Genomic DNA, 60,948 nt, shown 5'->3' on the forward strand with positions numbered 1-60,948 from the left:
ATATATATAAACCCTTGCTACATGTACTGCATTAGGCCAACCGAGACTTGTCATTTGCACTTATTGCGTTGCTCTTTTGTTAGTTTTGATTACTTCTATCGTACTCATTTGTAAGTCGCTTTGGAATCGTCTATTAAATGACTTAATGTAATGTAATGTAACCCATGACACATCAGGTCAAGAGTGACACATTCGTTTTATAACTGATATCGATTAAAATATCAGAACATCAAATACATCAAAGGATAAAATTACATATAAATGTATATGTTTCAACGCGGTTTTTTTTTCTTTTTTTACTTTTCTGTAACCACAATCATATTTACAGTAGCAATGTGCTACATACACTCGCGAACAGAAGTACAGGTTTCAGCCGAGCAGGTAACCATAGCAACAGAAGGCTACCGTGCTTTTCTAGCTGCAGTGGATGAGACGTCGACAAAACATAAGTCGCGTCATTATTTATTACTTTATTAGAAGTTTATTTATCATACAAACATGTTTTGTTTTACATGTGACCTGATATAACTTGATTAAGGCTGATTGACCACCTTACACGGTGTATGTTATGTTTTAAAAATAAAAAATAATAAAATAATTTACGAGTTGACGCTATCATTTTACATACAAGAACACTGTTCAATTTTTTTTAGCATTTCAACTGCAGCAAAGGCGATTAAAAAATTGTCCAACTTTTGCATTTTATTGCATCATAGCCCACTGATATTAAATTTTGTTCTTTAATGTAAACCAATGATATTTAGGTGTAAGGTTTTGGTATATGATCCCTAAGCGTGTTCACACCCTCTTTATTTATTTATTTATTTATTTTCTTAACATACTGTAGTCAAAGAAATCAATTAATCATAGATTCCATGGTTTTCCTCTTTTTTTCCGCATAAAGAAACTTGGCAATTTTACATTCATAAATATAAATAGCCTACATTAAAATTAAACCCCACTTTTAATGTCAGCATATTACATTATATTTGATTATATACGGTTATGTCAATATATTCCGGAAGGAGGCGCTGTTGCTGAGTAATGACTATGGCACGAGCAGCTGGAGGCTGATGAAGTTGTCGTGTCGTTTTTGCTGATTCACCCTCATCTGAAAAAATACATCGACACTCTGGTACAGTAAGCCATGTCACCAAGATGTAATCTGATGACTGTACCAGCCCTCGGTTAATGTGAGTCACAGCATTCAAAGTGTTGATATGCATACACAAATCTTATTTAGCATCAGAGTAAAATCAACGAACAAACACGAACCCTGCAGCAACACTTGATGAATGAGACCAGAGATAAAACTATGTTTGAATTTGTGTCACCTTTCTAATAACGTTTAAGCTTTTTCTTGAGTTATTTAATGTAGTCCTGCAGTGTAACCAAAATGTTTTATACTGTAAGTGTAAATGTATGTAGTTTCTTAATATAAGACTATTAGTTCATGCATAGTAATTCTAAAAGAACGAGATAAATGTTGTTTAAAATAGCTTTAAACAAAGCTTAACATCTCACACTTCAGGTTAGTGCTGTCACTACTGATATGTCATGTCAGCTTCCCTCTAATAATTCCAGTTAAACATGGTTTAATGGTGTTGTATTGTAGTCTGTGTTTCCGTGCGAACACTCGTGTTTGTGTGTGTGCTTTGCTCAATAGAGCGAGCCAGAGAGGCCTGGTTTCCATAGTGCACAACTGACTGATGCAATGACTCTCTCTGTCACAAAGCCCTTGTGGGATTGGCTCCTAGGACAGGTGTCTGTTTTATCTTCTGCTGGTCTCCCCTGATATGTCACTCTATTCTTTCCAAGTACTGTGCTGAGTGCCACTAATGTCATGATGTTGAATGTTAAAAAATATGAATTTGTGGGGGATGCATTTTATCCCTGAAGTAATGTGGGACCGAAGCTTATTGCCGTTCACATAAGGCAGAAAGTTCCCTCGACTGCACAAACACCTGTTCAATGTCATATGGATTTTGTAGTAAACCTGGGGTAGGTGTTTTCTTTACCTTAGTGTACACTATAATTGAGATGTGCTCCTATGGGCCATCTGTCCCGTTGTACTGATACAGATGGGCCTTGTTAAATTGGGCCACTAATAATCATGCTCTAAATGAGTCTGTAGATTAGGAGCCATTCGGGGAAACAAGCAGAAGCGCAGTGCAATCTGTGGTCGGCTTTGCCTTTAATTTCTGTTGTTGTCTGCATCACAGACCCTGTACATATTGGCAGTGTGAGAACAACAAATATATAACTCTCTGTTGAACATATAACTCAATACCAGCGAAGCTCAATTAGGTTGTAGATCTGTTCAGCAGGTAAAAATAATGCCAAAAAATACACAAAGGTAATTCATGCATGCTGTCAGAATACCCCTCTTCCATGGTGAAATTTCTGAATGAAAAATCATTTTGATTATATTTACTCTGTGAAAAGATAACTTATAAGTTAACTATACATAAGATAATCATTCATATTTATTCAAGGTCTAAGGGCATATGTTATTACTTTTTTACTTTATGGCTGATGAATCATTAAACATTTCTTGAAAATAGCATACACGTTTTCCAAAAACATGAAACTAATATTGATACAAAAAATACATTTTCTAAAAACTTGTCATGTTTTAAACTATTTTTTTATTATTATCATGGACTGTATACTTACTGTATGTTATTTAAATTATTTCATAATTATTATAATAATACAATATATTTCATTATTTTTATTTAATTTTATATGGATATTATTTGCAGTATTTCCTATTCATAGTAATATTATTTTCAATTTATTATCTCTGCTATGATGAATCATTATGGTACTGTATTGCAGACTGCTCTACTATCTGATAGTGAGGGTTGTAGTAATGGCAGGGAAGCCAAACGGTCATAAGCAGGTGCTTCAAATAATCTGACCCTGGTTATTAGTGCAAGTACACTCCTCTACATGGAGCTAGTGCTCTGTTCTGTTGGAGCGAACTTTGCATGTTGGTTTGGTTACACACAGGGTGTCAGAAAAGCATCAGCCAGGCACAGGGTGCTTAGACCATACACCATGCGCTTAGACAACCCATGCAAATGTGTTTGAATAGGAAAATAAAAGTGCAAGCTCTACTACTCGTAGTTTGCCTAAGTCTTTCACTTTCTGACCTCATTTCCTGTCAAACCTTGAGTACTGGTGTGCATTTTTGGGAGGTCCTGAAAGTCACATATTTAGAAAGGAAAAAATAAATGACCAGACATTTAATCTTAGCATGTGTTGGACTTTGACTGCGCTTATGGTTTTATGCAGATTACTGGTGAAATAAGGTCATTTCTCTTTATACTAAATGACCACACAGTAGTGATTTGCTTGTGATGCAAATGGTAACTGAAACTTTGTGGGGGCTTATCCATCAGGAAGACACACACATATGCGTCCGAGGGCATATTTGAATTTTAACAAGCGAATGGGAAATGCAGCTGGGGGATGGGTGGCCGCCTCTGGGCGTGAGTCTTGCATGTCACCTGTTGACATATGACCCCAGTGTTTACTTTGTCATTGATTTCTCTATGTTTCTCCAGCAGTTCAGATTCATAAGGATACTCAGCCCGATAAATGCAGATTTGATACAGACTTTGGGCAAGCTCAGGGCTTCTCTGAGCCTTGTGTCTTAAGCTAATGACAGAGTTATGGAGCGGAGTCTACCACACCGCAGCAGTGTATGTCTCTAGACTTTGAAGTGTGTATTTGTGTGTGGTGTGTGTGTGTTCTTGTGCCTCAGGATACTGCGTCTGTCTCGCCCTACAGATGAATAGGACCTAAGCCCTGTGCAGTGAGCAGCTGCTTCCTTTGAACACATGGAAACAAAAAGGCTCTAAATCTGCTCTGCCTCTTTCATCTGAGTATTTGATACCCGTCTTCCTCACCTTAACCGCCATTGAGTATTAGCCCCCCCCCCCCCCCGACACAGAGGTGTTCAGAGTCATTGCATGTATTCCATTATTTAATACTTTTAATTTCTTGTATGTATATGTGAAATATTTTTTTTTCTCTCTAAAATGGAAATTATGCCATTATTTTTTTTAAGACACTGCCTCCTACATCCTTTTTATATCCTTTAATACCTCCCCTTAGACGAATGACCTCAGACTCAGGGAGGGAAGTAGTTCAAACTAAAAATAGTAGAAAAAAAAAAAAAAAAGAAGAAGAAAAGGCTTGTGTGATAACCTAAGTGGTGCATCCTGGGTGAGCCTGACAGATTCCTGCTCTGAAAGGGCAATTAGAAATTTCCAGGGCAGGATTCCTCGGCCTTGTGCAGCAGGGGCCCAGCACTGTACCAGGCAAAGGTTTACACCAAACTATTCTTGCATAACCTCCAGTGATAACACTAGTACATTCTTCAGACCAGCCATCCTAGACGTCCAGCATGATTTCCCCCCGCTTGAATCTGCGGGCACATGCAGCACACTCAGTACAGATAGCTGACTGGAAAACGGTTGCTAAGAAGGAAGTTCACAGCATTCACCATATTGGCTTCTGAATTTTGATGTATGTATTTTAGTAGTACGTCAAGTAGCATGAGGCTAATGATCCGAGCTTGAAAGGCCGTGTGTTGGAGGACTGCTTCCGAGGTAGGTCACCTGGGGTTAAGATTCAGGAGGTTCTCAAGGTGCTTCAGTTTTTTTGTGCTTCCTCATTTTGCTGTCAATATTGCTGTCCATGGTCATCTTCTTTATTGTGCTTCTTTTTGTTTCATTATTTTGTTTAACGAGGACTATTGGCGTATTAGCAACCTTTTTATAAACTATGTAAATGTGTGTGAATCTTAAATGATTAAATACATGAAATTTATTTAAATTTAAAAAATTTTATATATATATATATATATATATATATATATATATATATATATATATATATATATATATATATATATATAATGTATATGTTTACAAAATGTTAAAAACATTTGATCCTGAAGTAGTATGGAAGTAGAATGGTGAAAAATTGTCATATAAATTTTTTTAAAATTGGATTTGCATTGTAATATTTATTAGTTTGAATAAAATAGAATTAATATATGTAAAAATGAATTCTACTGCTTTACGGAAATTCATGTAGTTCTTCATAGCCGTAAAATTTTTACAATACTGTTTCAATATCCTTAGACCTTGAGAACTTGCACCTGCTTGTGCTTTGCATCTGAACAGGTCATGTTGTTTTCGATCACGTGTTGATGAAACTGGTCCAGAATGGCCTTTCAGTCTTTTGTCTACAACGTATTTCTCTGCATTTAGGATGCTTTCCCTGATTGCACATAAAAAAAAATATTTATTTCATTGCACAGACATCTAACCATCTCTCTCTCTTAAACTGCTGATGCCCTTCTATGTTTCTTTTCTGTAATGCCACAGTCCGTGCAATACCAGCATACCAGAGCCATGCCATAAATGTTACATTCAGCAAATGAAACTTGATCAAATGTGATAACAGCACTTCTTTGATCTGCTCACTTCTTCTTTTCTCTAGAAGGGATGTTGCTGGTTCATCACATAGTTGGGTGTGATATACATATATATATATATATATATATATATATATATATATATATATATATATACACACTTATAATTGTATGCCTTGCTTTTGTGATAAACGGTAACGTCCTCATCCACAATCCACATACAGCTGCTTGTTCATATGGAGAGCTTAAAAGATAAAAGCTAAGTCAACAGCACATACTGTAGGCACACCTTAAATAGTTGATCATGGCAGAGTTGTTCAACAGGAATTTGCTGTGTTGTTAGAAAAGATTACATTTGATTAGTTTACCAACTGTGTATTACCATGTCATTAAGAACACAGTCTCAACCCTTGTGGTTTGGTTCCATTACATTCAGCCATAAAATTGTATGCAAAGGATTCAATTTAAACGCTAATTAACAAATAACTTCATTGTGAATTGTTTCGATCATACTGCATTAATTGGAGATTTGATTGTTCATTTATAAATCACACACAAAAAAAAAAACTCCAGATATTTGTAAATCAAGATATTTAGTTCTAAAATGTCTAAGCTTTAAATTTCCAGAAGGAGCTTGAATTTCTCTCTCTTTTGCTGTTTATTGACAGACTGGCCTGCTGGGCTGTATTTGTGCAGCAATAAAACAACCCAGCCCTCTGATAGGGCTGTGTTATTAACATCGACAAATGTGCTGCAGTGTAGCTCTCTTGTAGAGACAGTATTTGGAGAATGGTGTCAGATAGTGCTTTGAGCATTGGACTTTGATTCCTCACCATTCACAAAAAAATTATCTGCATGATGTGAAGCAGGCTAACATTGATAAAGTCTGCCGTTTGGAAAATATACTTAAGAACAGCATCAGAAGCACTCAGAATCTTTGCTTGTTGTTTTCAGTGTATGAAAGTGTGTGTGTGTGTGTGTGTGTGTGTGTGTGTGTGTGTGTGTGTGTGTGTGTGTGTGTGTGTGTGTGTGTGTGTGTGTGTGTGTGTGTGTGTGTGTGTGTGTGTGTGTTTCTATATATTTTTAAAAAAGGGCAGTTGTAGCCTAATGGCTAGAGAGTCTGACTTGTAACCTGAAAGTTGTGGGTTGAAGTCTTAGGTCCAGTGAGGGGAGTAAATAACCAGTGCTCTCTTTCACCCTCTATACCACAATTTAAATTATGACATTTAAGATGACGTGCGGGGTAGGTGAGTTAATTGTGTTAAAAAAAATTACATTTATTCATTTAGGAGACGCTTTTATCCAAAGCGACTTACAAATGAGGACAGTGGAAGCAATCAAAAACAACAAAAAGAGCAATGATATATAAGTGCTATAACAAGTCTCAGTAAGCTTAACACAGTACACGTAGCAAGGGATTTTAAATAATATAATAAATAAAAAGAAAACAGGTAGAATAGAAAAAGAATAGAGCAAGTTAGTGTTAGAGGTCTTAGAGGTTAGCTAGTGTTAGAGGTCTTATATATATATATATATATATATATATATATATATATATATATATATATATACACACACACACAATTTTACGTGTTCTTTTTTTCCATAACTACTTTATTAAATATATATAGAGAGAGGAGGGAAAAATTTATAAATTACAACTTACTGCTGGACAAAGGTGCATTGCACTTATTCCATTTCATTTTCAGTTAATTAGCAAAACAAGCACCGCATCAACGTTCATCTTTCATTTGCTAAAGCTTTTTCTCTGTGGACTGCTCAAGTTCAGAGACATCCATGCTAATTGGTAGCTCACCCATTTCCTCAAAATTTTCAAAGTTTCTTTCTTCAAATTTATAAATCACTTTTAATTGGGCTTGTCGGTTCCCTGCTCTTTGAGCTGTCTTAATCACAGACGAGAAAGGGCTGGTTGAGCTGTATAAATTTCCAACACATGAAAAAAAAATTCATTTTAAAATCCTGAGGCATGCTTCAGCTATGCCATTTTTAATCCATATGTAAATCAAGTTTGCCTTGGAGTGACTTTGTATGTCGCAGTCATCACATGCACAGGAATCAAAGACACTTCCCTGCCATGTTGGTTTGTTTGAATCATCACTGAATCATTGATGAATTCATGCTGAGATTCATTGTTACAGTCACGTATACAACAGATTTAGAGGCTGATCTAAATGACATCAGAAAATTGTGGGAAAATTTGATTCACCATCTGTCTATAATGAGAATCCATGTTTCAGGAGTTGTTTCTCACTGCTGCTTTGAATATTGATATCACCCAGAGGAAAGCAGCATCACCTCTTGGGATTATCTTCCACGCTCTGAGATCCGTCCTGATTAAAGAGATCACTTTTTGTGATGTCATATGGATTCTGTTCACAAGGTGCCAGTCAGGCATTTCACATACAAGATACTCATCACTTTCATTTAGAAACCGTCTCAGACACCTGCCTTACTGTGGATTAATGATGTCCTCTTATGTTTCCACAATTTCTTGTACTTGATATCCTTCTAAATCAACTTTTCATTGTAATTGCCAGTTTATTCCACAACTTTGATATGTCTGTGAGCCTCTTTTGACCTGGGTACGATTGCTAAAACATAACTCCGTCCTGTAAATCCAGCACCCTCCATGGAAACCAGTCCACAGGGGCCTGTGGATGAGTCTGTCTTCCTATGATCAGAGCTCCCTGTGGGCAGATAGTCTCACAAACAGATCTTGCATCATTATCAGCCCTTCTGTTGCTCTTCCATCTGTGCCCACATAGATTTCACAAGCTCTTTTCAAGTTGAAATAAAGTGTAAAGGAGAATGGAAGTTTGTGACATTGACATTAACTTAGCATGAACCCTGAAATTTGATTGATCCCTTATCATTATAAATGAAATACATGCAGAATCAATGAGCAAAATGGGCTCTGATGTTGTCCACTGAGTTCTTTAATAATAATAAGCAAACACGGTCTTAAAATGATTGTGCCAGCAGGTGTGTAATAGTAGTTGTTGTTGTAAAGGTTGCTTGTAGCGTCGTCTTCTGAAAAGCACACATAGCCTGACAATGAAGTGTGTGCATATAACCTGAGCGAACAGACGAGGCTTTTAGCCGAAACAATGGAAGAAGAGACCTGTGAGACAACAGCCAGCTTCGTTTTTCCAAACAAACGCCTTCGCTCTTGTTTTTCCCTCATTATGTTAGTTGACATAAAACAGGCCCAGCACAGGTGTGTTTGATGGTCTGTTGAGGGTCATACCGGGAAAGAGAGGCTTTTTGTTGGATTTGTGCACAGAGTCAATATAATATGGAATAGGGTTGCTTTGAATCTAAATGGATTTATTTATTTATTTTATCTGGTCATGGCTGAAGTCTCTGATATTAAAGTGTATTTGATTTGGCATTAACCAGTGCATTGCAGTTCACGGGAAGAGATAGATATGACTGAAAGAGATATTATTATAGTACAAACTGTTTGTTTTGGTCTTGTGTGTTTGAATCCAAAGACAAATTCTGCATTATTCAGGCATATTTTAGTAAGTAAATTATCGTTTAAGAATTTAGTTCGTACAATTTTTTAAAATGTTTTTGAAAGAAGTGTCTTATATTCACCAAGGCTGCTCTAAAATACAGTAAATACAGTAATATTGGAAAATATTATTAAAATTTAAAGTAACCGTTTTCTATTTTATGTATTCCTGTGATAGCAGCTAGTTGTCATAGCATCATTACGCCAGTCTTCAGTGTCACATGATCCTTCAGAAATCATTCTAATATGCTGATTTGATGCTAAATAAAACATTTCTTATTATTATCAGTGCTGAAATCAGTAATATTTTTTGTGGAAACCCTATCGTGACACATTTTTTTCTTTCTTTGATGAATAAAAGGTTCAAAAGCACAGCATTTATGAAACCGATATCATTTGTAACATTATATATATAGTTGTTGTCATTTTCAATCACTTTAATGGATGGTGCGGAGTAAAATTATAATTTCTTAAAAACATACTGACCCCAAACTTTTGAACATTTATGTGTTTGACAGATTTGTGTCTTTTATTCTTTTTGCTACCAATCACACACATCAAGACCAAAATTGCATTAACACTGTGATGTCACATGCTTGAAATGACATTTAAACAGTTGTGCTGGAAGTCTGCTAATCTATCTGTTTCAGTAATCTTTCAGCTCAAATTTTGACGAACATCCATTTGGATGGAGTGCAGCGCATCTGTTTGGGTTTCATCTGTCCAGTGTGACAGCATTTCTTTCCTAACGCTGATCACAGACTTACAACGAAATGAAGCAGAATAATTGCATCAGCTCCTTTAGAACTTTGCTTTTGACTCAAACACTTTGACTTCAGACTTCAGACTGTATCAGTGCATCAAAACCTTGTACATGCTCCAACATAAAAGCTGTTTGTGTGAAAGAGTTGTACTGGTTGAATTAACTAATGCTGATATTGATTAAATTTCATGCAATTTTTTTTTTTTCTGAAATATTTGTAGTCCATTTGTCATTTCGGGAATGAGTGGTCAACTAGCCAGTCTAGTGCTTGTTGTGGTGAAATGGTGCATCATTAATTGGTAGGTCTGACTCTTTTCCCTTCACCTATGGCAACTTCTCCTTGGGGACACACAGACAGACTTCGTGACACACGCACTACACCACCAATCCCCGGAGGCCAATTACCCAATGAAGGTAATGCGTGGCAAGTCAGAACAAGACTGTGGTTGCTTATTCGTTTATGTCTCCCCTCAAACCTCCATCCCCTGTGAATTTCCACAGGTGAAGAAGCTTTTCAAGATGCAGGAAGGGAAGTTACACTCAATTGTAGGCAATGATTTGTGACATTATGGTAGGTTTTATTTTCATAGCAGGAAAATATAACTATTTAAAATATTATTTTTAATTATATACCATGTTTCAAATGTAAGAATAAAAAAAGATTTAATGAACAAGGGTCTTTGCATTGACCCATCGGGACTAAGCTCTCATTTCCTGCTAAGACAACACACACAACTCTATAATTACACAGGAGTCAGCTAGACCAAAAAACTAAAGCAAAGCAAATAGAGTGAGAGATATAAAGAGATGAAAACCTTTAACAGGTGTTGATTGATATGGACTGGTAAAATACACAATCACTGTACAGCACTGTGCTTTTTCATATCAGTATTATTCATGCCACCTTTTTTTATTTTGGCTTTTAATTATTTATAAAAAAAAAACAATGTGCAATGAGAAGGATAGGCAGGATATGCAAATGATGCAAGCCAGACTCGAACTCACATCACAGCATGAGTACCATAGGTTAATGTACCTCAAAGCATAACGGTAACCTCAGGTTCCTTTGCACATAGGAATTTATATAATGTTGAGAAAAGTTAAAAGGTCATGTAAAGACTTGCTGAAATTTCAGTGAGATGCTTTAAAGGGTCCAGTCTGTAAACATTAAAATACTCACTGTTTCAGAAATATAGCCACACAAGGCTGCAAGACATTAAAACAATGCATGCTAACATGATTTAAATGTGAAAAATGTATTTATTAACCTTTTCTGTGTGAAGTTGTATTACATTTTACATCTTGCCATCATGATAGTTTGCACTTAAACCCCTAAAATGACTGTAAACTTGTCAAAAAGAACTTTACAGTTCAGTTTTAGTAGAAAAAAAATAATGTGTGTTCATATATTGTTATAAAATTTATGCTTTTACATAAAATCATCCAAAGAAAATAACCTACAGTTTTGTTATGCGTTTTATTTATAATTATTGATTTATTTTTCCTAGAAAATGAGGGACAATTACATTTATATATATATATATATATATATATATATATATATACATTTAATTGTCCCTCATTTTTTAGGGAAAAATAAATAAATAATAATAATAAATAAAACTTATATATATTGCTTTATATCAGTTTTAGTAATCTTGATGAAACATCTTCAAATATATTTATTTCAGTTACCAAGGAAAGAATATATTTACTTAAAATACATTACATTTTTTTGTATTTTAGCTTCATTTCAGTTAGCCAAAATTATTATTTTTATTATAATAATTATTAGAACAATAACAGCATTGATTTGTACTGAACCTGGAATGTTCATAAATGTAGGCTACCATTAGTGTGATATTTTTGTGAAAAATATGGATTGACATCTAGTCTATAGAGTTCTGCCTCATGTCTGTGTGCTGGCACTCTATGACTTATTACTGTGAGTCATTCATGAAAGAAGTTAAACCAAGTGACTTGTGGAGTCATTTGTTTTCTCCAGTGAAGAGTGACTCATCCCCTGTGTTCGTTCTGGGTCCTAAATGCAAACCAGTATGGAAAACAGCACGTCACTATACATTTACATTGTTTATGTTCATCTGCTGCGTATCAGGCAAAGAACATGTGTAAGTAAATAAGTGCGTGCGCTTCTGCCACACTTAGATTTTACTATTTGTCATTGCCACATCTAAGGGAAATGATTGACAAGCAGTAGAACAAACTGAAATGGAGCACAGATGAACATATCATTGGGTTTACTCTCTTCTTGTCGAGGGGCCATCCCTGCAGTCTATGGCATGGATCTTCTGCAAAGGGAGCTGATGTCTCTCCCCTCCGCTAGCCTTGCGTGACAGCCATTTCATGATATCTATCTCTACCCAAATGAGTTTTGGTTGTGCCTGGCCAGTTCACTCTCAAACCTCATTTGGAATGCAAATGAAAGAATGCTAAACAAAGCAAACCTTTTAGACAGTCCAATTTCCTTCCAGTCACACCGGGGGGGCCTCTGGCACTTCTCTGCTCTGCTGATCAAAAAAATACTGTATCAGAGGGAACATCGTATGCAAGTCAATGAGTAACTTACTTTCACCTTTTTTTCTTTAAATGAATTACGGGTAACAGTACCTTGCATTTGTAGTTGCATGTAGCATGGCATGTTTATTTTAGTAGTTCATTTTCTATTAAATTTACAGTAAAATCTAAAGTCTGGTATACCACTATTGTAAATGCTTCTTTTTTATATATTTTTTAAAACTGAATACTGTTTTTAATTGTCAATCTTATTGTAATTTGAGTAAAATGTTACATTTCATGTCAGAATTGTTAGGGTTTAGGGATTTGCTCTAAAAATTTTGTGCAGAACCTGATGACCATGTTCTCCTGTATGATTTGAGAATGATCTAAAGAGCATCTTTCGCCTGTGCAATATTGCAGATTCTTAGATACAATTAACCATATTGTGTTTCTCACATGTAAAAGTATTATGTTTTAAGTTCAGATTGGTGCAAAGAGACTAATGTGCCCTTGATGGCAAAGGTAAGGCAGGTCAACATGGTCCACACCTTGAAGTATCGGGTTATCATGAGAAAACCTCAGTCTTTTGTTCTGACATGATGCTCACAGACAATTAGTGATGGCTGACGAGTCACCTGCCCATTAAACTCCCTTATCAACATCATTAAGTTGTGCTCCTTTGTGCCCTAGACAGTTCTTATGGCAGTAATGCTCTCATTATCCATTATATGATTATCTGAAAGACAAGTCTACTTATAGTCATGTAAATGATCGTATAGGCCATTATATTATATTACATTGTATTTTTAGCTTTGCAATCTATTTGCTTGTGTGTTTGTATATGTATATGTATATTAGCTACATAAAATATTTTTAGCCCCAAAATATCCCCACAAGAAAATAGTTCCCAAAAATTATATTTCTCCTAGAGAAAATGCTAAATGCTATTAATTCTCACAACAATGGGACAGATTTTGCCCATTTGGATATCTTTTCCTGACTTTCTTTGATGTTTGTCAGACATAGGATTAGTATCAACTCAGTCTGCATTGTTTAACCTAATCCAGCTATTACACTGGGCCCCAGCGTGTATAGTCGGGCCCACAAGCCTGCAGCAGACAGTGGATTAGAGCAGATGCCTGACGATACATAGCCACAACCCTGAGTGTACCTGTGTCCCCTCGGCTCATAATGTCTAACTCACTGTTAGTCTGTTTTATATGATTGAGGTTACAGTTCAGATGGGTGTGGGAATACGAAAAGGGCAAAGGGCAGTTGCTTCTTTGTTTAACTTCTGTGGTTGTACAGGCCCTGTTTTCTTACATGTAATTTCTATTCTTTAGTTTTAAAATAGACATGAATGGACTATATCTGTTGAAATAGGAAAAGAAGGTGCGATCACGCAAAGTTGGCGATGACATCATAAGCCCAAAGCAGTTTGGGCGGGGGCAGGTGGTTGGAGAAGGCTCTCCTGGGCGGGGCTGACCTATCATGGAGTTTGGGACACACCTGCAAGCGCTAGAAGCTAAGGAGATTGGCTGAGGCATGAAAATTACACCTGTGAGGGTGGAGGGGGGGCTGTTACATGTAAAGCAAGCTCTTTACAAATTCTGTCTCTCTTCTCAAAGAGGTTAAACAGGTAGCATCACCTCGAGCTCCCGCTGAAGAGTGTCTTCATGGAGACAAAGACTGATCTGACTTGCGACTTGTTTGTTTCTACGCCCAGTGTTGTGAATCCGATTTCACATCTAAAGATGGTCTCCTTCCTGGCTTTCGGTTGAAGAAATCTTAAGGGCGTCCTTCAGCCGAAGAGAGAAGAGAAGGACGTGCTTGTAAAGCAGCGTAACTGACACAGTGTGGTGTGTTTGGTATCTAATGGATCAGTTGGAGGACGAAACGGGTAACTTTTATCAACTAAAACTATTCATTTTTGTGTTGCGTGATTTGTTTGAGTTTTTGTTTGCGTTCGTTGTCCCCACCCTTAGTTATGTTCCTGTTTGCTAACACACCATGTAATGGTTGCCACATAATGGTATTTGCAGTTCGTACAGTTCAAAGTAAAGAACTCATAAGTGACATAGAACATAGATGTTTTTTAAAGGTGGTTAGAGCTCTGACAATCTGTATCAAATTCCAATCTGTTTAAACGGAAAGAAAAAGAGAACACAATAGACACAAACCGTCATTCCTTGACTGGATAGACCAGTTTGGGCAGGTAGAGGCAAACCGCCAAACTTGTCAAAGGGGATAAATAGGGGGCTTAGGAGCCCTCTCTTTTTTTGCTGAAAAAAGTACAGCTTTAGAAGGACTCTTGCTAACATCTAATAACTGACAGAAAAGGCCTATGTTGATAAAGAAAGGGGTTGTGACTTATTTCTAATTATTACAAATATTTTCATATTTTTGAAAGCTTTTTATAGCAGTAAAATTCTGAAAAGAGCAGTATTTAGTTTGTATTTTCCTTATTCTATGAGCATATAAAGATTAATTGCATTTGCTCTCCTGATTGCTTGTAGTAAGACTTGTCTTTGCGTGTCGTTTTGGCATTATTTCAGAGGAAGCGAGACGATGATTGCTGTTTTGTCGGTTTCTGATGCGAAACGCAAACAAGTGTCTATTAGCTTGTATGCGCTAAGCTGTCGTCTGCCCTTTTATCCTTCTTTTTTGATAGTAACAATCACTGCTTTAGATTAGATTAATACTAACTCCTCACTTGTAGTGACACCGTCTTGATATTGCTTCTAAAGGCAGGCTTATGTCATCCAATTATTTCATTATTGCTGATAAATGCATTTTAAAAAAGCTTGTCTGCAGTGGAAAGAAAATGTCGGCTAGGCAGCACAATGGATGCACATTGAGGTGGAGGGTTTTGATTGGTGGGTGGAGGAAAATGAGTCTGTTTCATTCCCTCATCTGAAATAGTCATTTGTCACAGTTCTGTAACCCAACTGAAGCATTTTGAGAGTTGAGCTCTCCCCGGAACAATGTGAAAAGGTAACAGATCTCCACGTTTGGAGGCCGATGAAGCCTTTATCATAGAGCCGTTAGTTTTGGAAGTGGGCAGTGGTTCATGCAGTACTGTTAGTTCCTAGGTGTGAGGGAAGAAAATGGCGTATTAATTACTGTGCATGGGTGAGAGGTCACGGAAGTCTGGCACATTGAACTTGCATACTTAAGACCAGCAATCTGCCTCTGTGCACATTAAGCATGTTCATGGGATGCTTACCATAAGCTGGTGTTGCCTTTTTTTTTAGACATTTTTGAAAATGTTAGATGTTTTAGAAGATTGTTATAATAAAGTTATAATAAATAAATGTTTAATAAAAGTGTTTAACATCATTTGAAAAATAAAAAGATGTTTAGCATAATTATGCTGAAAGATTAAAAGGAGTTCTCTGGAAATTATGGAAAAATACCACATGTACCACATATGCAAATGACCCATGTCCACTTCCTATTCCCATCAGGAAGAATTATTTTGAGAAAGGAAATATACTAGTTTTGCATGATCTCAGGGAGTTTTTGAAGCGCAATTAGAGTTGTCGGAGTGAGGCCCGTTTTTAAGCAAGGTTTAGGGTTTCCTTGTCTTTGTTCTTCGCAAACTATTGATTAAATCCAAGCCTAGTTTACCCCACAGGTTGTCCATTTCAGCATGGAGTCACATTCCAACCAAGAGGGCAGGGTTACCTGATCACACCTCACTCTCAACTCAGAGACCCGTGCAGACAGCCAGGAAAGGTTAAACCTGCACCTTACGGCAGCTGAAATGTGAGGGAAAGAGAAAGAAAAAACAGAACAGGGAAGACCTATTCTCACAGACGGACTTTGATGATAGACGAGAACCCTCAAGTATGTGCTTAAAACGTTTTCTGTTTCTGACTTCTTTTTTTCTCACTCTCTTCTTCTCTTCCTCTCTTTCTTTCTTTCTCAGAAGGCCTGCTGCACTGGTTTATAATGCTGATGATTAACCAAATAGAGGCTGCGGTCTGGGAGAGCAGATCTGCTTGGGCTTTTCATTTCATGGGTCCTGACTGAGCAAGAGGAAGCTGAAGCCTTTTCAGGCACTTGCTGGAAATTTGAGATTTTTTTTTCTTGCTTTCCCCCCTAACTTGCTTTTTTTGTTACTTTACCAGGGTCCCTTTCATGACGGTAAGGTTACAGGCACTCTCTCTCTACCCTTACGTTTCCCTCCCACTGTCTCTACTTCTGCTCCTTTCTCATTTTCTCACAAGATCTATAAATTCAGTTCTTTGTAAAACTTTTTTCCTTTGTGGATATAGTTTGGAAGAATTTGCTTGATTTTGAGTTTGCTTTTCCCATTTTAACAGTTACAATTGGGCATTTGAAAAGTATAATCACAACAAAGACTACTACGCAGTCAGATAAAATGTACTTTTTAGGTCAACTCTAGCAATAAAATCAGATGAGTAGTTAATTTTACCACATTTCTCCAATATTTAGCTGTTATGCTAACATTTGTGAAGAAACATTCAACTGTGAGTATGCTAAAGATGGAGTTTCTACAGATGTTACTCAGTAAACAGGAAGTATCCAGATTAACCTGCTTAATGCTGAATCCTGTGGCAGGTCAGTCCGGAAAAACATTCCTGCACACTGTTATCACTACATAGTGCGTTAAGCCTTTCCACACTCGCAGTAATACCGTTTCCCTCACGTTTAATAAGACAACTGGGGGTTTTGGTTTGTATAATGCACTGTGAGGATGAACGAATCTTTCGGCGCCACCCAGCAAGGCCTTTGTTGCTTTCAGCGCCAAGGGGTTGGGGTTTGGGGCCACTGTTAAGCAGAAATTCATATGTTGTTCCCTTAACGTTGTATTGTTAAAGCGAACAGCCCTCCCAGTTTGCCCATGATGTCAAATCAGACCAGTCAGAACAGGTTCGGGCAATTATTAACTGTCTCAGTGGCCCACTCTGTGCCTCAGCTGCAGTTTTCAGATGAACAAAGCCATGTGCAGTACTAGCTCTACCTGTTTTTGAGCAAAGCAGGATATTTTGCTGGCATACCCTTTGTCTGGGACAGTTGACTGACTGAGTCAGAGCTCTTATCAAGAACTGTTGTAGTTTCTGTGGTTGACTCCCAAAATAGTGCCATCCAGCTTTAAACAAAGGAACTGGTAGCTTATAATTCTGTTAGTAGTATGTTCCAGCAAAGTTTTGGTGATGATTTGGTGTGGAATTTGATATATTTCAAAAGACTGAGATTTTTTCTGCTTATTAAGATTGATTTGGGTAGTCTTCTCCATCTTACGAGGCAGCATTGGATTTCATTATTTTCTCTAATACTGCCTGGTAATGATGATGATGGCTGTCTGCTAACGTCAGATCCAGATCTTTCTGTATCAGTGTCCTGGAATTATTAACCCTCTCCGCTGGTGCTTAGCAGACATCTTACCGGACAGTGCTGGACTGTCTATCTGTTTTCTAACACTGTCTGGTAACGATGTTTGTTGGGTGACCTCATTGCTTCAAGGGTAAGTCCTCATGTTAGTTCACTCCAGTCGCTCAAGTACAAATATTATAATGCTAGTCTACTTGCAACTTACTTTACATGTCCTTAAATGCGAAATGATATGGGAACGACTCTACTGTTGTCATGGCAGTAATTCTTATCACTACTTCGATGCTTGACAGCATTTGTTTTGTCTTTGTTTCCACCGTTGGGATGAGAAAGCCACATCAGAGCATGAGTTTGTTTGACAATAGGTAAACACTGTTTGCGTAAGCCATGTTTCCACAGAAACCAAAACGGCCCCCCTGCACTTCCTGGTGTAGTCTTGATCGACACTAACCTAGGATATACTTTTTGTACTGTATGTTTTTACTCATGGGAATCAGTTTGCATGTTGAAGTATCAGCAGTTAGAAAGTTTATAATCCTGATATGTTGCTTTGGAAGAAAGCCTTCAGAAATGATCTAAGAAAAGACTCGAGGGGATTTGTTTCATTCATATCCTTGTTCTATTTTGTGTTTCAGACGTCTGAACCCCACCCATCCTTAGTTAAAGAATACCAGTCGGTTGACTGTTAAACCAGACCTGCTGAAAGTTTCCTCGTCCCCTCCCCCTCTTATGTTCAGTGTGGCTTTTGTGATAGCAGGTGAGCTGTGATTGGTCCAGCTCGTTTTCCCTCCGTGGCACATCCTGCAACTGACACATGGGCTCGGCATAACCCTCCTGATAAAAATAGACATAATGACATCCTCAACTCCTCCTCTTCCCATTTTTCCCTCTCCGTCTTTTATCCCTGACTATTTATTTTCCCACAGAAAATCATCTTGGTGAATGTCCATGTTAAACATTCAGTGGTATAGTGTCTTTATGATAACAGGTCTTTGACAGCTTTACCTTGAGTAATTTGATTTACGTTACAGGAAATGGGAATTTGAACTATGATGCCCTTTGCCACTTTTACATTTATGAAGGGAACAGAAAGTCCTGTTTTTCCTTCACTTAAAACATGATGTGTGGGCAGAAGCAATGGTCGTAAAGTCCCTGAGGCACTGAATGTTTGTTTAAGGTGGATGAATTGACTCACAAATACAGGACCACACCCATATTTGCTTGTCTGGGGTACTTTTTTATTCTTCTCTTACGTATGAAATGAACTCGTTTGTCAATCACCTTCCCCCTTTTTTGTGTTTTTATTACCTGTATTTATATAACCACGCAATCTAGGCCCATTATGCCTTTTGAAATCCCAGCAGGTCCATTTTTGGCTGTGAATTCAAACCTCAGCAATTGTTTGTTCTGAACAATATTGTTTTATGGCATAAACCAAACTGAGCGCTTAATCACATGATTTTTAATTTGTGAGTTAACATCATTCCCTCTTTATCAGGTGTAAGGGCACAAAGCCAGGCCTGTTGATGGGCGTCTTACCAGACACGGTTAGATCTAATAATTTGTGTCTAATACTGTCTGGTAATGCCGTCCATTACAAGCTAATGTCATCTTTTCACATCTAAACCCACCGAATGGTCCTCTTGAGAGAATAACTTCAGTGTGCTTGATAGAAGGATGTTGAAAATTTTATTTTCCTATCAATATATGCAAATTAAGCTCCTGTCATGGTAACGTTTATCAAGAAACGTGTCGTTAGGATGCAAACCTGAGCTATATCTCCCAACAGGCTTCACATATGTTGTTAATGGGCAATATATTTATATGTATACAAGTTATTTTATAAGAAACTGTGAATCCTGCACTGGAAGACTGATATTTTGCAATTCTCTTCCATGTGTTATGAGTCAAAGTTTCTGCAATACACCTGCAAGAAAAGTAATTTGACCTTGGCAAGAAAAATAATCTGGACATTCACTTGTATGTATGTTTTATGTTTTTGCTCACTGCATTTTGAATTACATCATAATTCTTCTGATATATACTGCAAAATGAGTATGTTTATGTCGGCTACTATTATTACCAAGTGTAAAAAGCTAGATCAGAAATGGGCATTATAAAAGGATTTTTCTGATTACCCAATGCAACAGTCCTCCGATGTTACCATGGTAACTAAATTCCACATGGAAAGAAGCCCACAGTGTTCACTTTGTCACAGTATGTTGACTAGTTTCTTTCCAACTAACTGCTGATTTGCAAATATGTGGACTTTGGAGCATTGAAAGTGAATGTAACATCAATTGTAGTGTGTTGAAAGGTACAGAAATAATGCAAACCCTTCAGACTTTAATCGAGTGTGTCTGAGACATTTCTTCTGATTGTATCAGGTCAGTCAGGCATGTTTTCAGCGATCAGGTAAGGTGTATGTTAATGGCTGTCAGTAAATCTGGCCTGGTCATTGTGTTCATGTGACTCCTCAGTGGGTCGACCGGAATGCCTGGCCTTAGAGCAAAGCAAGATCCAGTTACATGTGAACAGAGCTCCTTTTTAACTACCTCAATTTGCCCTATTCTGCCAGGACCCCCTTGTGTTGCTGTGGAAAGCACACTGCCAATGAGGCCCCTGTCGTATCTTAGTGAGGTGCAAGGACAGCAGGACAATGATACATAAAAGAGCTTTTTACCTTTATGCACCTATGCACTCAAACTGCTGTGAATGGTCATATTAATGATTCATTTGAAGTTTGAATGTAAAATGACACAATGGCTCAATAAAGTTCTGTTACAAGACCAACACAATGGCTCTTTATTTGCCATTTTTGTTATCTCTGAAATAATCTGTCACAGAGGGTTTTGTCTGCTGCTATAATGCAGCATTTGGCACCTAACTTTAAACTATGACATGGAAGCACCTTTAAATCTCTTTTGCCGTCAGTCAGAGTAGTAGTACAGCAACTAAAAATAACCATGTTCAGGATTACAAAGGACCTTTTGTTTTCTTAATGTTGCCTTATGCTTGCCAAAGCTGCATTAATTGGATCAAAAATACAGTTAAAACAGTAATACGGTGAAATACTATGACAATTTTGTTTGTTTGTTTTGTATTTGTGTATATACTTTAAAATGTACTTTATTCCTATGATGGAAAAGCTGAATTTCCAGCAGGCATTAGGCCAGTTTTTACTGTCATATGATCCTTCAGAAATCATTCTAATATCCTGATTTGATGCTCAAGAAACTTTTCTTAATATTATCATCATATTATAAATGAGTTAAGTGAAGGTACTGTCACTTTTGATTAATTTAATGCACCTGTTTTATATATATATATATATATATATATATGTGTGTGTGTGTGTGTGTGTGTGTGTGTGTGTTTGTGTTTGTGTATGTATATGAATACATACTGTTTTATTATGTAAAAAAAAAAACATTCACATGGTGAATATTACAGTGTCACCAGAATTTAAGGTTGATGTTAATGCAAATTTCTTAGAGTAATTTCTCGTAGAGTAATCACATTTTTGTGAAAAGTCACATGGCTTCAAGGTGAGATGCTATTTTAAATCCATAATTATAATTTAATGTTAATATCAGAGATACACCCAGACAGGATCTTAAATGCTGCCAAGCACTCAGGTGACGCATTCAATTAGAAACATTTCTTAGCAGTAGCTAAGGTGTTCCCCAGGTCTTCTCCTGTCATGTAAGTTACACGTATAGTACCGTTACTTTTATAATACAGTACATCAGCATTATAATAGAAACTATTTATCCAGTTATTGGTATTTTGATAATCATGCGAAGAATTGTGAATTTATTAAAGTTTGTTTGCCATTAAAAAAAAATTAGGTCAATTATAAAACGTTAAAATGTTTTTGAGCATTGAATTTTGTTAAACAAGTATTCAGAAGTTCAAGTGAAGACCGCAGGAGAGCCTGCCATCGCGTGACATCACAAAAGAATTCCGCATTGCTAGAAACACAGAGGAGAATTCCAGCACCGGTCTGTGCTTGCTCAGATGTAGTCCAACTAGATTCCAACCAACAAGGGTGAGGTTAACCTAGGATTGCTAATGAAATGGAACGAGGCTGTCAAGATGAACATGTGTTTAAACGGCTGACATAGCTTTAGGGTGGATAAGTTGTAGTAATACTGATAGGGAACTCCTCGATTTGTTTGCAAAGGGTTTTTATCACAACTCCTAGCCACATATTCACGATTATTAAGAACGTTCTATGTTCAGCGATAGCAAACACAAAAGCCTTAGTGATAATTATACGGTTTAGTTTTTTTTTTTCTTTTTTATCTGTATCTGAATTTTACAAAATAATCACGTCACCCCTAATTTACTTAAGTAATATGCTAGTTAATCCAGTTCTGGTGCCTGAGAAACAAGTAATTGTTGGCATAGCATGATGGGAAAAAAAGATGACATCACTCTTTCACCAACTGTTTAGGGCATAAAAATGCATTGTTTTTCCAGTCCACTCCTCCACACTCCATTGTATCTCAAATTTATGTTGAGTTTTAGAATATTCTTTAAAGAGTGCTCATTGGTTTACTGTATACATAAATGATTGAGTATTTCCTGGTTGGTGGCAATGATAAGGAATGGGTCAGTCCTCCAAAAACAAATATTAAATGTGTCTTTCTCTCTCTCTTTGGGACACACACACACAGGCATACTCATAAACAGATGGTGCACCAGGGGAGTTACATGGCTGTAAAACAAAACTGTTTTCTTTGTCCACCTACACAGCACTCTGTACACAGCGTCGATCAGATTGCAGCCTACTGGCAAGGTGTGGCTGAAACCAGCAATGTACTAACATACATAACTACAAGCCATATCTGACAACATGAAGCTACTGCATTAAGAGCTTGTGACCTGAAATAAAAGACGATCACAAACATTTTTTTCTTTCTTTCTTTACTTTGTACAATTTAACTGGTTTGTACAAGATTATAAACAAAAGGAATTTTTTTTATTAATTGACTCTCATAATATAGGCACACACCACTGACATTTTCAAGATGTATTTATCATCTGCGTTATTTGAGTATTTATTCTGCTAGCAAGTATATGTTTTTGAAATGGGTGGTGTAGAATCAGTGCTTTCCCTCCATTAATTCTACCCATTGAGCAAGACCTAGACGAAACTATTGGGGTTGTGGGGGGAGGGGGGAGTGTCAGGAGTGGGATTACAGTTAACTGCCACTGCTGTCTGGGTGTGTCTTCCAGAGTCAGCTGTTATAAAGAGCAGTCATTAATTTAGAATATGTGGGAAAAGACTAGCACCTCTGGAAATAAAATATATATAGAATAAATCTCTATCTGCATTTACAGGACTTGAATATATACAGGTTCACATCTCTGTCTTCACTGCAAAATGTGGAAATCAAGATCTAACTTTAACCTGGAAGTGTACAGAATTTTTTTGAATTCTGAAAACAAAAGAAAGTATTATTTCATATTCTTCACTTTTTCCAGGTCCGTGTAAATTTGTGAAGTTGATCGTGATGTTCTAACATTCATTCTATTAAGCTGCTATTCATTACTGCTATTAATCATTACATCATCATGTGCAAATATAGATTGAATCCTTGTTTTTAGGAGTCTTATGCAGCACAATATTGTTAACACAATTAGAATGTGAATTCTGTTTAGCGTCTATCTTTCTTATTAGAGTAATTGCATAGAGACAGGTGTGTTTGGGTTTGATATTTATTAAGGGTTTGTTCTTTGTTTGATGTTTTACCTTTGTGCATTGCTCATGATGACACAAAGAGATAAACAGGCTCTAAACAGAGATAAACAGAGATAAATAAATAAACCCAATGACTCAAAATTTTGAATAGGGCATTCATCAATTTAATGCTATAGAACGAAATAAGAAAAGAAGAACCAGTAAGGATTGAGTGTGCTTTGTTTTAACCAACAATATATCTAATTTCCCCATGGCTAGTATGTTTTACACTTAACTGAACACAATAGCTTGATAGAGATAAAACAAACGGTTTCAGTGCAGACTATTCGCTGTGCTTGAAAATGCATTCTCGCATTACTATAATGCCAAAACAGTGTTCTGTAGGACAATTAATAATGGATGGGAATCATTTCCTGGAGTGATTCTTTTGTTCTGAGATTCTAGCCTCCAGTAGTAGCTGTTGCTAAGACAACCATTTCCTAGGTAACAAGTAGTTGTTTACATTGGCTTGGCTAGTTTGGTCAGCATTGAGTTAGCATGCTCCAAAAGTCTTTTAAGTACATGGACTGAACAAACAATGTTAGACTGCTATATCATACAAACACGAACAGCATAGCTGTTCCCAGAGGAGACAGGAACTTTTAAAAAGAGGAACAGAAGAAAAAAAAACATTTTGTGATCTCCAAAATCAGTTAAGTTCATTAAAAATTTTATTTACTACATTCAAAGTATACAATTGCTGAATTTTTGTCTTGGTTTAATAGTATATAATGTGTCTTAAAAGTACATGATGTCTTTAATTATGCTTTTTTTTATTGTAGTAATGATTTTAAAACATTTGACCATGATATCAGTGTATTGTTTTGGTAAAATAAGGTCAAAACATTTTTGATACTGCACTTTTAAGGTTATTTCCAGTGACCACAATAAATAACTTACCAAGCTGAAATGTAGCCATGCATATCTGATGTTGCTTTTTTTCTGGATCACTGGCTCTCCAGAGGTCAGTCGGGCAGCGCTGGTGGAAAATCCTTTTTTTTTCTCTCTCTCTCTCCGTAGAGGGGTGTGACTGTGATGTCATGTGAGAGCTGGGTTGAGCCCCGTCAGCATGGAGGAGAGCCAGGTGCTGTACAGAGACAGGACACACAGCATGTTTTTGGAGTCTCACAGCAGACGATGGATGACCAGGGCCAATCAGACGAGAAGGAGAAGGGTAGCCCGCTGAATGCTGGGGTCGAGTTTGTGGTGCTGCAACATGGGAATGAAGCTGAAATGCAGATGGAGAAGAACAAGGAGACACGAAGCAGAAGGCGGGTCACTCAGAAGATACACAGAGTAAAACATACAGACGTAGCAGGTGTGTAAGAGTATTTGTGTTGTTGTAGATGAAGAGACACTTGTGGAATAATGGATTCTGTGCTGTACTTTACACATCAATGCATTGTTAAAATAGAGATGAGAACATGAGAAATGCAAAGTCTGTTTTAATGCAAAGTCTGTCCATTTATACAGTGAGTATTTGACTGATCTCAACATGGGTGCCCCCATGAGGCAAAAAGCTCTACTGATTTGACTATGTGTATTATAAGTATTATTTATTTCTTTATGTCTACAGCTTGTTTAATAAGGGAAAGATTACTGGGTGCACCCATAAAACAATGTAACCTGTAACTTGGAATAGTATATATGGTTTTACAATTAATATATTACATTTACACTTTATAAATACAAAGAAACCGCAATAATAAAAAATAAAATAAATTCTGCTTGTAAAATTGATTTTATGTTTGAAATTAATGTTTACAGTTATTTTAGTTATGATTTTTTTAATCATTATTATTATTAGTATTATGTTTGTAAAATATTTTACGTTTAAGAAAAATTTTAAAAAGTGATGATGCTTCTGGTTAATAATAGACATAAAAACAATTGTCACTCATTTTAATATACTGTAGTATTGGTAGTATTGATACGTTTTAAAACTAAAATGCCACAGTAATTGTCAAATGACTTATTTAATTAGTACTGACTGTATTGGCTCAGTGCCAGCAAACAAACTAATCAACATGATACAGGGTTAAGTGTAGTCAGGCCTGTATTCATGGGTCAGGAAGAGGAGGTGAGAATAATTAAACACCTTCTCCGATCAGGTGTCTCCCACTAATGCAACTTTGATCGCCCCAGCCGACACACGATTTTTACAAGGACAGTTAATAATTTTCCATCCAATATTTGTCTCAATATATAATGTAAAATACAGTATTGTTTTACCTGTATTGTTTTAGGTCGTTATTTTTAAGTGAAGTTTACTTTGTATTGCTTGTGTGTCCAGGATCAGTGAGTGTCTCATTTGTTGAGAGGGACAGAGTCAAGCGGCCTGAAGACCCAAGGGGCCCTGGACCCTTCTTCTACTTTGGAGGGAGCAATGGGGCCTCCATGTGAGAGAATAAAAAAAACACTTTGACCAAGGTGTTTGGGGTGGGATATACCTGATAGATATTTGTTTTTAACAGTGAGTTTTCTTTGATGTTTTAAAGTATATGATTAAAGTATATGACACTGCAGTTTTGGTTCTTTGCAAGAGGTCCATGAAAGGGACATGAGATGAATAAAGAAATATATATATAAAAAAAATTAAAACAGGGATTTGGAGATTTGCCACTTTTTGATAATTTATCAAACAATTTTTAAAACCATTCAAACATGACACAGATATCTTGGTCTGATCTGATATTTAGAGTTGTGTCTTATTGTGAGAGTCGAGGCTGGCAGCGCATATATGACAAGACCAGGACAGACTACAAGCTGAAGTGGTGTGAAACGAAATCACCTGCTGCCTACTACAGCTTCAAAGCAGGTGATTTGTTTCGTTATGTCAAGTTCACAGCAATCGTGAAAAAATTAATAAGAATTCTACACTTTGTCTATTTATTTTCATACAGGAGGCCAGTTGATTTACCAGCTACCCAATAATAAGGTTCTGACCACTAAGATAGGTCTTCTGAACAGCCTAAGAGAGTATGACAGAGTCAGCAGCAAGGTCAACTATGGATGTGGGAACAGGTTATAAATGGAAAGACTTTCTGATAGTACCAGAGTATATTCTTCTTATTATTTTTATTTGATTACTGCATTTACATACAATATTTGTTTACATGTTGCAGGAGGATGCGGCTGGAGGATTTTTTTCCTGTCACTTTTCGAATGGATATGAAGGTTGAGAGGGAGGCTTTCTTTAATGGTATGACTACAGTACAGGTTAAATATACAGATAGATACAGATACCATTCAAAAGTTTGGGGTCCCTAAGATTAAGATTTTGACAGAGGTCTCTTATACTCACTGTTTTAGATTAGATTTAGATTTAGATTTAGATTTTGTTTGACTGAGCAGTGGTTTGTGTGGCTAGCCAATGTACTAGATATCTCTAATACTGTACATAAAATAGAGTGATAATATATATATATATATATATATATATATATATATATATATATATATATATATATATAAATGATTTGATTGTTTTTTGTTTGTTTTAGGACTATTTTATGAATGTAAATATGAATTTCTTTATATACACTACCGTTCTAAGGTTTTGGATCAGTAAGATTTTTAAACAAGTGTCTTATGTTCAGAATTGTGCATTTATTCTGAACAGCATTTATTCAAAATCGAAATCTTTTTTTATAACAATAAACACAGCCTTTCAAAGGTTTGGGGTTAGTACGGTTTTGTTGTTGTTTAATAAATAAATTAACTTTTATTTAGCGAGGATATGTTAAAATGATTAAAACTTAAATTGATAAAAACTTAAAGTATCATTGGTTCCAAAACATAAATAAATAATAATAATAATAATATGCAGCACAACTGTTTTCATCACTGATAATAAATAATCATGTTAGAATGATTTCTGAGGAATTATGTGACACTGAAGACTGGAATAAGGGCTACTGAAAAATCTGCTTTACCACCACAGGAATAAATTATATTTTAAAGTATATTACAATAAAAAAAACTGTTATTTTGATTTGTAATAATATTTCACAAGATTACTGTTTTTACTGTATTTTTAATCAACTAAACAGTCTTAATGAGTATAAGATACTTCTTTAAAAAAAAAAAGAATGCTGATCCCAAACTTTTGTACTGTAGTGTATATATATATAAATTCCTAACTTTGGAAATAAACACAGTACTGCATCTAATAAATACAAAATTGATGTGGCCTTCAGGAATATGCGATGATAAATCCAGCATGTGGATCTGCAAGCCCACAGGCCTTAACCAAGGCCGTGGTATTTTTCTACTGCGGACACCAGAAGACATCGCAGCATTCAGAGAACGACTGCAGAACACAATAGAGCAGCAGTCCAACAGGAAGTCACCTTTCAATTTGCCACAAGCTCGGATTGTTCAACAGTGAGTAAAGTGGAAAATTTCAATAGGTCACATGCTCTAATTATGTTATCATACTGTGAATCACGGCTGCGGTGTCCTGTACGAATCCATGGCCATCGACACAGGCATCAATCAAACAGATCTTGATGTCCACATTCTAAACTTTTCATTCAGAAATAAGTCAGCGTTACAAAACACAGTGGCTGTACCACAGAGTAAGTTAACAAGCTTCTGTTCCGCAGGGAGGCAGCGATCAGGTCATGGGCTAGTTTCTGTCACGCTATCAATATATTGAATGCTATTTATTTAATAATAAAAAATGCTTGATGCATATTCACATTAATTTAATAATAATAATAAATGTTTAATCTGTGCTATTGCATTTTTTCTATTCTCTTCTGATTCTTTTAAGGTACATCCAGAACCCTTTGCTACTAAAAGGACGGAAATTTGATGTGCGGTCATACTTTCTGATTGCTTCCACTTCGCCATACATGGTGTTTTTTCGTCATGGTTACATCCGATTGACATGTAACCTTTATGACCCAAACTCTGACAATATAACAGCCCACCTGACCAATCAAGTAAGATGATGTGTATTTTAAACCTTCATTAATATTAAAATGTATATTGCTTGTATTCAGGTTGTAAGATACTACAATTTCGATTTTGTTTCAGTACATGCAGAAGAAAAATCCTCTCTACAGCCTGCTAAAAGAGGAAACCGTTTGGTCTATGGAGTGCTTCAATGTATTCATTAATGAGACTTACATGCTGCCAAAGGGTCTGCCTAAAGATTGGGCTCTGGGTCCTTTTGCAGTGAGCCTGATAATAGTTTTAAATAATAAATTATTATCAAGATTAATTAACTGATAATACATGTTAATATTAATGTATCTTTAAAGTAATCATGTATCTTTTTTGCATGTAGATTTATTCAAATTGAAAGGATGCAGCTATACCATTGTCATGGTAACAACGGTTTTGGGAGTATATATTAAAAGAGAAGCTCATCAGATATATTGAGAAAGATGAAACCAACTTGTAAAATAAAAATGTGTTAAATTAAGGGCAGTATATTATCTTGGAGCTCAAAACAGTAAAAATTTTTGTCTGTCAAATATGAACTCTAAAACAGAGGAATGACCTTTAATTTGATATTCAATAATTAAACTGCTTCTTAACTGAATGTTTTGTTATTCCGCAGAAAAGGATGCAACATATTATCATGCAGTGCTTTCAAGCTGTCAAAGCCAAGCTGGACTGCAAACTTGGTTACTTTGACTTAATTGGTTGTGACTTCTTGATTGATGAGGATTTCAAGGTGAGACCCAAAAGAGTGTTTATAGGGACTTCAGTGTGTGTGTGTGTGTGTGTGTGTGTGTGTGTGTGTGTGTGTGTGTGTGTGTGTGTGTGTGTGTGTGTGTGTGTGTGTGTGTGTGTGTGTGTGTGTGTGTGTGTGTGTGCGTGCATGTGTGTGTGTGTGTGTGTGTGTGTGTGTGTGTGTGGGGGTGTGTTTGGGTGTGTTTTTGTGACATATCAAGACACAACTCTGTATAATGACATGGGTATGACACAGGTATTACAAGGAGAGGGTGACTTATGAGGACATAACCCATGTCCCCATTTTTCAAAACGCTTATAAATCATAAAGAAAGAGTTTTTTGAGAAAGTAAAAATGCACAAAGTTTCCTGTGAGGGTTAGGGTTAGGTGTAGGGTTGTTGTAGGGCGATAGAATACACAGTTTCTACAGTATAAAAACCATTACGCCTATGGGATGTCCCCACTTTTCACAAAAAAAAAGTGTGTGTGTGTGTGTTTAAAGCCTGAAAGGCTTACAGAGTCAGACACAGCAGATTAGTTTTAGAATTATCCACCGGATGTGGTAAGACGCATTACAAATATAAACTCTTTATTTATCTTCTGTAATCTCCTTAATTTCTTCATGACATTTATAATGCAGTTTTCTAATGCTGGCATGATTCTCTGCAAACATGATGTTCAGAGGCCAATTGTCCCCTATGGAGCATCCTAAATTCAATCCCTGCCAAGCAGTTTCCAGGCAACCCATGTACTGTCAGTGTAAACATGCCTGTCCCCAGGCCAAGCAATATCTGGTCTCCAGGTTACTAGATCATTATGGATTCAGACAACAACCAACAACATTTACACTGACAGTATAAACTCTATAGTACTGGACACATAAAACTATAACAGTACCTTACGAATCTTGCATTAGAAATATTCAGTACTTGTTTCACTGATATGTGTAAATGTGATTAACATTCTATTCTTGTATTATTGTAATATGTTTACACTGTCATCTCCAGAGTGAGCACAAAAATTAGTTTGATGTACATATTTGTAGTTTAGGCAAAATATACTTGTGCATGATTACTGAAAAATAATTCGAGCAATTTGAGTTGGGTAAGAGTGCCATCTACTGGCGAAAGTCTATTGTAGGTTTTTTGTTGGTAAAGGCTGAATACACATGTATACGTATTGAAGGTCATATAGTTATTATTTGTTTCTCTTTGTTTTATTGCATTCGATTAATGCATGGTTATTCAGCTCATTACCAGTTGTCATTACATTACATAGCAATTGTTTGATAGTTACTCTGAACAGTTCAGATGTGTATTGATGGCTATTTAGTAGTATGACAGATTATGATAGAGCATAGTTCATCAGTAACTGGACAAAAACATAAGTTTTATAAATGAATATAATAATTTAGAAATTAAAAACTAAATTTTTAAATACATATTAAATATTTATATTGTCAATTTGTGTCACTTGAAGAAAGAGCTCCTTTTATCGTTATCTTCATAGCTTGAGAGGTTTCTTAAGTTGTAGTGTGATGTGTTTATTTTGGGCAGGTCTGGTTGCTCGAGATGAATTGTAACCCTGCCCTGCATACTAACTGTGAAGTACTGAAAGATGTGATACCACAGACAGTCACCGAGGCACTTGGTGAGTTAAGTAAATAATAGCTTTGTATGCATTACACAGATACATAAATATTCAGACAGTTAAACCACACTTTGATAAATTTTGTTTTATTGTATTTGTTTGTTTTAAATGTGATGCATCAACAGTGTGAAATGCGCCATTATAAATGAGATAAAAACTTTTTTTGAATAATGCATGTATGAAAGCTGTGAAAATGTGTTGCTTGTGATAGCATTTGATAAGATGAGGTGTGACAACCCTTGTTGTAGATGTGACATCAGCTTTCATTTCAGACCTTACTTTGGAAATCTTCCATAAGTCTTGCTGTGGACTGAAACTGTTGCCTCTAAACAGTCAAAGAGACTTTCTATTGCTGTATAGTGGTGAGACTGTGACCATAACTAAACAGAGACACAAAACCACTGGACCTTTCTTGACCCTCCACTCAAAGAGCAGCTCCACCCACATTAACACCAACAAAACTGTTGCCATTGCAACACAAACAGGGAAATCGACCAATAGGGCCTGCAAACATTCTGAAACTCAAGCCAAATGTCTGGTCCCTTCCACCGCTGTCCTCTCTTCCTCTGATTTGTCCAATACCATCCCACCTTCAGAGCAGCCTGTGGAGTTACCAGTGAAACAACCTTCACCTATAACCCAGAAGCCTCTGACATCCAAAGCTCAAGAAACAAATCAGCTTCAACCACACCAGGCCAAAGCCGTGCGTTCTCGTGTTGTGCTTCAGCTCAGCAAGTGCACCTGGCAACATCCTGCAGTGATATCCAACCTTAGTGTGCCTCTGCAGCCAGTGAGAAGTGCAATCAGGTCACTGTCTACACCAGCCCTGAGCAAAGGCTCAAACTCCAAACAAAGACTTGGAGCTCAAGGCCACCAAACAGACAAAATGGAGCACATGAGCTGCAACCTAAAAACATCCAAGATTGATTTGGCTGAGCCATGCTCCTTCCACACTGTAAGGACAGAAATGAAAAAGGCCAAAGAAAAGGAACAGGAAGGCGATAGATGACAAATGAGCTATAGTGTCATTGTTATTATAAGAGCTTTTTCTACGAATAATGAGAACTTGCTTCTGGTTATGACTAATGATGTTGCTGATCAGCAGAAGCATAATGTCCATTCAAATTGATACTCCTTAAAAGGTTGAACTTTTTAACGTTCCAAAAAAAATGTTAAATTTTTTTTTTTTTTTTTTTTTACATTTTTTGAATGTCATCCCCTTTTACATATCTATTTAATGTTCAATTTATTCACAACTTTCTCATCTATTTTATCCTTAGTTGCTCAAAACCAAATTAGTTTTGCTTGGTTGCTCACCAAGGCTGCATTTTTCCCCCACAGAAATACAGTAGAGCAGTAATGTGGAAAGAAGTATTGTGAAAAAAGGTTTACAGTTTAAAGTAAGGTCATATATACAGTTAATGTTATATATGACTGTTTTTTTCCAGGATTCTATGATGAATATAAAGTTCAAAAGAACATTTATATATTGCACAAAAACATTTATTTGAAATATAAATTATTAGCAACATTGTAATTTCTGATCAGTTTAATGTGTCCTTGCTTTATAAGGGTATTTCTTTCAAAAAAGATGAAATATATATATATGTTTAATGTTGCAATTTAAACCTGGGTTTTGTGGCACACTAAATTAAATAAAAAACAATATGTTTTTGAAGAGAACTGCTAAGCTGCTTTTTTATTCCTTTATTTATTTATTTTATTACTTATCTCACAAAGAATCAGACATGATGCTCTTACTCAACACCTTTTCTCAACATCTTTTTTTCCATCAAATTACCATTACTTATTTTTAATGTTCTCTTTGAGTGAAGTTCAGACAACCACCTTTTTTTTTTGTCTGTGGTATTTCAGCCACAGAACCCTCCTTCTTCCTCTATCTGTGACACATGCGACAAAACAAACACCAGATTAGACCTCTGTGCATGCTAACATGCTCCTCATTACCAGTAAACACATGTCTCTAACTCACCTGTGGTTTATTTGTTGTGACTACTTTTTGCCTACTTTTGTGTGTTGACTTCATGAGGTGTAATCATCTTAAATGGGATTTGCTTTATTGATGCTGCTTGCACCCCCCATGTGCAAAATCAAAGTAAAAAAACAACAACAAGTAACTGTTCAGTGCTTTCAAGCTCACTCACAAATGAAACTGAGTGAAGTGAGGAAGTTGTGTTGGCTGCTGCTGCGTCACCACTGATACCAACCGGAAGAAATACAACAGTATTTGTGTGTAACTGCTGTCCTTGAAAGTGTCATACACCTCTCTGGATCCTCTTCAATTGTTCAACTTTTTTTGTCTTTTACTGCAAGAAACTTCATTTAGGCTTCTGTGCATCTCATTCTTGAACCCTACTTATAGTCCGGCGGGGTGTGGGGATTGTGGGGGTGACCAGATGGCCCTCAGTGTGTAGTTTAGAGGAGAAGCCATTGGAGACGTGTTTGTGGAAAAGAGAGGTAAGGTGCAGACAAGCTATGGGATGCTGCAGTGTGACCCAGAGGCATACAGGGATTGATGAAGTGGGCCCAGATGAGATCGAACTCCTAGAAATCAGCAATGCAGGGTAAGAGTTTGAATGCTGTATGATTGTTTCTTTGCAAATACAGTTAAGTTGGAAACCAGGCTCTTAGACAGATGGAAAATACTTAGTAGCGTAACTTCCTCTATTTAGTGTAGTAGGTAATGTTTGATAACATTTCGAAAACCGCAAGAAAGAAAGAAATGAGTAGGTTAGTTGTTCATAATCATGTGGATGTTAAAATAGAAGCAGCGGTCCACTGGCATTGTCAGTTATATCTGTTTGATATATTTTAAGAGCAATGGTCTATATAGTGGAAAACCATGTGACTGTTTCAGTTTCAGCCAAGCCATTTCTAACTGTAAATTCTTATATCAAACTGTTCTGCTTCAGTTCTGTTCGTCTGAAATGTATCTGATGTAACTGTGTGAAACATCTTGAGTTTGAGTTGTTTTAAGCCACTCACAATGGTGGTGGTTACTGTGGATGGACAGCAGACTTGCAGCTACAGATCTCATTAGAGCTTCTCATTCACTAAATAAGGCAGAACTAATGCAACTAGTATAGCTAATTAAAGAAGCCAAGTGTGTTTGAGCAGTCTGTTGTCTTACTCCAGGCTGGAAGCCTCAATCCTTTCATTAGGGGACTGTAGGGATTAGAGTGGGAGTTGATCAGAGCTCATAAGCTTTATGTGGCCAAACTAGCAGAAAAACGGGGATCAGACAACGGCCAGACTGGGGAAATACACACAGGATGTTAATATGCAGATACTGCATCGGGGTGAAAACATTGTCTTTTAGAGTTATAATAAAGTTAAATCTCTCATTATGTGGACAACGGTCTTGCAATATACCTGTTTTGTGGATGTATTTTAAAGAGTCAGGCACAATAAGGGTCAGATGGAGGGTGTCTGCTAGTCATTCACCACCCATAGTAAGCAGCTTATGTCTGGGCACTTCCCCAGAAAGCAGCATGGGTAAATCAGCGGGAACAGGGGGTCTGGGGATGTAATAAGTGATATTTAGGGAACAAACCTCACACAAAGTGTTTGTTAAAGTGTGATGACAACACAATGGCTTCAGGCTGACTATAGGCTGATAATTTGATATATATGGTGTCCAAATGGATATGGTTTCCCAGATTAGGATAATCTTCATGGTTATATTTACTAATGGAAAACTATACACATGCTAAAATATAGAAAACTGAGGCTGTCACATTAAAGAGATTTTTCTACCTGATCTGAACCTTAAAAATTACTTTTACTGGTATAACCCTGTCTTGATATTAGTAATATTAACTAATATTTTTACATTTTACCACATGAAGCAAATATATGCAATTAATAATAAAATAAATTTAAATACATAAAAATATACCATTGTTCTGTGTTATTATCATTTTACATGTTTTTTTTTTTCTAGCAAGCTTAATCTTAAAGTGCATTAGCATTCACTTGCTAACCAGTCAAACATGATTCTTGTATAGAACAGCCATGGCCAAAATTCTCTTCCGCTAAATCAATCACACAGTGCAGAGGACAACAATTTGCATTCCATTTCTTAAATCCTCATCTGTTATGCTGCAAGATAAAGTGATTTGACAGTGTTTAGCCATCTGTTGTTTTAGGATCTGGAATCTTGCTGAAAGCAGGCTCCAGATTTCCACAAGGAATGGCACAGATGAAGGTCGTCCTCGCTGTCCCACTGTGAGGCACCTAAAGCAGGAGGTAAGCCAGTAAACAGGAAGTGGCAAAGGGCATAGCTATGTTTCCACAAGACATTAACAAAGAAAAATAGAAAACAAAATAAAGCATTTGTATGTAAACAGTGGCCAAAAAATAGCACATTTTGACACTTAAAAAACTATTAATGTTTCTGAATTATATCAAATTATCAAACCTGCTGGCATTTATTTGAAAGAAAATAACATCATTGGTGTGCAGATGCCACCTGGTTTTATATTTTAAATAATGCAGTCTAATATTTTAAATAAAACAGTCTGACAGGTTTGGCTTAAATGCATTAACTAAACTTTTTGGGGCCACTGTGTTCACATACATCTACAGTAGATTAAAACAATGTCTGCACTAAATAAGAGTTTTATCAACTTTATCTGCATTTCTACATCTGTGTCTTGTGTAAGAATCCAGAACCTGTCTCTGTGACTGTGACGGACACAACAAAACCCAACAATTCACAAGTATGTCTTCATCAGTTTAAAAAATAAAGAAACAATAATACAATTATACAAAAAAAAATTAAATCATGAACTGTGCATTTATCAACATGATATGCTCTTCATTTACTGTAACATAAAGTAGAGTGATATTTTATTTGTATTCCCGTTTGTCAGCTGGTGCTTTGGGGCTTGACGAAAAACGAACTCCATCATAGGCTTTACACTCAACCTATCAGAGAATGGGAAGGACAGGCACCACACACCTATGGAGACATTATCCACTCCTCTTCAGTGTATTTACACAGTGGATACACAAAGGTAACAATTCAGCTAAATTGTTTCATACCACACTGTTCATGTGTCAAACTGACACAAACTATGTTTGGGGTCAAATTTTTATTTTTTAATCCATATGTCCAACTTATTGAGTAACTGTAATTTGTGTACATTATTATTCCGTCTGCAGGCTATGAGTGAAAGATATCTGGTTTTATTTTCCTTCCATTTGTTAATCCTCGCATTGGACAGCTCTAATCATGATTTTATTTATGAGGTATGACTCTTATAAGTATTAGCAAATACTTAATTGCATGAGCTTCACTCTAAACTGTCATCTATGCTTCATCACAGGGCATTCTTCCTCTCTCAGCCATTGAGGTGCGTCTGATTTCAAAGCAGGACCACAGTTCTCAACATATGTTTGAGATCAGCGGTAAGAGCCCATTAAAAAAAAAAAAAAACATATATATATAGATATATCACTAAATATAAAATTTTGAGGTCAGAGAATGTAGATTAATTTACGACATACTCTAGGGCCTATGGTGGATTCAAAGATCTTCCTTTGTGCTACTGCTGCTGAAACAAAAACCTGGATGGAGAATATCGAGGACAGGAGATACAAATCCCTAAGGCAACAGCTGAGCCCGTCCCATAGCACGCTCTCATACCTGGTAGATCTTACTCAGTCTTGTACTATATAACTGAAATATATATCTTATATAGAACTCATAAAACATTGACAAATTAAAATAAATCAATCAAGCATTGGTTATTTTTGCCCAATTTATTATTGCTTATACATTTTTATTTTCACTGTTCCAGGTGCCATGTAATGAAAACTGGAAGAGGGAGGAGCTTAAAAGGTACTTACTGCGGTCTCCCATCTTGGAATGGGAGGGGAAGCCCATTCAGCACATGGGCTATCCAAGATACATTTCACTGGTGCATATCAGCAACATATACACACAGGTAAGAGTATAGACTAATAGAGAGTTGTGTCCATGTAATTCATGATGGTAACAGACCTCTTTCAAACAACAGGACCGGCGTTTGCATGAACCTCAGGAGCGTTTGCTTGTGCTCTTCCCATGTGACCTCCTCGTTCTGTCTCTAGACTGTCATCATATACGTGTGAAATATGAGGTAAGCTGATTTTGCTGACTAAACAATGAGCTCTGCAGAACACTGCATTATCAGCAGTATGTCTGCTAGTGTGAACCATTAAAATGTATTTGGCAGCCTCACATGGTGAACCCTATTTGATTGAAAAGTAAGCTTCATTAAAAAGTCACTGACAAAGTGCTGACAGTGGGGTATAAACATACTGTTCCTTTAAAAATGGAGTGGGTAATGTTCATGTATCAAGTGCATTTTAAGACATTTTCATGAAAGACCTGGCCAGAATCATTATTATTTGACCTCAATATAAGTGAAATTAAACAAAATTGTAATTCAAAATAGAATACTATTCACATGTTTATACAGCATGACAACACTAACTGAGTTGTATCGTTTTATACTAAAGGGTCGTCTACCACTTAAGAGCATTAAAGCCATGGAAAAATCTGCACTACATGGCAGACTGGAGTTTGAACTCAAGGGTAAGTATCTTTCTGAACAGGTGTACTTTTATTATGCCTTATATATTACTTATATAATTTCAAAATAACCCTTGTTAAAAAAAGAAGAAAAATACTTGCAGATAATATAATTTCATAGCACACATTCAAATTAAACATTTACCTTTAAAGTATATGTTAAACAATTATGTTTTGTCCTCTTTTTTTCTGTCCTACATTAAAGACGTTTGATGTGATGACTAATTAGCATTCGGCAGTAACCATATTTCGGAGGCAGGATGAAATTTCATGAAAAGTCGTAGTGCAAATTATGATTTTTCAAAGTTATTAAATCACCAAAAAGCACTTTAAACTGCATATAAATAAAAATGAAAACTATAATACATTTTCATTTAATTGCATTTAACATATCCGCTTTAAGTGTCCGAAAACATTATGCAGTTTGCACTTGCATTTGTGGTTACACTTTATTTTGATAGTCCACTTTAGACATTCTACTAACTGTAAGTAACTTTGCAACTACATGTCAGCTAACTCTTATTAGAGCATTTGTAGACTATTAGGTTAGGGTTAGTAGAATAAGTTGCCATGTTTGCAAAGTTACTTATAGTCAGTAGAACGTCTGTTGAGCAACCATCAATATAAAGTTTTATCAGTTATTAAGCAAACAGTCTACAAATACTCTAATGACTGTTAGCTGACATGTAGTTGCAATGTTATTTATTGCTAGTTGAATGTCTAAAGTAGACTATCAAAATAAAGTGTTACCATAATATGTGGACAAAACTTCTAAGTTGTATATAAATGAATATGTATAAAATGCATGTCAATGCATGAAGCAAGTAATTCTAAACAAAGATCTTTGTAAAGGGACAGATTCACTTCTGTTTGGGCCACCACATACAGCTATGTATACTGTCACACTTGTGCTAGCATTCTATACATAACACTGCACTTCAGTGGAGGATGTGGTAGTGTACTTTACTTTCTTTAGGCACATACTGTATCTGTGCTATGTTTATCTGTCATATCAGTCATTTCACTATATGAATTGCCATGAGAAACAAAGAAATAACTCTTGCATAACACCTATCCATTGGTCTCACCCATTAGTTTGTTGGAGGTATATTAGGATATTTTATATATTATGATATATTGATATTTTATATATAAGCCAAAGTTGGTTACATTTCATATTTTGAAATAAGAGTCAGAAATCAAGTGATCTGGTAGTCTGGTCTGGTAGCTTCTCAGTGTCTTCCTCTTATCACTTGAAACTGTTAAAGAGTTATAGAAATATCCTGTGAATGCCCTTTTTAAATAAAAAAATATGGGAACTATGATTCACGTGGCTTCATAGCTTCTTCTGATCAACTTTCTGATACATTTCAAGCCATGTACAGTATCAGTGTCACTCAACGTCGGGTCTGTTTTCTAAACTGTTGTTTTCTAATCTTTATGCTGATCTGGAGTGATGTACATTCCAGGTGAACTGATGGAGCCTCTGCTTGTCTCCTGTACATCCCCTGAGGACTATCAAAGCTGGATCTTCCAGTTACAACAGGCAAGTGTGCAGTTGTTGTATTTTAGCTAATGACCGTTATAGCAAAACAAATAACTTCAGTGTAAATAGTCATACATCTTAAACATACTGATACAATACATTTGAAGATGTGTTTTCTCCCTCTGCCACAGCCTGATAAACTGGCAGATTCATTGCCACATCATACCCCTCCACCTCTGATACCGAAGAAGCGCAGAAGCTGAGGATGATGTGACAGATGGGAATGAAAATGGCTGTGAACTCCATATACTGTGCCGAATGAAAGCTGCTGTTTACAAATGAACAGTACTGTTGCATTTTACTCCTAAGTAACACATCTCTTCACTGCTTGTGAGGAAGGATCTTCAATAGCTAGGAAATGTGCAGGTTTAGATAGTACTATTACAGTATGCTCCATAAATATCTGTTTTGAGGTAGGGAACAGGCCTCACATGCATACATACAGTAAGTACAATGTATATAAATGTGATGTAATACATTGTTTTAATTAGTACTTAATTCCAGGGTCTCATATATCTGAGCTAAGGAATCTTTCTTCTTCTTCTTCTTCTTCTTCTTCTTCTTCAAATACATCAAACAACGTTCACGTGATTCATGAGTTATTTGTTATGACTTCGTTTCAGACAATGGGACAGAACAGACAGAAGATGGCATCCACAGTGAAATCATATCCACCTTTTTCTTCAAAGCGGAAGTATAGCGTAAGGGTGTGACTTCCGGTTCGTTAGCCGCTATATACGTAAATGACGAGAATAATAACGTGCTGTAAATGGTAAAAATGTTTACACTACAAACCAATGTGACCATAATTAAGATAATATATAAAAATAATCTGATAAGACACACCAACTTTCAATATCAAGCAGATGAGACCAGAATTTACAAATGGCCGCGGCCATTTTTACTACAAGAAAAAGGTGGATAGGTGTTAGTTTCTTTTAATTCTTTAAATCGTTTCATTGCGGTTTATACAAGCTAGGTTCCATGAAAGATTTCAAGATAGATACCGAAGACAACCAGGTATATAAATAGAATGGGTTATCGACCCTGAGATGTGTTGTTACTCTGGCCTGAGAGGCTTTCTGTGTAGTTGCATGTTACTGTCAGCAGATGACAGTGGTGTTAAGTGTTTTTAAAAATGGACGAGAAAGGAGAGAAAATGATACAACATATAATAATAATTAAAATGGCATCATAGCACGTGACATGCATCCCAGCAGGGTTGTTAAGGATTTTGTATTTTTCTGGCAACTTGTGGTGTTTGATATTATTCAGTATTAGAAGGTAAGGAAACAATAAAATATACCTGCATGTTGCAATTATTGGCAACAGTAAACCCTTTCATCTATAAGCACTCAGTGAGATGCAAAGTCAAAATCAACAGAGGTACAACTTCAGGATCACGCCAGGCAGGACTTGAACTTTCAACCTTCTGACTACCCGCCAAAATTTGCACCCACTCAAGACACTGTTTTGGTGTGTTGCCAGAAAGGCATACTGACCTACTGATGTTGTAATTCAAAAAATTAAAATTGGTGGACATGCAATATGCCAGACTCTGAAAATATGGTTATATGGAGTTATGAATTTAGGCCTTATATGATCAACTCTAAATTAGGTATCCTTAGGACACAGTAGCAGTGCAAATTCTGAAATTTCATTTTGATACACAGATACGTTGAAAAGATTCAGCATTATTTAATTTTAGCCACTGTCACTGGTAGTGTGTTATTTCCAAAAATGTCCCTTAAGACTCAAAAATCCATTCAATAACTTTCGTGTGGTTTTGTCTGAGGATCATATAGTGACTTGGCTGAAGACTGGACATTGGACTCATTAAAGTGGGGGAAAAAAACACGACGACTCTCTCTTTGTATTTTTCCAGGCAAGATGGACTGATGGATAATTATTTGCTATTTTAACATCTGCCAGTAAAAAAGCACTCACAAGGCATTGGTTGCTATTGTTGCTTCCACAATATGAACGAAAAAAAAGTTGTTACCACTTCAGTTTCAATTGCTAAAAAAAAACTATAGATAGATACAGTAACTAATAATTGCTGCAAATCTGTAGCAGAAGTAACTTTAACCTGCATGAATGGATTTGCTACTTCGCTACTACAATACTACAATTTTAAGAACAGTGCATTATATAAAATTGATACGAAATGTTTCACTGTGATGCATGGCTTTAATTAGAAATGCATTCCTGGGCCTCTGCAGCCGTCTCTTATCTGTCTCTAACTGCAGCTCCTTTTCAGCAGTCTTTCACCTCTGATTTACAGCAGTTGGAAACCATTCAAGGTTCTTAGAACAGCTGTGACAAAGAAACTATTCTGTTTACCTGCTACCCGCCTGCTTTATTGCTCCATGGGATATGAGGTGAGCCTGGAATGAAACTGATGTTTATGAGGCACGCTTTGTTGTAGCTGTGTGCATACGTGGCTGGGAATCCTGGTTACAGCAAGGTTAACTTTACACACCCTGAAAGCTCAGCTTGTTTTTTGTATTGGTCTCAGACAGACATGTGAGACACTTTCAGCTTCAATATGTGCATTTTTTTATTTACAAAGTCACCCCTACGGATCATATTTCAAATGTGATTTAACATGCTCAGGATATCAGTACTCCACAAAGAAACTGCCCAAAAAAATCTGCTTTGCCAAAACAACAAATTCACAAACATCAGTAATCACTGACATAAATAATGGTCATAATTTGAAAGAACACTTCCTGTTGTTATGCCAGCACTATTAAGTAAATGATTATCTACAGAAGACTAGTGGGATAAACTAATATTTATGTTGCAAGTCAAAATGTTCAATATTTGGGACAAATTTTTCATTAGTAAAAGCAAGTATTTTACTGTAGCTTTACTGTGTGACTTCAGTGAATCTGCTAACAACAAGACATCTCATTTTATTTAGACATCTCACTTTAAGTCCTCATAAAAACACTTGAGAGTGAAATGGCTGCTATGCCACCTAAAACTAAGGCATTTAATTTGGATCTTGTTATTTTGCTAAACATTTTAACAGCTGACATATCCAAATTTCCTCCACCCACATGGTTAGCCTGGTGCAGCTGTATTTTGAGTAGTGTGTGTGCGTCTGTGGACTGTCAGAAAGCACAGCACCATATGCTACATGCAGTAACAACACATGCATTTCTTTGCAAGCGAGCAGTAGAAAAGAACCAAGATAATATTGCATGAAGAGCTACCGTACTTGAAACCTGAAGTGCAAAACTCTTAATTGATTAAGGGGGACTAGTAGGATCCAGAGGAAATCAATAATTAATTCATTAAAATGAAAATTGATAAACTGCTGTTCAAAAGTTTGTAATCAGTAAGATTTTTATGTTTTAAAGAAGTCTCCTCTGTTCATCAAGGCTGCAGTTATTTCACCAAAAATACAGAAAAACCGTAATATTGTAAATTAGTATTACCATTTAAAATAATGGTTTTCTATTTTAATATACTTTAAAATCTCTGTAATGCAAAGCTGCATTTTCATTATCTTTACTCCAGACTTCAGAGTCACATGATCCTTCAGAATTAATTCAGATATGCTCTAGTATGATTTATTATCAGTGTTGAAAATAGTTGTGCTGCTTTTTTTCTTCTTCTTCTTCTTCTTCTTTTTTGGAACCTGTCATGCTTTTTTCAGGATTCTTTGATGAATAATGCTAAAAAAAGAACAGCATTAAGTCTTTAATCAATTTTTATCAATTTAACACATCCTTGTTGAATAAAAGCATTAATTTATTTCAAAAAGAAAGAAAAAAAAAAACCTTTGAAAACTTTTGAATGATAGTGTATATTATAACAAAAGATTTATATTTTGAATAAATACGGTTCCTTTTAACCTTTCATTCAAAGAATCCTGAAAAAAAAATATCACAGGTTCCAAAAAACGAAAAACACACATTAAGCATGATTTCTGAAGGATCATGTGACACTGAAGACTGGAGTAATGACGCTGATGAACATTCAGCTTAGCATCACAAGAATAAATTATATTTTAAAGTATATTAAAATAGAAAACCATAATTTTAAATTGCAATATTATTTCACAATATTACTGTTTTTTTTCTGTATTTCTGATCTAATAAATGCAGCCTTGATAAGCAGAATAGTCTTCTTTAAAAAATACATTACAAATCTTACTGATCCCAAACTTTTGAATGGCTGGGTATGAAACCATTTTTCCATTGTCAAGGAAACAATAATCAAAATTCATTTGTAAAATTTAAATGCATCATTATATAATTTTATCTTAATATTCAAACATTATTGTAATAATGAATTACATTTTTTAAATATATTTGTAAAACTTTGCAAAGTGATTTATATGCATTTTTATTTTCAATTTAATAAATTAATTAGATGTGTTTTATGCGTCACTTTAAGTCCTCCATGGATGCGTTGCATAGTTTTATTTATCCTATCAGCAATAAATTTTAGATTTTTACAGCATACCTTACTAAAGCTAAAATGTTAGCCATGGAAATCTGGAATATTCACAGAAATTTATTCTGGTTTGGGAAACCAGATGATACAACAAGCTTTAGGTAAAACAATGTCCCATACTTCAAGGTCTCAGAGAGTCTCTCCCTCTAATTTTTGTGAGACACATTTAATGCGAATGTTTTCACGGAGGTTTCGCAAACGAGCACTGAGGCTTGTGATCTCCTCCACGTAAGTTTTGGGGAACCAGCCCCTCTCTCCATCCGACAACCGGATCCCCTCTACCCACCCTGTGAATTGAAAACATACAAGGTCATTTTTCTCTACATTGCAGTCCTCCAGCTTCTCTTCTTCAAAGGGGAAATGGAGTGTAGCCAGAGGAAGGGAAAAGATTTTCCTCACCATCACTTGTAATCGTTACAGCTTGAAGGATGTCTGCCTTCTCCAGCGTTAACTCATCATGCTCCTGAGACTGGTAGCTCTTTATGCACTGGACTTGAGATAGATCTGCACAGACAAACGCAGACATGAAGTTGAAATATTTTCTATGAAAACATAAGTCTTAGCATCACAAGGCAGACTGTCCACAAAACGCTAGGGGTAATAATGAGAACTGATGATCACTGGATTTGTTGTCAAGATATTATTGGAATGGTTTACCACAAAATTAACAGTCATTATATACTCAGTCTTTTGTTGTTTACACCTGCATGCTATGCTGTGGAACGCAAAATCCACTTTTTGAAATGTAGTTAAATCTGAAATGCATGACAAGAGGGAGACAAAGAATTTACACACCATCATTTTCATTGGTCTGCTCAATAGCTGTCTTTAGATCGGAGGGAAACATAGCAGTTATCCACCTCTGTTTGCTGCTCCTACATATAAAACAACATGTTCTTGACTTAGTTTTAGACTTCATTTTTATGCATCCTGTAAGGACATATTTTCAATATGCTAATGTGTGGAAAAATTGTTTTCATTTTAGATCTTAATATTTTGTAATGATGTGAATGTCCTCACTCTGTGGGCGACTTGAGCAGAATCTGGTGTTTTAGCTGTTGTCCCTCACATAACTGCAGATAGAAGATGAAGCCTGGGATTCCCTGAAGCTTCTGGCTTAGATCTTTCACCTTGAGGTCTTCAATCCTTGCATGTACAAACACCATGAACTTCCATGTGCTGTGACCGTGTAGAGAAGGGACAGATTTTGTAGCAGACTTATTATAATTTACACAAGGTTTTCAAATGGGTTGACACATTTGCAAAAAAATTGTTCTCTCTTTCCCATTAGACTTACTCCTTCCTTCTGGACAACAGAAGACAGTCATTAAACAGGTGAAGGTACACAGGCCGAGTGGAAACTTTAAACTTAGACCCAGAAATACTCAAGTTCTGTGTGTCCACTTCCAGCAGTTCACCATGTTTGACCAGCCAGCGAGACTGAGAGATTAGAGGAAAAATCTAAAAAAAAAAAAAAAAAAAAAAAAAACCACACACAATGACAAGCCAGTAATATGAAAACACGATGCCAGAAGTGTCATGCTCATTCCAACTGATTTTGCACCTTTCGAAGAGGATTTTGAATGCAACTTCCAAAACCAAATATTTATTTTGTACGTTATACTTGATAATTATTGTAAGTGAAGTCTTTGATCAAATGTAAATCTAAAGTAGTCAAAAAATAATAATTTTGCGAATGGCACAAAATAAGTCAGGGCTGCCACTGGCACCTCAATAAAAATAAATAAAAATTGGTTTCAGATGCCCCTGCATGATATACAGTACAGTACATATCTAATTAAACATTAAAATGAATGCCAAATGTTATACCTTGCCCTCAAAGTGAATTTTCTTGTTTAGATGAATTAGTTCTTCCATCCTCTTCATGCTCTGCACACTAGAGTTACATTCCTTTATAATCTATTGAAACAGAGCAGATTTAGTTTTCATTTTCATATTTTCCTAAAACCTGGTCCTTTCTTACTTTACTCACCTTTTTAAGCTCATTAAGTGCTTTGGTGGCAGTGTCCTCATCTCGTGATCCAGGCGTTGTTCTCTTTAGGATATTCTATAATGGACAATTCATTATCACAAGATAATTAATACATTTAATTAATACATTTTGGAAGCCTTGTTCTAAAGCTTTAAAGTTTTCAATTTTTAAGATATAAAATATAAAAAATTGAATCTGTGCTCTCTATCATTGTCACTTTTGGAAGCGCATGGTGGAATACCTCCACAAGCATTTTGAGGCGTGTGATCCTTTGAAAAGGAAGGATAAGGAATGATGTAAGAGGCAGCCTCTGGCACACTGGGTCCTCTTCCAGACGGGCAAGGATTCCCGGGAAACGGGGATTCTCTTGCCTAAGAAAACACAACATGCAAACAAATAAACTTCTTTAATGTCAATAATGCAATATGCAACACATGGATTGTTATGCTTGTTAGATAACTGTTTTACGGTAAAACACTGTTTACAGTAGCCGCTGATAGGTCTGTTCCTGATATGCTTGATTGGTGACATAAGGCAGATAAACCCGCCGCAGTGCAGGACAGTGGTCCAGGACAATGTCACACACATCAAAACGCAGAATGTCCTCTTCTAATCTATGTTCCAAATCTTGAAGAAATCTTTGGACATAAGGAGAAATGAATGGGAGAGAGAAAAAAACAGGGATAGTTTACGTCTCTGATGAAGGCTTACTCTTTCAAAAATAGCAAACATTTTCCTTAAATCACCTCTCACTGACTTCTTTGACATCAGGCAGTTTTGAGAAAAGCCACTGCTTTTCCTGTGTCCCAAGACACTCAGACAGCTCAGGAGACATCATAAAGTGGTCAACTACAATAGACAAGCTGCGTATGTATGAGGCCTCCGACGTCACCAACTCAAACTTGGCCTGAAATGAGAAAACAAGTCAAGATAAAATGTATTGTTTTTTTCTCAGCAAAATGTGCTGGTTGATAAAAAAAAAAAGAAAAACAGACTTTCTGAATGTGGAGTCACCTCCTGCAGTTTACGCTCTTCATTGCTGAAGTTGTCAAGTTGTCCACTGGACCGAACATCAGGAATATCCTGCCAAAGGGAAAAGGCGGAGCCTCGAGATGAGCGGAATGAACTGGATGGGGAAAGGTTGCCAGAGGACACAGAGTCTCCTCTTTCTTCGTCGGTTCCTGGCTCCGCCCCCTGCTGCCTCTGTATCTCTCTGTTAATAGCAACGTCACTGTATTCCTGATACAAAATCACTGAAAGAGAGAGAGGAAGAGAAAACTGGTAAATAAAACTGTATCTATCCAGTCATGGCCAAAAGTTTTGGCAGTGACATAAATTTTGTGTTTTGCAAAGTTTGATGCTTCAGTAATGTTTCTATGTTATACTGGAAAACAATGATAAGCATATCATAAGTTTTAAAAGCTTTTATTGGCCAAAAATATATAATGAGTCAGTATTTACAGTGTTGACCCTTGTTCTACATAACCTCTGGCATGCGGGACAAATCCTGAATGATGGCGATCCATTCTTGCCTTATTAGTTCTTGGAGTTGATCACAATTTGTGGGCTTCACTGCTGGCATGTCACATGACTCATGGTAGCGTTCACCTTCTCTTCTCCGAACAATCGATTTTCCTTGATGCCCCAGATGTAGCTTCATCAGAGAAAATAACTTTTTTATCAGTCTTCTGCTGTCCAATCAGTGTACTTCCTGCAAAATGTCTGTTCTTGAAGTTTTTCTTGGAGTGAAATGGCTTCTTTTCTCTTGACACCAGGCCATTGTCCAAAAGTCTTGGCCTCATTGTGTGTACAGATGCTCTTACACTAACCTGCTGCCATTTCTGAGCAAGCTCTGCACTGGTGGAGACACGATTCTGTAGCTGACTCCTCAGGAGGAGACTGTCCTGGTGCTTGCTGGACACTCTGGGACGTCCTGAAGACTTTTTCACTGCAGTTGAACCTCTCTCCTTGAAGTTCTTGATGATACGGTAAATGGTTCTTTCAGGTGCAATATTCTTTGTAGCAATTTCCTTGCATGTGAGGCCATTTTGATGCAAAGCGCTAACAAGAACACAATGATAGGAAGCGCTTCTTCCCTCCTTTTATAGCAATCACTCTGCTCTTACAATCTAATTAGTATGATAGTGATTAACCCACACTTTCACATTTGCTGCCGATTCGATTAGTCAATTAATGTTAGCAGGTCATTTTGTGTCAGGATAAAAAAAATTGAAAAAAAAAATATTTCTTTATTTATTTTTTGGCCAATGAAGCTTTTAGCAATCTAGAAACTGAACTAGAAAAATGTGAATGAATGCTACAACAGCTTAAAGCTACAGTCCGTAACTTTTTTTTTGGATAAAAATGATCCAAAATCAATATCTCAGCAAGCACATAACCAGCCAGTGTTCAAAACTATCGCCTTACTTTAGCCCGATTCACAACGGTTAATTTATAATAATGTTTTATAATTTGAGTGGTTCGGGTATTCACAGGAAATTCGAGCATGGCACTGCATCATTATGTCAGGTCTGTAAACATAAAGAAGTTGTCCCGGATACTAGGCTATCGCATGTGAGGATCCTGCAGGTGGCAGATCATTTAATTATAGCCTATTCCCACAGCAGCTTAAATAATTAAATGTCAAAAAATCATTTTGAAGGCAGATTGTAATCAAGAAAGAATTTTATGAAACACATGTGAATTAGATAAAATTATATTCCAGTTTTAAATGTGCTTCTGATTACAGATAGCCTGTGTTTATTTTAAAGACAACGAGTTCGATGGGAGCATAGTTTTCTTTTTGGGTTAAAATAATTTCTTAATATGAAATTCGAATGATGTGACAATTAGTGATTAGACTGTACAGAAAATGAAATCTACATGCTAATACACACTATATGTCGTTAACATTAATAATTTGAGAATAAAGTATAACAATAATAATAATTTGCAGGGTTTGATGTAATATGAGCTAATCGATCGTTAGAGTAAATCACCATTGGTAGCGTGGTTTATTGTACTGCTTTTTTCCTCAGTTGGTCAGAACAAAGCGTGGCAGACTTGTTACTTGTTCAGATGACAATATATGGTGAATATTCTTATTTGGGTCATATATTCCAAGATCTAGGCTAGAATCTGTAATTACGAAGTACAGTGAATATCCACACTGGTGCGGTGACTGACACATGCACCTCAAAACAGATTCATCTGCGCTAGATCACAACCCACGCATGGAATATAATTCCGCAAGGAACTGCAATTCCAGGTTTTCAAATATAGATGGCAACAAAGAGGCAAAACTTACGTACTACTGTAGCTTTAAGCAGCAAACTTTGCAAAACACAAAATTTATGTCACTGCCAATACTTTTGGCCATGACTATATATATATATATATATATAAAATTCCAGATTTGTTGTTTATTGGACTTACAGTTCGGCAAGAAGCGTGATAAGCGTTTAGAGCTACTGGGAGGACTGTCTCCATCCTCATCAATGGAAACCTCTCTCATACTGTGAAAAACCGGTACAAATGTTAAATGTTAAAACAGAATGTATTATATTCTACTCACTACTTTTGTTCTCTAGCTGAGTTTTAGAGCCACCTTTGCTTGGAAATCCTCCTTTGCTGTGGCAGATTACAGTCAGGAGAGGGCAGAGGTGGCGCAGACCCCACTGGACTATGTGGTGCACTGTCACCTGATCCCCCTGAGAAGTGATGTCTGGAGTTGGGTTTGTCTACAAACAGACAAGAGAGGGAGAAGGTATACAAAAGGAATTGAGCTGAAAATATAACACTGAAGTGTGATCATGACATCGCAGCACAAGACTTTCACAATAAAGTCTTTCATTAGTCAGATCAGTCCTGATGAGTCACTTACAGTCTGAGCTGAGGTTTCCAGACAGGTGGCGTTCCCGGGAGGCCACACGAGCAGAAAGAGACTTGCCCAGCTTAAGGGTAAAAGAGTTTTTCCTCTGGGAGAGTTGTAGACGAGAGATGAGCTCAGAGGCAGAGAAGCGCCGGCGCTCATCTGCTGAACGAGAACGGGACAGAGACAGTGAGGTCCCACTGTTAAGGGCAGGGCCTTCCAGAGACCCACGGTCCTCCAGGCCCAACCTCTGCCTCCCCCCATCATTTGTGTCCCCCTCCAATCTGGCATCCTCCTGAGGGCGGTCTAAGAAAGGTTTTGGCGGCATTGGTAAGATAAGAGAGAGGTCCTCATCTACCCCTGGGAGAGAGCTGGAACTATGAGATGTGGGTATGGTAGAACCCACCATGCCAAGGCCTCCTTCTACGAATGATTCGAAGGATGTTGGAAGCAGGTAATCACACTCCACACCTGGGCTGTTGATAGACCGATCACTCAGAGTGTCTGGAGAGTACACCCTCATCTTGCGCCCTGTTAACAGAAAGGCATATTGAGTGGAACTATCCACTTGTACATTCATCTCTAGTTTTAAAAGACACAATCACTTTGCACAGTAGTCCAAGCTTTAGCCATATTGGTGGAGGCCTGTCAAAAGCAAAGATTTTGGACATCTCCCTTATTACAAGCTTGATTTAACCTGTTTCCAGAGATTCCAACATCCAAAATGTGTACTGTATATAGGAGCCTCCAGGGACAGGCTTAGGAACCACTGTCGCAGTGTATTAAAACATCTGAAAGAAGCTTAGCATGCTATTAAGGACTGCACTAAGCAGAATCATCTACATGCACAGTTTAAAGATTGGTGAAAGTAACCCTGCACTGTGACAAACTATTTGTTGTTTAAAGCAGGAATGTAGGAACAATGTGGCAAGACTTAAGTGAAAGAGGCACTTACTTATGGACTTCTCCTTTATGGATCCCAAAGAGGTTCGTCTTTGAAGGCGACACGGATCCCGACTCTGGAAATCTGAGGAGGAAGGGGGGGAGCTCAGCTGCTGAGGCTCCAAAAAGTTCCTGTTCTCAGGTTCATATGTAGGGGATAGAGGCAGAGACAAATCTAGAGAACTGAGACCCTCAACTCCTGGTTCAGGTTTGGCAGTAATGGGTGTCCACATCTGATCCTGAACCCCTTCCACATTATTGGTATCCTGGGTCAAATAATTGTCTAGTGTTGTGTCTGTACTCCCAGTCTCGACAAAATCAGTTGAACCATTTCCATTGCATCTAACAGGCTTGGAGCAAAGAGAGGAAGTACAGTTTTCCAGTGTCTGTGATTGGAAACCATTAACGCTCGGCTGTTGAAGGTCAATGAAGGCCAACGTCTCTTGCTGACACACAGCAATGTGTTGATGCTGTCGCAGGAGAGGCCTACCTTCCCTAGAGTCACTCAGACCCTGTGTCTCCACTGAGCCTGGGAACCACATGTCAGAGCTCTCGCCTCTGCAATGGAATGCTTGGAGGTGAGGCTGGACATCAAGGAGAGGAGAGAATCCATAGCCGGGAAGCATAGCTCAGAAAGCACATGGGTACTGCTTAGAAAATTATGAAACAAAAACAGACAGAAAATTTTTTAGATATTATAACTTACATAACTATCACCCACATAACTATTGTCTTGACAGACACTGCATCTCCAAATTTGAGCATAGTGGAGTAGATCCCTCTTGCCGATGTTTTTGTTGTGCCAGCATAGATTTATTCACAGTAAAGCTTGGCTCATCTCTGCAGTTCTTAGTGGATTTGGTGTTCCACTGGGTAAAGTTAAGTCTCTCTGGACAGCCTCTGCTTTTCCCCCTGTGGCAGACTTGGCTCAGTTGCTGCTGCATCTTCCTTTTCTAATTAAAGAGTTCAGCACGCAACCCTCATCCTCTATACTTGTCTACATCATTTACAACTGGATTCCTTACTCAAAACTGCTTCTGTAGTGCAGCTTCTGCATGAAGATATCAAGGCAGTCATACGAGAACACTCCATTCTCTCCAACTATGAAAATGGTCAAGTGTCTAGTCTTGCTAGCAGCTTATATCTGTGAAGGAATGCTTCTTGAAAAGGTCCTGACTGAGAAGGTCATTTTGGAAGAGTTTTTTCCATAAATATATTTCCCATGTTTCCAAACACCTCTCTATTTACCCAAACAAATCTAGGTCATGGGAGAAGCAACACTTATTAGTATTCAGTGTCTTGCCCTGAGGGACAGGCAAACCTGAGATAGCTTGAGCTATGACATTTCCTGGGCTATTAAAGCAATAAAGGCTCAACAACTTGTCAGTGCTGATGATCCATATCTGCCTTATTCAATGACCCATGAAATAAAGAAAGATGTTTTCTAAACTTGGAGATTAAATGCACCAAACTTTGCTTGTTGGGTTAGCCCCTAGGTGCCTTAAACTCTTCCTTACATGCAATTTGGGTGTCTGCATGTCATCAACCAAAAAAAATATCATTTAAAACTATATAAATTATTGTTTAATGTGATCGTTTTGAAACAATATATTGATAATCTTTAAACCATCAAACAACATCTGTAGTACATCTATTTTTTTGAGTCTCTCCCATCTCAATTTCTCTTTTAAAGCTGAATGTACACAGAGCTAAATCCAACAGCACGATTCAACATGATCCACAAAAAAAACACAATATGATCCTCTACTGATAAAAACTATACTCACATCTGTACAACAAACACACTGCACAAATGGTTTCCTGTTCCCAACTCTAAACAATGGTCCCTTTATTTCTCCAGATAGAGAATGCTGTTAAATGTGAGATTTAAGGAATGAATCTGCATTCTTTACATGCACACTGAAATAAAAATTATAATAATAAATAAAAAGTTGTTATTCTTCGTTTAATGTCTTTGTAATCTGTAATCAAAATGTAATTTTTTTATTTCATCCTCTGAAATGACTTATCTTTTCTGCTCATTTAATGATCGTGCGGGCTTTTAGATAATCTAAGCCAATAGCCAAAGAGTTATTAAGGCAATGCTTTAACAATCTCACATTTGCCTTACGGTTTTTCTTGCTATAAATCCTGTCACTTAGAAGTATTTTAAATCATGCACGCAAATCTGTGGTAAAATGTAACTGTAAAACTCTTTACTGTGCTACACAAATTAAATGTACTGTACAAATAGCAGGAGTAATTGTGTGAAGGCTGTGCATAGCTATTACTATAAAATAAATTCAATAATACATGGAATTACAACCCATTACAATACAACTATTCCATACATTCAGTTTGATGTCTTACCCATTTTGCAATATTTAGTAAAATCCACCATGTAATTTTCCATGTTCTCAACATATTATTTCTTTATGTTTTAGTCTTTGTTGTATACATTCACCCTGTAATTTTGGAGGGTTCCTGTAAGTCAGGGCGTAAACAAAGTAAATGAATAGAAAACAACCATCTTCATTGCAGCTACAGTATATAATTAAAGAAAACAATGCTGCAAAAGCCAATGGAGGCTGTTAGGAACCACATGAATCCACAAATATAGCTAAAACATCCAGCAATGTCAACAGTCACAATGAGGTAAAATTTTGTGTAAAATAATTTTTTTTATAAATGCCAGGTTCTTTCATGAAACTCTAGACGGCGCAGGCAGATGGGTCATTAATTAAAACTGGTGATATTCACAGCCTTAAACTACTTGGCACAGGCTGATTGTTTCATGTAGCATATACAGCCAATAAGCTTACTGCTTTACAGTTAAATGGCTGGTTCGCATCCACTGGAGGAAACCCTCCACCTTCCCCAGCTCCACCTGTATAGATCTGCCACGGGTTATTTTATACGCTATTTGTGTGGCAGCAGTATGTCTTAAATACTCACAGCACCGTATCATCTGCTGGCAGCAGCAAGTTCCTGTAATTGCTTTGCAGCAGCAGAAATCATCTACGAGAACAGCAATGACCAACAGTAGCAGCAATTCAGTAGCGTAGCAGATCTATTCCGCCAAGACTAACTCCGCAAATACACTAACATTGTCATATCCATTACCATGTGAAAATCTTCAGAGTTGTCATAATAGAAATAACTATAGTATACACATTTTTGAAAGTCACAATGAAAGCACCAAAAAGACCACAAATAGAATTGTTTGTTTGTTTGAGCTCAGGGTCTAACAGTGTGGTATCACAGGCTTATGTTTGTATTTTACATTGCTGGTCTAATTGGCCTGTGACGGTGAGCTCAGATCCAAGGTGCATCATGGCATTTGCCTTTCACACTCACACTTCAGCTCATTTTCAGCTGCTACAACTTGATGGCAATATGCAAGGGGTAACAAACAAAAAACAGGCATAATTAGTCACATATTAAAGGGATAGTTCACTGAAGAATATATGCTCATCATTACTTCAAATCATTCAGGTTTTGATCATTCAAAATTGTAGAGATTATAATTTCATTGCAGATTATATAGGAGCTTTAAATTCTGATGGGGTGAGTGAGGACATCTGGAGTTGAAGAACACTTCTTTGTTTATGTTTGGTGTGGGGACTGATCCCTCAAAGTGCCTGAGGCCTTCCTCTACCTAGTCCATCAAGACAGATACTGAAATCCCTTTCCACATTCACAAAGCATTGACATTGCCCTCAACCCTCTCAACTCCTGCACAACAGAGAGAAAAACTCATAGGTGTAACAATACCTGGTTTAAGGTATTGTTCTAACAAGCTGAGCTTCTTTAGACCACCTTGAACCCCACGGTCTCATCTTAAAGAAAAATGTTACCAGATCTTTAGGACATCTGTGCACTCACTTTCTTTCAACATTAAAACTTCCCATACTAGACACACCCAGTCAAATACAGGAGTGTTTAAGCACACATGCACAAGCGCTGAGTGTGGAAACAAAGAACAATTATTACAATGATTTTACGTTTTTTACATTTAACATTGTTCAGACTGAATAATCCATCTGTAGGATATTTAAGGAGGTACTGCATTGCTTCACAATAAAGTCTAGGTTTGGTTAGGCACTTGCTTAGTCTATCATTAAAATATCAGAGCTTTTAAATCTCTTTGAAGGTTTAATTGTAAAAACTAAAATGCTTTTTATTGCAAGCATTACTTCTTAATGTTCATATATGGGTTTAAAAACTTCTCTTTGTTTTAAGTATCATGTTTTACAACTAAAACTAACATGACACTCATTATCCCTGTTGATGTTTGCGAGATTTATACAGCTCAATCAGTTCTTTAACATGCCGTTAAATTTGTCACATTGAAAAGATGACCTACTTTCACCAGGCCATTTACGTCACACTCATCTTCCTGTTTTCTTTCACTCACTGCTCAGTAGGTGTAATGAGCCAGGCAAATGCTCCCCCTCCCTCTGCTTTATTATGGACAGGTAAAGACTAGTCACTCAGAACAGCTTGTTTTGAAATGTGATCACTATACTGCATACACCTTGCAGACCATGCAGCAGACCAAAATCAGTGTTTGTGACATTTTAACATGCAGATATAACAATTTTAATGCACAAGTGGTGCAGTATAAACAGTCTAAAGGTTTTTTTTTTTTTTTTTTATTAAAAATTATTTACGAAGAATAAATTATAGTTAATCCATGAATATTATGTAAAATAAAGAAGGTAAAATAATGGTTCATTAAATTAACCAAAAACAAAAAAACATTGTGTGCTATACTAAATTTTATTTCAATGCGTTTTAAAAAAAGAATGGGAAATCAACACATAATACATGTATTGCTGGTATTCCTTAAGATTTTCTCTGAGAGACTTTATTTAGGTCAGTCCATGTAATAAAACTCACACAAATTATTTTATTAACATTAGAGCCAAGCCAGCCGAGCACCTGAAAAGCTTGCAGGCTGCGTAACCAAACAGGTGTGTGCAGAGCAGAGCCAAGAAAAAAAAGCCTTTTACACATACCCCTAGGGCTTGGCTTTTTTCAGGACCACTTTTCATAGACAAAGACAAATATGTGCACCATGCAAAACCTCAAAAACTCATCCACTCCTGCCCTGACACACATTTGTGCAATCATACATAAAAATATGTCAAGATATCCGCACCTCCTGTCATTAAGAACTTATAAGCTTCTAATAGGCAAACGATCATGTGTTTTAAAACCATCAAAGGTTCCTTGGAAGGCTAGTGCCTTTCAACACATTACAACAATCATAACCTGTTTCTTTTATAGTATAGTCTTGCAATCCAATGGTCGTTTGTAAAAGCAAAATGAGGACACAATTTAAATGGTTAACCATTAAGCCTTTTGTTGGCCGAAGAAAAGCAAGTTCATTATCATGGTCGACCCCCACTCCCAACAAAGATCTCTGACACTTTCCACATTCCCCAAATAACTGCGCTTCTGTCATTCCACTTAAATTGCCCAGTAAGCTGTACCCGAGTACAAACAAAGAGTCTCGTCTGTCTATACCCATGCAACAAGAACAGGCCTTATTTGTGTGTCTGCATCCTATCTGTGCTGACCATTGGGGTAGGCACTAATAGCGTGCAGTCACACAAACAACGTCTGTTCTTATTGCTCCCCAAACCTCTTCCGTCACCATCTGTTCATTCCGCAGGTGAGCTCTGCTTTTTTTGTTGTTGTTGTTGTTCAGCCCTTACAAGCCCTTTAAGGCCAGGCAAGTCTAACAGAGTTGAGTGAAGGGGCTTTAGATACCCATTCCACCCCGAGTAGCCCTGTTGACCTTAACTCTGCAAGCTGAAGGTAAGTGAGGAGAGAACGTTGTTGCACGTGAAGAGCGAGAACAGAGTATTACTGGGTGTGGCATGGCGTCCTTTTCCCCAGACTGCAACTCTGGTACATGTAGGTGCAGATACAGAATCAGGCTGTTGCCTCCAACTGACAGGTGCTCCTTACACAGGACAGACCAGGAGGGACGGGGAGGAGTTAGAGTTTGCATTTTGGAATAGAATGAACTGAAAATCAGTCTCAGAAATTGCATGCATTACTCTAAGGTCAAAAGATACAAATAACAATTTCTCACATGACATAAGTAGTACCATGGTAACTGAATACAATGGAAAGCATCGTACTGATTTATTACCATATTTATATATCGTGGCATGTGGGTCAATGGCGTAAAAGAGCAATAAAGTAAAAATGTCTCTAAAATTTGGTGTAACAAAAAAAAGCACATTTATGGCAAAGTAAAAAGCACACGTGAGTATATCTTAATCATTATTTTAATATATAATTTATATAAAATAATATATTATATATTTATATGTATTTTAAATATACATATACTGTATATAAATAATCATTCAATTAAAATTAATCAAATATCATATGTATATGAAAAATTCTAAGAAATACTACCATGTTACTTTCATAATTAGATGTATTTCCAAGTGTAATCTACAGTACCTAATAAGATCTCCTTTTTTTATTCAATATGAAACCCAGACACTTATATCACCCTGATATTAATTTACTTTGTCGTCAATCCTAGATGAATTTTAATTCAGAAATTACAAACATGCTCATCGCAGATGTATACTCATTGCAATTTTAATGCATTTTTAAGCAATTAATTGATCTGACGTCTTAACATTGACCTTAAAGAGTAAAAAACAGTGCATTTTCCTTGTACATGTGCCAAATAAGTTGTATTGTTACCAAACATGGCGTGCTATCTATTGCTCCCTCCAATCTGTTCTTATCTCTACCGACATATATGGGCTATCCAGACCTGTAGTGAACTATAAAAATGCAATGAGTCATTCAAACACACACACACAGACTGGCACAGCTGAGGAGTTGCAAGCCACAGGTTACGATAGACATTCCAAGGGTCTGGCCGCCCCCACTACCTCTCTGATGTTAATATCTGCCAAAATGACTAAAGCACAGCACCATCAAACCACACCCTGTGAGATCCATCCATGCTCAAACACACATCCTAAAAGCTCACCTCTCTTACAAATTCAGTGACTTCATGGCTCTTTAGTCAGATGTCAATGGAGATGAAGGAATAGTTTCACAGAGAATTCAAAAAGGTCACCAGGTCCTTCTTATCTGCGCATATAAAAATCACCCGATCTTACTACATTCAAAAAGAACCCATTTTTGAGGGATATAATCACTCTAATACTAAAAGGATATCTCTTACACGTCCAATGGTGCAGACAATGGTTTCTGAGGCTATACAGGATGAGAATGAATAAGGCAGGGAGATTTTATTGTGACATGATACTTTTTTTTTTTTTACGCCACATCCTCATGTGGGCATTATTTCATGACTCACATTAAAAGGAACTGTTTCCAGGCAAATGGTCTAAACTTGGATGTTATGAAGCCAGTTTAAGCTGCAAGGTTCCTGCTTTTTAATAATTTCCTCTGGGCAGCTGGATCATTTCTATTCCCGAACAGTAGTGTAGAGGAGAACATAAAGCCTTCCATCAGACAGGTGCTAGGTCATAAAGAGGATGTCACACCCTCCTGCTCAGAAAGAAAAGAAAACACTCACTAAAACACATGCTCCACACATGGCATGAAACAATCAGTCTGTATGACCTTATAAGAAAACAGACAAGGAACACACATTAACAGACACAAAATAATGATGCTACAGGACTCTATTAATCATGACTTTAATGGAAGATTATATTGTAAGTAAATAATCACGCAAGTAGACAGATCTCCAGTTTAAAAACAGATGTAGATGTAATAGTGATTTTACTGGATGAACTGCCATGTTATTTCATAACATCGATATATATATATATATATATATATATATATATATATATATATATATATATATATATGATTATAAATAAATGTAATTCCTAAAATTACTAAACCTAGCTTAGCATTTACATTTTAATAAAATAACACTAGATATTTTTAATTCAATAAATAAATAAATAGTATATTTAAAAAACAAAGTTCAATTAAACTAAAAGTAATATTAAACCCTATCAAAATTAAAACAAACATTTCTAACAAACTCTCCTAAGAGCAAATCATCTGGACTTTGCTATCCATAAATATTTTATAGCTTTCTAATCTTTTACAGCAGATCAACAATGATCTCATTTGTGTCATTTTTTTTATTCTCCTAATAAACCGATCTGGGACAAAGTTAATATGTAAATGACACATATCTGGGAACTTAATTAGGTTTTATGAGTTCATCAATGCAAAATCAATGCATATGTCTTCATTCCTATGTCAAACAATTAATTGTGTATATTTAAGTATTTTATAATCAACTGTTTATATGAAGATACCTGACCAGCACAAAGCCCAACAAAAAACGGACATTTCTATAGTTACACAGAGAAAAGAACTCTTGACACTGAGTTCATGGCTGTGCTGCCATCTATCAATGTGCAGTTCTTTTCCAGAGTGTTCCAGACATGCAGTCACCTGCCCCTCACATCAACAGAAGCTCACGTATGCACACACTTACCATATCTGCTCCCTGAAGCAGTAGAATATTCAGGGCTCATATCCTGCGCAATCTATCACACTATTATGCATGCAATATTAAGTAGCTTGCAAGCGATCGGTAGCACAGGTATATTTGCATCTGATTTGATATCTGTCAGCAGTGCTGGAGGACAGTGTTTCTGCTTGCTCTACTAGGATTTTATATCCCAGGTGTATCATGAGATTTGTCTATGCAGGTGATGAGTGGCAAATCAAAACATTATACTCCATGCATGAGCATCTGTTCAAGCAGGAAAAAAATGTTTGGCATTACAACCCAGCAGGACAGATATAAATGATATAATAAAAGTTTAGTGACCTTAAACAAACACTGTGTCACCCGGTAAACAGGAAGCCAGTCATAATTCTTTTGGCAGCAATATTACAATTTCAAGAATTACCAATAGACAAAATAAAAATTCAGCCGCAGTTAACAACCAGGTCAAATAAAAAACCTGAGTCCACTAGTGACAATGTTTTAATTAAAATAAATAAATAAATAAAATACATTTAAAGCTGACTTTTGTTATATAATAAAAATACAAACTTATGTATAAAATACAAATGTAAGACAATTAATTTATTTAATTTATTGTGAATATTTTCATATGAACAACACTGTGAGTGAATTTGAATTGAAAAACTGATATGAATTTCATACCTCCTTAGTATGCCAAGCAGCACACAAGCTACATGAAGTCCACAGGTTTGTGTTAAACCTGATATTCTCAATCATGATTTAAGATGATCTTAACAGAATCTTAAACTTCAGTGGAAGCAAGAACATCTGACTGTCTGCACAAAGTAGTTCACAAGATCAATGCTACATTTACTTGATTAGTGACCTAGAAATAGTGCATCTGAAATATTTATTTTTCATTGCATTGTTTCTTTGTTTTTAAAATCCTAAGGCTTTTCATTTATTTCCTAGATTTGATTCTGAATCCCAGATTTCCAGCTTGGTCTCAGACTGTTGGTCCACTGAACATATAAAGCTAGTTTAACACAAAATACACAGTCTTTGGTGACATCTTCTAAAATGCAACAGATCTCCACAGATTTGGATTTACTGCACAAAAAATAAAAATAAAAATAAAACAGTACCTCATTTGTATTAGTGTACTGTGGGCTGGATGGGGTCCAACTCCAGTGTGCGAATCCAACTCATTCAGGATTGTGGCTGAGGTGGTATAGTGTCCATGAATGCCTTGTTTTCCTCTCGGTTACTTTGTTTCCGCTTAATTTCTCTCCAACTCACAACGTTGCAGCTTGAGCCAAGATGATCCAAGTGTTCTTATCAATCCCCTTCACACACAAAAATACAGTTGACAGTAATAAAACCCTAATAACTGCTCTAGCTACTCAAAAATACAGATTACTCCTCATCATTCCTTTTCCATCATATTTCCCCCTCTCTCCAGCAAAAAAAAATGAAGCCAGACATATTTCCTTCTCTCTCTTCCCTGCTGTCTTTGCTCCCTCTAGCACTTATTTATGGTTTTATTTCTAACACCTGCCAGCAGAGAAAAAGGAGAGAGGCGCAAGTTGTCGTCTGGTTCATAGGAGAGTCCTTCCTGCCAAGGAGGGAGAAAGAGCATGAGTGAGTGTGTGCGTGTACGTGGGTGGGTCTGGATTCCTGTGTGTCAACAGCAGTACTTTGCAAGTGGATAGCAGGCAGTCGGATAGGAGGGTTAGTTTGATGGGGGCGTGAGATAGAGGGTGGGAAGAGACTGTATGCGAATAACCCTCCATGCATGCGAGTGAGTGCATGTAAGTGTGTGTATAATTAGGTAAGTATCACCAGTTTGAAGACATCAAGTAGCTGAGAGGGCATGCCAAAACTCACTCAGATATGCTCTTTAAATCTTCTTTAACTCCTCTCCCTTTTACACACCTCATTTATTCACGTAAAGGGATAGTTCACCCCCCAAAAATATATCTGCTTACCCCCAGGGCATCCAAGATGTAGGTCACTTTGTTTCTTCAGTAGAACCCAAACCAAGATTTTTAACTCAAACTGTTATAGTTATCAGTTATTCAGTGGAAGGTTTTGAGATAAAAAAAAAAACAAACAAAACCAAATTAAACCCTGCGGCTCGTGACGATACATTGATGTGTAAAGACGTGAATCGATCGGTCTGTGCAAGAAACTGAACAGTATTTATATCTTTTTTTTTTACTTCTGATTCACTGTAATGTCCAACCTGTCCTGAGCGCATTCTGTAGAGAACGCACTCAGGACCC

General features: G+C 36.7%; 3 protein-coding genes across 4 annotated transcripts; 2 read left to right on the forward strand and 1 right to left on the reverse strand.

The window, feature by feature from the left end:
* Positions 1 to 13,919: 13,919 nt before the first annotated feature.
* ttll10 (tubulin tyrosine ligase-like family, member 10) lies at positions 13,920 to 32,223 on the forward strand. Its single transcript, XM_059540583.1, has 12 exons — positions 13,920 to 14,173; positions 24,404 to 24,701; positions 25,677 to 25,782; positions 26,083 to 26,201; positions 26,287 to 26,407; positions 26,509 to 26,585; positions 27,583 to 27,769; positions 28,161 to 28,332; positions 28,427 to 28,567; positions 28,956 to 29,072; positions 30,629 to 30,722; positions 30,995 to 32,223. The coding sequence occupies exons 2-12, from the start codon at positions 24,419 to 24,421 to the stop codon at positions 31,729 to 31,731; spliced, it is 2,154 nt and encodes a 717-aa protein (XP_059396566.1). The 5' UTR covers positions 13,920 to 14,173; positions 24,404 to 24,418; the 3' UTR covers positions 31,732 to 32,223.
* Positions 32,224 to 32,804: 581 nt separating this feature from the next.
* On the forward strand, positions 32,805 to 38,927 carry LOC132129082 (uncharacterized). Its single transcript, XM_059540511.1, has 11 exons — positions 32,805 to 33,307; positions 34,892 to 34,991; positions 35,408 to 35,464; positions 35,618 to 35,761; positions 35,910 to 35,996; positions 36,074 to 36,155; positions 36,260 to 36,396; positions 36,548 to 36,694; positions 36,767 to 36,868; positions 37,251 to 37,326; positions 38,793 to 38,927. The coding sequence occupies exons 1-11, from the start codon at positions 33,219 to 33,221 to the stop codon at positions 38,897 to 38,899; spliced, it is 1,128 nt and encodes a 375-aa protein (XP_059396494.1). The 5' UTR covers positions 32,805 to 33,218; the 3' UTR covers positions 38,900 to 38,927.
* Positions 38,928 to 42,593: 3,666 nt separating this feature from the next.
* LOC132129367 (rho guanine nucleotide exchange factor 19-like) lies at positions 42,594 to 60,569 on the reverse strand. Of its 2 annotated transcripts, none has more exons than XM_059540933.1 (16): positions 59,809 to 60,569; positions 50,159 to 50,792; positions 49,216 to 49,734; positions 48,940 to 49,072; positions 48,768 to 48,847; positions 46,347 to 46,585; positions 46,079 to 46,239; positions 45,818 to 45,970; positions 45,574 to 45,703; positions 45,333 to 45,407; positions 45,170 to 45,259; positions 44,637 to 44,800; positions 44,360 to 44,518; positions 44,135 to 44,214; positions 43,739 to 43,843; positions 42,594 to 43,626 (listed from the first exon to the last, which is right to left on the reverse strand). In XM_059540933.1, exons 2-16 carry the CDS (start codon positions 50,769 to 50,771, stop codon positions 43,469 to 43,471), a joined length of 2,859 nt encoding a protein of 952 aa, XP_059396916.1. In that variant the 5' UTR covers positions 50,772 to 50,792; positions 59,809 to 60,569; the 3' UTR covers positions 42,594 to 43,468. The 2 variants fall into 2 exon arrangements, with proteins under 2 accessions (XP_059396916.1, XP_059396917.1); XM_059540934.1 differs by having other exon boundaries at positions 50,159 to 50,795.
* Between the last annotated feature and the right edge of the window lie 379 nt (positions 60,570 to 60,948).

Source organism: Carassius carassius, chromosome 46 (genome assembly GCF_963082965.1).
Source record: "Carassius carassius chromosome 46, fCarCar2.1, whole genome shotgun sequence".
Taxonomy (NCBI): domain Eukaryota; kingdom Metazoa; phylum Chordata; class Actinopteri; order Cypriniformes; family Cyprinidae; genus Carassius; species Carassius carassius.

Excerpts from the sequence above, each read along its gene's own strand:
- ttll10 (XM_059540583.1), top strand. The coding sequence starts at position 24,419 with ATGTCATGTGAGAGCTGGGTTGAGCCCCGTCAGCATGGAGGAGAGCCA. Across the intron at positions 27,770-28,160 it reads CAAGCTCGGATTGTTCAACA|GTACATCCAGAACCCTTTGC; the intron begins GTGAGTAAAGTG and ends GATTCTTTTAAG. Across the intron at positions 28,333-28,426 it reads CAGCCCACCTGACCAATCAA|TACATGCAGAAGAAAAATCC; the intron begins GTAAGATGATGT and ends ATTTTGTTTCAG.
- LOC132129367 (XM_059540933.1), bottom strand. The coding sequence starts at position 50,771 with ATGCTTCCCGGCTATGGATTCTCTCCTCTCCTTGATGTCCAGCCTCAC. Across the intron at positions 46,586-48,767 it reads ATCACGCTTCTTGCCGAACT|TGATTTTGTATCAGGAATAC; the intron begins GTAAGTCCAATA and ends TCTCTCTTTCAG. Across the intron at positions 45,408-45,573 it reads GCCTCAAAATGCTTGTGGAG|AATATCCTAAAGAGAACAAC; the intron begins GTATTCCACCAT and ends TGTCCATTATAG.
- LOC132129082 (XM_059540511.1), top strand. The coding sequence starts at position 33,219 with ATGGGATGCTGCAGTGTGACCCAGAGGCATACAGGGATTGATGAAGTG. Across the intron at positions 36,156-36,259 it reads ACATATGTTTGAGATCAGCG|GGCCTATGGTGGATTCAAAG; the intron begins GTAAGAGCCCAT and ends GACATACTCTAG. Across the intron at positions 36,695-36,766 it reads TCAGCAACATATACACACAG|GACCGGCGTTTGCATGAACC; the intron begins GTAAGAGTATAG and ends TTCAAACAACAG.